Source organism: Myotis yumanensis, unplaced genomic scaffold (assembly GCF_028538775.1).
Source record: "Myotis yumanensis isolate MYYU_CA2020_CCGP unplaced genomic scaffold, mMyoYum1.0.hap1 SCAF_8, whole genome shotgun sequence".
Lineage (NCBI taxonomy): Eukaryota > Metazoa > Chordata > Mammalia > Chiroptera > Vespertilionidae > Myotis > Myotis yumanensis.
This window is the reverse complement of record NW_027223759.1, coordinates 11,369,652-11,441,740: the sequence shown is the minus strand read 5'-3', so window position 1 is coordinate 11,441,740 and position 72,089 is coordinate 11,369,652. Positions and strand designations below refer to the sequence as shown.

General features: G+C 39.9%; 1 protein-coding gene and 1 pseudogene across 3 annotated transcripts; one reads left to right on the top strand and one right to left on the bottom strand.

Moving 5' to 3' along the window:
• The first annotated feature begins 43,236 nt into the window (after nt 1-43,236).
• On the top strand, nt 43,237-44,262 carry LOC139015517 (glyceraldehyde-3-phosphate dehydrogenase-like; annotated as a pseudogene).
• Nucleotides 44,263-49,006: 4,744 nt separating this feature from the next.
• Nucleotides 49,007-71,197, bottom strand: ICOS (inducible T cell costimulator). Of its 3 annotated transcripts, none has more exons than XM_070421936.1 (5): nt 71,114-71,197; nt 55,740-56,069; nt 54,710-54,816; nt 53,521-53,605; nt 49,007-50,992 (listed from the first exon to the last, which is right to left on the bottom strand). In XM_070421936.1, exons 1-5 carry the CDS (start codon nt 71,169-71,171, stop codon nt 50,880-50,882), a joined length of 693 nt encoding a protein of 230 aa, XP_070278037.1. In that variant the 5' UTR covers nt 71,172-71,197; the 3' UTR covers nt 49,007-50,879. The 3 variants fall into 3 exon arrangements, with proteins under 3 accessions (XP_070278037.1, XP_070278038.1, XP_070278039.1); XM_070421937.1 differs by having other exon boundaries at nt 55,740-56,066; nt 71,114-71,188; XM_070421938.1 differs by having other exon boundaries at nt 50,904-51,020.
• Between the last annotated feature and the right edge of the window lie 892 nt (nt 71,198-72,089).

The following is a 72,089-nucleotide window of genomic DNA, read 5'->3' as shown; positions in this document are numbered from 1 at the left end:
CTTAGAAGTCACCTGTCTGTATTTCTCATCTCTAATTCATTATTATCTTGCAACTGCTTCAAGATAAACATGCAAACATGTTGGCTTCCAAGAGACGGTATACGCTAGGACAGGGGTGGGCAACCTTTTTGTGAGTGCGTGCCCAAACCAGCAAAATCTCTGACTCAAAATTCTTCTGCGTGCCAACCCTAATTTTTTGAGAACATGTTAAGCCTACTTGATATCTCTTAAGGTGTACATATGTGAAGAACCTTGAAGAAATAATAAAATTCATTTGAGTGACAAAAACACAGTATATGATGATGAAAAATACATTTATTTTTTAATGTATACATGTACACTGTTAGTCGGACAGAAAACTTTATGACTCCATTTGATATTATCAGTGGGACTTTTGCTGCTGCATCGCTGATGACAGAGATTTTACATCAGGTTTATATTTCGTGACCTTCAGAGATATGCACGAGCTACTACTTTCATCTGTCAGGCTACTCCTATTATGAGACTTAACAAAATTCATCACTGAGAACAAAGATTCACAAGCTTATGTGGATGAAACCATGGAGAGTAACACTGTTGCAAAGTTTTTTAAACAGAAAAAATTTTCTGGAATGGCATTCCAAGTCCTCAATAGTTCATTTTCGACACTTCTCTCTGGTACTCCTGTCTCTAATCACTTTTTTTCAATGTTTTCCAAGTCAACTCTAAGGTCAATAAATTTCTGCTTCCAAATTGAGCTACTCTGAAATTCAATCAACTGCATTTCAAAGTCAGCCATGTCTATGGTCTTTAAGATAACATGTTATGTAAAATTATTTCTTTATCTAAGATGCACTTACACTGAATTCATCTGAAAAATAAAAAAGTCGATATTAAGAAAATAATTGTAAATGGAAGATTATAAGAGAGGGTTTCACGTGCCAGCAAAAGTTACTGGCATGCCATGTTTGGCATGCATGGCAGGGGTTGCCCACCCCTGCTCTAGGAGATTAGAGAACCAGTTTAAAATACGTTTTATATTGATTTCAGAGAAGAAGGGAGAGGGAGAGAAAGGTAGAAACATCAATGATGAAAGAATCATTCATTGGCTGCCTCCTGCACGCCCCACACTGGGGATGGAGCCCACAACCTGGGTATGTGCCCGACCTGGAATCCAACCATGACCTCCTGGTTCATAAGTCAACCCTCAACCACTGAACCACACTGGCCCAGCCAGAGAACCAGTTTTAAAACTACATAATCTGAGTTCTAACTCTGTCCTCTGCCACTTTCTAATTATGTAAATGCAGTCAAGTTACTTACCCTCTCTGGTCCTCATTTCCTCAGGAATAAAGCAGGGATGGTGGGAGGGCCTTCCTGGGCTAGGAGAACTTGGGTCAATCCTATGAATCCTGGCCAAGGCTACTTTTTGACCATCTGCTAAGTAACAATTGTTCCTAAATCTTCAAATATATCAAATATGCAAAACAGTATTGAAAAAAGTGGAGCTTAAACCATTCCATTCCAACAAAACAATATATAAAGTGAAAATTCGGGAAATAAAACAGAGCCTAGGGTGACGTCGCACGTTTTTGGCTTTTTTAAAAAATATATTTTATTGATGTTTTACAGAGAGGAAGGGAGAGAGACAGAGAGTCAGAAACATCGATCAGCTGCCTCCTGCACACCTCCTACTGGAGATGTGCCCACAACCAAGGTACATGCCCCTGACCGGAATCGAACCCGGGACCCTTCAGTCCGCAGGCTGACGCTCTTTCCACTAAGCCAAACCGGTTACGGCAACGCATTTTTGGCTTTGTTCTCGATTGTTGTGAGACAGTGGTCCTGTTTTGCATCCGTGCCACTCTAACAGCCTCTCGGTCTCCAGGGGAGAAGTCGCATTGACTCCACTCATGTCAGTCTCCTCGGTGCCAGGAGGAAGAGGTCACCTCCGGGAGAGACGTGACTGTGCTTTATCCAAGCGGCTTCTTCATGGGCAAACGTAGTTTTTGCCTGATCTAGCCAAGAGATGGTAGAGGAGTCAGGGACAGATCTTTATTGCTATTCAGAACTTTGAAAACCTTTATTACTTAAGAAGAGAGATATCGGCATCAGAACACCGAAAAACAGTCTTGTAGTTTTCTGATTCATATTTAAGAGGATCTTGAGTCAGAGTAAAGGAAGTTTGCTGGAAACCAAACAAAACCAAACAAAATCCTTCTGGCTCTGCTATCTGTCTCACAATGCTGAACCTCCTGCGTGCTGTCACATATAAAGAACTTCCTTATCAGCTTGGGACCTGAAAGACGCCTGCCCCTATTTTTTACCTCAAATTCCCCTAAAACACCCCTTGTAGAGAGGTTGTGAGTATTAAAGAAGATAACAGCTGTAAAGCACTCAGTCCAGGGCCCAAGCTGTGACTTACTCAATAGATACCTGTCACTATCATTTCATCTTTGACACTTTTGCTGATGTCTCGGTAAGTGAAACAAAGGACTCAGCTCAGCCTGAGCTGACCTCCTGGACACCACGCTCACGCATGGGAAGGTTTTTGTCTGGGGAAGGCCTATGGAGGCCTGTAGGGACAGGATTGTGTCCCTTTAGGCAAGGTCAGACGAGAGGACTGAAATGTTTGCTGCAGTTCTCACCGCATCAAGTCTCTCCTGGTTAGACCTGTCTCGGCGTGGGCTCTAGCGTTCTGCTACTGAGAATTCTTTGATGAGTCTTTGACATTTTCTATGGCCAGGTGCTCTGTGCTTGTCTCTATTCTGTCTAACATTAGGCTCTTTTCCTCACAGAACCAGAAGGAACACCTCTTTAATTGTGTCAGGATGTCCTTTCCCACCCTACTGCTGACAAACACTTGAGAATTGTCCCTATTATTTGTTATGTGCAAATGGCACACAATATTGATGGCTTTATTAATGCCATTCAGGATTTTTTTAAAAATTCTCACCCAAGGATATTTTCCCATTGATTTTCAGAGAGAGTGGAAGAGAGAGGGAAAAAGAGAAATATCAATGTGAGAAAAACACATCCATTGGTTGCCTCCTGCATGTGCCTCAAGCAGGGCCCAGGCCAGGGAGGAGCCTGCAACCGAGGTACATGCCCTTGACTGGAATCAAACACAGGACCCTCTGGTCCACAGGTGGACACTCTATCCACTGAGCTAAACTGGCTAAGGCACCATTCAGGGTTCTTAAAGATGTTCCATGAATAAGATATTTTTTTCCCTTTGAAATAAGGCAAAAAGAATTTTTTTCAGAAGCCTTAAATATTCTAATAGTTGAGAATGGCTGGGTTTGGATACAGCATAAACCCTATGTCTCTCAGGTTGTTATTTATGAATGTATCTTTGTCCATTGGGCTTATTGCTTGAAAGGCTAGAAAAGACCGAATTTTGTTGACAATAAGAAATGTCCAATTTTTCTATTCTTAACCTCTCTCATCTCAGTATGGATCGATCTACTGCAAATCTGACTCATCCTGTGGATTTAAACAATATTTCAAAACAGTAGAGACCATAAAAAAGCTATGTGGGAAAGGTTTTCTTATGTATCAGTGATACTTGAGGCAAGTAGCCACGAAAAACAGGACAACCACCTTCCAGAATCATCCCCAGAGTCTAACCAACCCACCTGTTTCTCATAAAACCCACAAAAGCAACAGGGTTCCCTTTTGCCTCAAGTGGCTCATTAGCTCACATAGGCATCCTTGTGATTTAAAATACAATCAAGTGCAATTGAAATTTTAACTTATGCAATATGTGCATAAATAAGGATGTGACAATGGGTTAGGGTATTGGTGGGGTTTTTTAAGACTATCTAGTGTTATTTTTTAATCATCTCTCTGCTTTTAGTATGTTAAAGCCAAAGATCCAATGTCTCAATTCTACCCTGTAGAGTTTTCCCTGTTTCAATTACTTTGGAGTTCCTCTAATGTGGTCTCTTCATCATTGCAAATCAGTGATTACATGTATTACATTCTGTGGAAATGTTTATCAAGATTAAGCTTTATGTTTCTTAATGCTGAATAGCCAGAAAATAAAGTTGGCTAACCAGAATCATTTAGATACCATCCATCACAGAGACCAACCAAGGCTAGAGAATTCTATTTTAGTATTTTTTTAAGCTTGGTTCCAAATAGATTGTTCAGTCTGCAGCCACAGACTCCAAAATATGAACTGAATATAAAAACATTTTAACTTTCATGTTTTAATGATAAGAATGTTGTTGGCATTAATATTTGAACACTTCAGCATACCTAGTTCTGAAAGCTATGTCATGGCAGGCTCAGAATCCACTGGCAGACTCTAAATAAAATCTTTCTATAAATATATGCCAAACCACTAGCAAATACATTTTTCATCTTCTAAACAGATGGTATAAGAGAAGAGTCATGCATGTATATGATTAATCAAACATGCTTTTGCTCATAGAATTTTCATCACCATTATCCGCATGGGTTTTGTGAAATTTCTGCATGTTATACTAGTATTTTCTTTTGAGAATTAGTTTATTTAAGAAAATGATTAATATAAATGAAGATGGAACGATGATAGGCCTTTATGTGTTTGGTTTCTTTAAGGTCCAATGGGCCTGAGATTTGAGGTTTTATTTTGCAAAGACATAGCCAGGCAGCTCTTTAGGCCTGTGGTTGAACCACGTGCTTGGGCTCTCACCTTATTATCCCAGCCCCCACACCCTCACTGGTCATCTGTCAGAACTCATATCTTGTGACGATATTAACCTTTAATAAAGTCCTTACCCTCCCCAGTCTGTGAAACACTGAAAGAAAGGAAGAGACTTTACTGGGAAATGTCATGGCAAAGGCTTTGATATATTATAAAATAGCACGAAGGGTAACTGTGATCTAGTCACTAAAGAGTGGGAGCTCCTCTAGATTCCAGACCATCTGGGTTCCAACCCAGCCAAGCACTATAACAAAGAATGGCGGTTGTCCACCCCTATATTCATTCTTCTTTTTCTCATGGTGTAGAACACCACACAATTTTATCTAAGTTTATGCTCTCTAGAATAAAAGACTGTTTCCTAAAGCCACCCTAGCGGCTAGGTGAGACCATGTAACTAGATTGTGTCTTGGGATTAAATTTTAGCCAAAATATAAGTAGGGCAGATGGAGTATTTTTTGCCATTCCAGCTTTTTTCTGCTTCTAGATTGCAATGTATATATGTGTGTGATGGCTGGAGATCCAGCAGCCATTTTAGACCATAAGGTGAGCATGAGGATAGAAGAACTCGAATCATGTGCATAAATTTAGAACTGGAGGCCCTAAAATCACTGAGGATCTACCATATCAGTTCTTATCTGCCTCCTGCTGGGTTCCTTTTATGTGAAAAAATGAAAAAGTATATTATTTAACATACTGGCTGTGGGCCTTTAGAAAATTATGTAAGCTCTCAATACCTTAGTTGCCACACATATATAAATGAGAATAATCATAGCTCCTAACTCATAAGGTTGTTGTGTGTATTAAATAAGATGATGCATGCAAAGTACGTAGACTAGGGGCTGGTACATAGTAAGCACTCCACACAGGCTATTGCTCTTCTTGAGGATGACTCACATTTGAGTATCCAACTGTCAGTTTCTATCATTCAGAAGTGACCTGGGAAGTTCCTCAGCATGTTGTTATGTTTTCATGCTCTGAGGTGTGAATTTGAATCATGCCCTCTGAGAAGGAACGAGTCATTTAGCTAGTTGGGGACGCTGGCATCTGCCTTTCAGTACTGCTTTGCTGTCCTCTGCTCTGCAGTGCCTCACTCATGGTATGACTAAAATGTTGTTCCTTTGCAAAAACAACTCTGGGGGAAAAAGCCAAAATGCCAGTACTAGTGACAGAATAAAGAAAACATTAAGAAAAGTAATAATGGAATGAAATGGTGTCCTCGTTAGAAATTTGACATTTTGGGCGATGGTTCTGAACCATGACATAGATATGCCCACCACATGCCCCATGCAGAGGAAGCTATAGATTATAGAGGTCATCTCCAAAATGATGATTTTCAGATGTCTCTCAATGTATCATTTACAAATGTGAAGGACCTGCTACTGCATAGAATCCACAAGCAAAATCCACAGGTAATAAGAGGATTAAAATTAAAGAATTAGGGTGAATAGAACCTGCAGAGTTATGACACTGGGGAGGTCTTTTGCTATAGAAGAGCTCTAAGAGTGAAGAAACTGTTTTTATATTTCTCTTCCCCAAAAGACTTAAGGCATTTTTTACAATAAAGGGCATGGAATTAACAAAATTATAGAATCACTGAAACAAGGGGAGAAGAATGAGCAAAGGGAGAGAGAATAATAATTACATTCAGACAGCCTCGTTCCCATCTAGAGATGTCACTATCTGTGATTTCACTTGGATCAAAGGTAATACTTAGAGAAGGTTCACTTAGAGCAGAGAGAGGAATGGCTGCTGTGCTGGATTTCCCCCATTTGCCCCTCAGATGCCCTCACTGCCCTCGACACCCTCTTCCCCCTGCCCATGCCCACAGAGGCTGACCTGCCGATCCATGTCCACAGGCTCCCCTGCCCTCTGGTTTCTGGTTGGGTTCAGCCAGTGGTGAGCCCTGGCAGGAGATCAGAGGAAGAGGGGAGACTGAGATCCCAGCATTTGTTCTCCAGTTCCCTCCCTGTGAGGTTGCCTTGAATTGCCTGTTCTACACGACTGTCTCCTAACATGTTCTCTAACCTTCTGTCTTCCCTTTGAGTATAAGAAAAGGGTGCTATTTTTAGCAAAGACAAATATAAGATGGTTGGTTATATTTGAATTTCAGATAAACAATCCTTTAAATATGTTTCATGCAATATTTAGGACCATACTTAAACTAAGATATTATTCATTGCTTACCTGAAATTCCAATTTAGCAGGGCATCCTGTATTTTATCTGGCAATCCTGTCCTAAAGGTGCTGTTAGCTACTAATCCCGGGTTTCTGCTGATTTCCCTGCACCCTGCCTACACCTTTGGAGCCAGTGCCTATGTCTATAAACTACCCTTGAATTATTTGGATGTGTGTGTGCCATCTGTTTTCCCTCAGGATCCTGATACAGTCATAATACCCCTTGGTTTTTCCCTGTCAAGGTTATTTCCTCTCAACTGCCTCTCATATGTTATTTGTTTTCTGAAGATTTTCACAAGTGTTCTACAGCAGACAACCCAATGAGGTTGAAAGAAGTTTCTTTCTCTCCAGAAAACAGATGATAACAGAGATAGCAACGCTGACATCTTAGCATGAGACTTAAAGAGCCCAACTTCGATCCTTGTATCTTAGCTTGGTTTTCCCTGAAAGTGGAGTCTGAAACAAAGGCTTGCTGCAGGTAGTTTATTTCTGAATGTGAGCTCAGAAATCAGGAGTGCAAGCAGGACAAGCCATGTGAGGAAGTGCTATTGACTATAGGCAATTGGTGTTCAATCCTACCAAGACTTTCTGAAGATCCTCATAAATGTCACTCAGACCATCTATCCAGGAGTTCAAAGAGAGAAAGCATTTATCAATGATCCCTGTCCCCTAGTAGCCTCATGCACATCTGCATTTCCAGGTTAAACATATGGGAGGGAAGAGCCATTTCCTGAGATTTTCATGCTACATCAGAGAGGCCTCAAGGTGCACGCGCGCACACACACACACACACACACGAGGGAAATGAGACACGCCTAAAGCAGTGTTGTCCAATACTGCCCAGTTGCAACTCCCTGAAGATGATCAAAGCATCCAAAGCACTGGTTAAAGCCAAAAGGATTTGAAGGGGTGACCAAGGTCTCCCATGCCCAATAGAAGAATAGCCTACTTTTGCATGGAGGTGAGCTATCAGTTTACCAAGACAAGTGCCAGGACATTAATGAAAACATTCAGAACCTAATGCAATTGAGGAAACCCGTCCTTTGTAAGAAGAGATCTCAGGAGGAATTGCCACAGTTGGTAGCAATTGGATGTCAGACACTGTCAAGCACAGAATGTGCTTGGGTGGAGATTTTTCAGTTGAGAGGAGCCAAACCAAGCTCCTCCATGACGCCACTACATGTCTTTTGTGAATGGTTATGACAGGTCGGACCACCCACAGAGACTTTCCAAGTGAACTTCTATGGAAAATTCCTGGCTACTCCAACACAACTGCAGTTAAGGGACAATTTAGGCACAACAAGAATTTCAAGACCTAGAATCTCTATTAGTTCTGAGTAACAGAATTATTACTTTATGTAGTTACTTAAGTAATTTTGGGCTGGAAGCAGGGCAGAGTATGCTTCTCTGTTCTGATGGGCACCTTGCTCTACCCACACAGCCAAGACCACCAACCTCAAGTATGTTTCCATGATAAACATGGGTGGAATGGAGAATCATAGCCAATTACCTCTGTCTTTTTCTTGTTTTGGTAAAAACACTTATGAAAAAGATGACTTAAACTCAATCTAAGCCATTATTCTTGCTCATCTTTGAATCCAAACCACACTCTCTGGTCTAGTGTAATGGAAAGGCACGGTAGTAACTAGGTAGGCAGAAGATTCAATGGTTAGATATGGGCATAATTAGAGAGCATTACCCAGATAATTTATTCATTAATCACACTATGACTCATAGACCTGTCCAGTGGCTTACAGCGGGGAATAAAGTTCTAGTGCCACTCATTTTCTAGCTTGAGATGAAAGAGTGACAGCAGATAACTCTCATAATCTAGCTTAGGATATAACTGCTCCCCACATAGTGAGCCAGAATTGAACACTGTGTAAGCTGTAATTAATTCAGATTATTATCATCATGAGTATAATTCAATTTTCACTTTGTGGGAAGTAAAGAAACATGAGTAGTATTTTCAGTATTTTTCTCCTCCATGTGAAATGTACTAGTATGAAATACAGCCACAATAATTTAAAACTGATCCTGATAGCTTAACATTTCAAACTTCATTTTACCTAGATACAAAAAAAATCCCTGAAAAAATGAATAAAATTAACATTTTCAATTAAAATGGGAGAGCATGGAGAACTGGGGCTTAAACATATAAAATAATGATTCTTTCCTACTTCTTTACACATACTTCCAACATTCAGAGAAGTTGGAAAATGTTAGCCATGAACCCACATGACCTCAAAGATTTAGTAAAAATTAAGTCCCTGCATTATCTTACACCCTTTTCCAGAGTATATGAGCTTCTGACCTATCAGTAGGATTGTGCTCAAATCACACAAATCACACACACTGAGAGAGTTCTACTTCAACCACTGTAGTTAAATGACAAGACTACAATGGTTAAGATTGCATTTCATCTGCAGAAAATTTCAATTTAACCTCACCTTTCTTTTTCACCAATATGTCAGTAGCAGATTTCTCCTCCCAAACCGCACATCCTGCACGGTGTCTGAATAAATCATGAGAGGGGGCACCGGCCTGGTCTAAGGGCTGAATACACCCTTGAGTGTGATTGGCAGTTCATATTGCTTCAAAGCATCCCAGATATCATACTCCAAGTGCTCTCAGATTGAATATAGCTTGGTGAGCAATAATAAAAGTAAAGTATTCAGATTATTTGCCCCTTCATGATCTGTGCTGCTATATCCCTTTATAAGCCTAGAACTGTGAAATAACAAAAATGGCAGAAAAATTTACCAAACTGAAGACTGCGGTAAAAGGAGAGAGAGAAGAACAAGTTGTGGATAAATTACTATCAAACAAAATTGGTGCTGCAATAAAAGATGTTTTGACTCATCAATAAATGATGTAACTTCTAAGTGCTGAAGGAAATTTAAGAGGTTGAGGATGCCTTGATTTATGTCCAGTAAGAATAGAGTGTTGAGCTGAGAGGCAACACTTGACTTCCTCCATCGAAGTGTCTGGCTCCAGCCTGGCCAGTGTGGCTTAGGGTTGGAGCATCAACCTATGAACCAGGAGGTCATGGTTTGATTCCCGGTCAGGGCATATGCCAAGGTCATGAGCTCAGTCCCCGTGGGGTGTGCAAGAAGCAGCCGATCAATGATTCTCTCTCATCATTGATGTTTCTATCTCTCCCTCTCCCTTCCTCTCTGAAATCAATAAAAATATATATATTTTTAAAAGTGTCTTGCTCCAGAGACCCAATGAGTCATTAGCATAAGGTATGAAGGCCCTAGCCATGTTACTCTCCTTCCTGCTGCACAGAGACCAAGAAACAGTTTGAGGGTTGGAGAACCAAGAAGGAACTGGCAAATTGGAATTCACTTGTGACTTCTGGCCTCAGCTATAACATGTAAAGAGTTTGGAAGTCATTACTACTGTTCTTATGACAAGAAAAAAAATTTACAAGTTAAAAATTGATGTTTTTATTTGGACCTATCAGGAAACTTGGGTTGCAGGGAAAACTGCCACTCTGAAATCTGGAGAGATTGGGACATCCAGAGAAACACAGCCAAGATCTGCTGAATCAGCCAAGAACAGGCATTACTGGAACCATAAATTGGTAGAAACACTTAAATTGTAATTTTGATGAATTGCTAGAGGCTGAGTGTGGAGGAACATGAGAGTGAAAATTCCTGGGGATCATACTCTTAGAGCCGGCCCCTATACCTTCATGGGTTGTCCTTCCAGAAATCCCACCAGGTTCTCATGATGAAAATCTGAGAAAGATGACCTCTAGGTCTGGAGGGAAAGAGCCTGCTTCATGACAAAAACCTACTCTGTAAGGGAAAAGACTTTGCCAGAGCCTCTCCCAGCTGGAGGGAAGGCATTCTTCCCATTTCAACCCCCTCTAACTTACAGGGGAAAATACAAATTTAACAGGGGTCAAAGCTTCAATGAAATAAATTGGAAAGAAGTAGGATGCAAGGAAATTAAAGCTATACCTCTAGAGAAAAACTTGTGAAGGTCACAGTTCCATGACACAGGCCCACTAAAAGACTAAGATTTAACTAGAAGATTATAGAACACTCCCCTTACTGCACACCTTGCCACCATACCACTTTACAACAGTGGATAACTGCTGAAAAAGCTGTAGGACACAGATTCTTTCTAAAGGAAGAATACTTAGGGAATCCCAGAGTACCAGCTCATAGAGAAACCTTTTAGTCCCATAGAACCTAGGTCCTATCACAGCAGCAGATGCTGGTCAAACATCTCTGTCCAGACTTGGAGTGGGTTGATAACTGGTCTTGCGAGTTAACAAAATACCACAGTCTCATAGAATCTACCATCGTGTTGTTTTGTAGGAAGATCTGACACCCAGAATATATCATCACAGTAAGTTGTGATAGAGAGGGAAATCAGAGCCATGCCCGAAAATCTTGTCCATTTCTAGTCTTCTGCATGTGGGCCTGGGTTCCCTGGTTTCAGGCACAAAGTTTCCGGCTGTCCTATGGCACTGGAAGAGCTTTTCATGGTGTTAGTGAACTTCCTTAGATGAGTCCCTGAAGAACTTTCTTCCCCTACTTGCCATAGTTCACTGTTAATCTTAGGAGTAGTCTGTAAGGTTAACCAGTCTTCTGACCATATCAATGTCTCAGTTGGTGGTCTAGATTGCTGACCTCAGGAGTCCAAACTGATTCATCATGAAAGGTCCTAAAGAGCCCTACCTAGAGTTGTATGAGTAAGATGCTATTGATTTCACACAAGTTATTTGCAAATGTGCATTACATGTGTAGAACAGCTGTCTGAATTGATGTCTTAATTGAGGCACAAAATGGTAATCTTGGTGCTCTCAGCATAAAAAATAAGTGCTGTTATGATTCTTCATAATACCTTCAGAAAGAGATCCCGGGCTTCATATGCAGGGCAGCCAGTTCTACTAGTCTGGATTCTCTTAGTTGCAAGCAACAGAAACTCAACTCAAACTAGCTCAAAGGAAACGGGGAATTTATTGGCTTATGTGACTATGAAGTTGGAGGTAGAACTTGTTTCAGGAATGACTAGGACTTAAATGTAGTCATTTAGTCTAGGTCTGTCTGTCTCTTATTATTTCTTACTCTCCCCTCCATCCCCCACCCACCCCGACTTTTCCCCGTCTTCTCTTTCTAAGTAATTCACTTTCTCTCTTTTTGTAGAAGTTCTCCCTTAATTCTATAATGCACATTCTGTCCTAGAGTATTCTGGTAGAAAAACCACAGCAGAAAGAGCAAGTTACTATCTTCTAGATTCCATACAATAATCTCAGGGAAGGGCTCTGATTGGCTTGTTTGGTCATATGCCTACTCCTTATACCAATCACTATTTCAAGGAGGAGAAAAATAATAACTATCCATCTCTGTGGCCAGAAACTACTGTGACCAATAGCTCCAATAGCACCCCATGGAATAGGCAGGGGAACTTATCTCATGAAAATTAAGGGAGTTGTTGCTAGAAAAAGGGTGAATATATTCTGGATGACATTAAAAAAAAAGATATTCTCTATATTCCACCCCATTGATTTCCCAGAATGTTTACTCTTTACTGAATACATGTAATTCCACAGGTGTCCCCACCTGAGAATTTGATTACCTTCCCAAATCCACATCCACAACTAGCATCTGTGGATCATACACATTGCCTTGAATAGATCCAGAAATAACATCTCACAACAGTGGAACCTAGAACTAAATAATGAGGTTAACCACCTCAACATACCAAACATAAAATAGTAGAGACAGAACAACAGCAATTGAAACTCCCATTTGGTAAGTAGAGAAGAGAAAAAAATACAAATACCATATCCCATATCCTGCTGGACAGGAATCATAAGAATGTATGTCCCTAGGGCTTGAGGAATTCTATGGACACCAATCCCACCCCTAGTCCTACTTATAAAGAGGGTCCTCCATGGCCATTGCACTCCATGGCTCTCCCTTACATTGGTGGAGAGAGATATTCTGGGGTTTGGTTAGCAGCCCAATTCCAAAGCAAGGTTATGGGGTCCTGGGTATTACCTTAGGGGTTGAGCATCACAGGTCCCTTTCTTGGTCTGCGGTTTCTCATATAGGTTAACTCCTTATAACACTAGTAAGCTGTTAATGAAATCAATTCTGGAGAAATTCCATTAGGTCAGAACCAGTGCCAGAAATGTTGGCCAGTAACAATTTGTAAATCTGAATCCTGACTTTCCGTTTCTGTGTCTTAGCAACAAAACTCGGTCCTCTGCCCATGCTTCTAGCTCTCTTTTATATATGTCCATCTTGGTCTCTGCTGTAGGACTATACGAGACAATAAATTGTGGTAGTGAGTTAGAGCTAATCTATTCTTGGCCCTCAGGCCATATCCCTTTGGGATATAGTGGTATAGGGGTGATTATTATTTTTATTTAGCAGGCGTGACTCAGAGTAGGTAGTATTTAGGAGAGGTTCTCATATTCTCTGGCCTTTTCTTGGTTCCATTCTAATCTCCTGTCTTTCTGTGTACTAAATTGAGAATGGGACAGATATTTTGGCATTTGTAATTACACAAATAAATGCTTATCTGACCCTTAGAAGTCTTGGCTTTCTGGCTATCAACAGATATATATTATCCTTTCACTTTTTTCAACCCACCACCTGTCCCTTTCTTCAGGGCAATAGCTAACACCCTCCATCATTCTTATATGTCTCTAGCAAATCCCCTACAGCTCCAGGCTTGATAGGTTCTTAATCTGAGTCCTAAAATCTCTAGTGCAAATCTTTAGATCAAAGCAAAGATTTGATCTTTCCATCCCAGGAAAGAAGATTCACTACAGTCTTCTACTTCACCTCAACCCAAGTACAAAATTTCACATTATGGGGCCCATCACTGGCAATGCCCTACTTCTAGATACCAATTTCTGTGTTGGTCAAACCCGTTACTTGCAAATGACAGAAACCTAATGCAAACTAGCTTACATAAAAAGGAGACTTAACTCACTCTCATAACATAGGTTGAGGAAGCTTCCATCTCAAGCAGATCTGGGGAACAGTGAGGTTCTCGGGTCTCCACCTCTTGACCCTCTTCTCTCTAAGAGCTGATCTCATTCTCTCCCAGAAGATGGTCTCCTCTTGTGTGATGAGGACAAGCCCCTTGGTAACCCCTAACCCACAGCATTCTGGAGCAGATATCCCAGCAGAATGAGAATCATCTTTCTCACAGCATCCAGTTATAGGTCCTATGAAAGGTCTCTGATTGACCCTGGCTGGTCATAGACCCAGCTTCTAAGCTTATCCCTGTTTCCAGGTGAATGGTTTAAATAAAGTGACCCTCCTCATGGCTGGGGATTTGGTAAAAGGATGGGGGATTTTGACTAGCAACCCCACCACCAGCACAAAGTCCCTGAAAACAGAGTAGATACTGTTGGTAGAATAAGCAGCAAGGAGATACATGGCATACAAAAATGATACTGATTTTACTATATTGACTTCCCTGCCTCCCTGGAGCTGAGATCCCTAACTAAACTCACACATACACACTGACTTGATAGAGAACTTGAGACTTTAGGATCTGCAAAGTATAATGATTCATTTTTTTTCTTAAATATCCACCAAAAGAAAAAAAAAAGGTTGTGTTACTCATAAATATTTCTGATGCAGATACTATAGGGTGTCCCAAAATTCACGCAAGATTTGCAATTGAATTGAATTACAAATCTTGCGTGAATTTTGGGACACCCTATACATGTGAAACCTGGAGGGAGAGTGGTGCCTCAGGCCACCAAAACAGGACCTGGGAATGTCCGGGTCTTGCACTTCTCAGAGGTGGCCTTTTCTCTTCATGCCATATTGGTCTAAACACAGGGACTACATGGTGGCTTAACTCAGGGACCACACTTTTGGAGTCCTCTTGGAACTCTGATGTTCAAGGCCTTATGTTCTAATTGTGTTTGATGGGGCAGAATTAAGAAGCCTTTACCAGATTCAAGTTTCTGCGGACAAGATTGGAGTAAGCCGCCTACCACACTGGAGACAGTGTAGCCAAAGGGATAGGTTTTATTACAGGAAAGGACACTTAAAGGTCATAGAGGGGCAGACAGCCCTGACTGCCAGATTCAGGAAGGAGTTGGGAAGTGATTAGAAATGGATCAGGATAAGTGGTTCAGGACTCATGATATGAATGACACTGAAATCTTGAGTCCTGCCTTCATGAAATGTCCTGAAAACTCCTGGGGAGATGAGGCTTGAGGCTAAAGAATTGAGGCAAAAGTAGGATAGTAGATTATGCATCGAATTCATTTTCTATGTGCCCAATTGCTTTACACTGTTAGGTTTTTTAATGTATATTTTATAGATTATGATTTTCAAATGAAGATGCATGTTGCATAATGGGTTAGGATGTTTTTGCCTTGAGACTATTATTATTTTTATATAATTGGCATTCTAAACTTCATAGAGGTAATTTTCTTTAAAGCACAGAGGGCTTTAAGAGTACTTAATCCAGTGGTTTTTACTTTAGTTTTTTTAATCACTGAAACCCTTTTTTATTCCCCAAATAAAATTTCACAAAATTCCAATCTATAAGACAGTGTCATTCATTTAACAAATATCGATCTTCCAGACACTAGGTTCAGAACTGAAACATCAGGAATCAAATTTTATCTCCAGGGCAGCCTGGAGGGTCTCAGGAGCCCTCTCAACTTCTCTGCTGAGCCTGTCGCCTCCCTCAGCAGCCTTGGGTTTCCTGAGGCTCAGCTCTCAATTTATTGATCCCTGATCTAGGTTCACTCCCTCATGCAGAACAAGGACTCTGAGGTCAGACGGCAAACCATTCTAGTAGCATTTTAGAACTTAAGTATCAGGAAGTTAAATTGCATCCATGACTTTCCTCTTGCTTTAGACCAAAAAGAGCATCACCAGTTTCCCACCTTCCTCTGTTTAAAAATATAACTATTCCTGCCACATCTGCCTTCAGAATTATTTTGCTTTAAGTGGAGGAACACAATCTCTGTTTTCCTTTTTTGGTACTCCCTTTATACTGTCATTTTGCTTCTTTAAGGAAATCTGCACGGGAAGATGATAGTAGAGTTAAATTGGTGCAATTAAGAAAGCAAATAGTGGTTCCTGCAGTGTAGCACCAGATGGGGGGTGGAAGTGTCGGAGGTACAGAAGTGTGATTATGATGAAATTAATAGGAAAGAAGACCAAACGTCGCAGGTCAAGAGAAGAGAAGAAAAAGCCACTCACTGAGGCTTCTACATGGATCACCAGAGCATCAGGGATGGTAGAGCGCTGTTCATGAGGGATAAATTATACAGGCCATGCGATGACGGAAAGAAGTTTTATGGGAACATTCCCATGGGAACAGATTTTATTCATGGATAGTCTCTCATCTTGTCATCTTTGTGATCAAAGAACCACACTTGCTGGTCAAACTTGAAAACAACTCATGACATTGAAATGGACTTTGAGATCATTCAAAATACATTAACTGAGCACCTACCACATGAAAGGTACCAGGGCATACACTGAGAGTCTAAAGGACTAAGAGTTACAGCCCTGCCTCCCAGGAGCTTTCTATCTGAAGAGATAGAAAAGACCCATAGGCAAATAAACACAACACTGAGTCATTCATTGACCACTATGTACTTAATGCTTACCCTGAGCCGGGCACTGGGCTGAGCAGGCCAGTAATAACAGGAACATTTTTTTAACTCTTGTCATATGTGGTATGCGAGAGAGGCAGCCCATTGGGTAATCACACAAACAATAGTAGAATTTCCCCTTACAGAGCTATAAAGGGGAGGCCTAGGCAGCCATAAGAGCTAAGATGGGGCATTTGACCTAGTCAGATAACTCAGGGAAGTCTCTCTCTCTAGCTGACATCTGAAAGAAAAGTAGATACTGAGTAGGTAAAGAGGGGAGAAAAGAGCCTTTTACGCAGGAAAAATAGCTCCATCAAGGTCAGAGAGCGATGGGGACAACCTGAGTACAAAATTGGTGAGGTGGGACAGAACCTATGGAGGAACTTACTGGTATAAGCCACACAGAAGGGTTTTATCTTTACCCTAAGGGTAGCAGGGAGCCATAAATGCTTTATAAACATTCTGTGTAAGAAGGGCTATGGGCATAGAGATGCTGTAATTAGTTCCTCCTGAGGGATGGGGAAGTCTGAAAAAGCTGCTAAGAAGATGTAACATTTGGGCTAGGCCCTGTCAGATAAGTGTGTATTTTTCTGGGTGATAAAACTGGGTAAAGCCATCCCAGAGAATGCCAATGGCACGAGAAAAGAAAAGGGGAAATGGAACTTGGCTATGTTAGGGAAACATGGGACAGGACACCTGACATTCTGGTTGTGTTAGCAAATGGTGGTGGCAAGGTGGGGAGGGGCCTTGGGGGTTGCTGAAGGAGGAGTTAGAGGTGATGTCAATAAAACAAACTTGGAAAGTGCAGGCATATGTCAGAAATATGGAGAAGAGAAGGAGGAACAGGTATGAAGGAAAAGACAAAGCCAGCTGGCCCAATGAACTGGAACAGGGGTCCTCAAACTTTTTAAACAGGGGGCCAGTTCATTGTCCCTCAGACCGTTGGAGGGCCGGACTATAGTTTAAAAAAAACTATGAACAAATTCCTATGCACATTGCACATATCTTATTTTGAAGTAAAAAAAAAACAAAACGGGAACAAATACAATATTTGTATTTGCATGTGGCCCAAGGGCCGTAATTTGAGGACCCCTGAACTGGAATCTTACTTTTCTTATATTTGCCAAGAATTGTCTTCTCTCTCCAGTCTAAGTAGCCAGGTAGACTAAATTGCCTCTACCATCATGCTTAGGTGCTTGCACTCTGGGAATCTGGCTCTGGCTCTGGGTAGGGGTGTCCTTAGAATGCCAAGTTCCCAGCAAGCTACATCCTCTTCTCAGCCCTTGTGCCTTGATCACAATGATTGGTTGCCCAAATTTCTTATCTAGGCTTCTCTCTTTTTTAAAAAAAAATATATATTTTTGTATTGATTTCAGAGAGGAAGGGAGAGGGAGAGAGATAGAAACATCAATGATGAGAGAGAATCATTGATTGGCTGCCTCCTGCATGCCCCCTACTAGGGACTGAGCTTGAAACCCATGCATGTGCCCTGACCAGAATTGAACCTGGGACCCTTCAGTCCACAGGCCGACTCACTATCCACTGAGCCAAGCCATCTAGGGCTAGGCTTCTCTTGATCCAATGTCCTATGGCCTTCTTATTTTCATTTTCAAGTTTCCCATTCTGAGTTTTTTGTTCCTCCACTTGACTTCCCAAGTTGCTTGCCTATCATTTTCTCACGGCCAAAGCTGACCCATTTACCTCTGTTCTTTGGACAGTCTGAGGAATGTAGCACCTGAAACATTTTAGACATGACTTGTCACCACCTGAATCAAACAAAAAGACATCAAACGATGACATACATTTCTCTGAATCAGCTTCATGGTTCTGGGAAACTGAGTTAAATTGAATACTTTCTTTTTCAAATAAAATGGGGCCCTTTTCGGGTTTTAAGAGATAATGTAAGTAACAGGCTTAGCCCAATGGCTAACCCATGGCAAGTGCTTATTGAAGGATTGCTACTATTAAATATTTTGATAGTGAAAATATATACTCGTATACTTTTATCTCATATTTTCCTGGGATGATTATATGACAACTAGTTTATAAGCCAAAGAGTAAATGTCTTAGATCGGAGGTCAGCAAACTTTTCCTGTACAGGGCCAGATAGTAGTTTAAGCTTTAGAGACAACATGTTCTCTCACAACTCCTCAATGCTGCCTTTGTAAAATAAAATCAGTCAAAGACATAGTAAACAAATGGGTGTGGCTGTATTTCAATAAAATGTTAGTTACAGAAACAGTTGACAGTCCAGTGGGCCATGGTTTGCTGACTTCTGATGTACATGGTTGCTTGTGATACAATATTGACTAACGAATTAATGAATTTCTTAATTTGGCAAATAGTTATTGAGAACATGTTGTGCCGGGTGCTGGGCACACAATGGTTCCTGATCCACAGAGATAACAGCTAAGTGGGAGAGATGGACATTAATCAAATAAGCACACATATAAAGTTACAAATGTGATGAGAGCTATTAAGAAAAGATATGTGATGCTATTAGACTGACAAAGAGGCATTTGTTTACTTGTATGTTTGGTTAGGAAAGGTTGTCCGGAAATGTTGCTTGGGCTGAGATCTGAAGGATGAGAATGTTGACTAGATTGAAGAAGTTGTGGAGGTTTCCCAGACAAAGGAACTAACGTGTGCAAAGCCTGTGAAGGGAGGAAACATGAAATATCCCCCAAACTGACATAAGCCTGTGTGGACAAAGCACATGTAACACATGGGTAAAGACATGACTGGGAAGCCTTGGTAAGGATCATGGTCTTTAGCCTGAAAACAATGGCAAGCCGATAACCAGCTTTATAGCATGGTTGAGTTTGCATATTGACAAAATATCCCTTCAGCTAAGGTGTTCAAATGAAGTGGAGAGGTCATGCTACATTTCAATGAGAGAAATTTCCAGTACTGGCTAGATCATTCTTTTGAAAAAGGGAGAATGTATAGTTTGATGATTTGCAAGTAAAAATGTCTTTCTGCACCATGGATAAGTTATCTAAACTCTTTCTGGTCTATGGAAAATGAAGAAAAAATGAATATTTGTATTTTTATTAATGCCAACTTTTTATCTTCTCCATGTTTCTCTTTCAGCAGCAGAATGCAGATTAATTTGCATAAAAGTTTAGTCACACATAGTTCTGGTGACCTACTGACTCAACTTGTTTTTCAACTTAACTTATTTTCCGCACGTGAAACATTTTGGCTCAGAGAGGAGAGAGGTTGTAATAAAACATCTCTCTTGTTGTTTTGACCTAGAATACCATTAATCAAAACTATCTGGGAGTAAATTAACTATTTCCAAAGGTGAAAAATTGGTAATCCAACTGTTGGTTCAGTTCCCCATAAAATGAGGTTTAAAAATGATTTTAGCCCTAGCCAGTTTGGCTCATTGTCGGCCTGCGGACAGAAGGGTCCCAGGTTAGATTCCGGTCAAGGGCACATGCCCAGGTTTGTGGGCTCAATCGCCAGAAGGAGGTGTGCCTGGGGCGGGGGGAAGGTGTCCCTCAGCCCAGCCTGCACCCTCTCTAATCTGGGACACCTCAGGGGATGTCCGACTGCCCATTTAGGCACGATCCCACAGGAATCAGGCCTAAATGGGCAGTTGGACATCCCTCTCACAATCTGGGACTGCTGGCTCCTAACCTCTCACCTGCCTGCCTGCCTGATCGCCCCTAAACCCTCTGCCTGCCTGCCTGATCGCCCCTAACCACTCTGCCTGCCTGCCTGATGCCCCTAACTGCTCCCCTGCTGGCCTGATTGCCCTTAACTGCTCTCCCCTGCCAGCCTGATCACCCCTAACCACCTCTGCCTCAGCCCCTACCACCGTGGCTTTGTCTGGAAGGATGTCTAGAAGACGTCCAGTCTATTTGGTCTAATTAGCATATTACCCTTTTATTAATATATATATATATATATATATATATATATATATTAGGCTCCTTGAATTATCTGTGTTCCTTCTAATGGTATGTAAAACTCTCACAGAACAGTAGTTCTAAGTAGTTCTAAACTGGTAGTGATCTCCCTCTCACCTCCCAGACAAGGGGACATTTGACAATGTCTGGAGACATTTTTGGGTCACAGATGGAAAGGGGAGGTTGCTACTGGCATCTAGTGTGGAGAGTCCAGGGATGCTCTTAAACATTCTACAATATTCAAGGCAGCTCCCACACAATAAAGAATTACCCAAACCAGAATGTTAATAGTGTTAATAGGGTGGAGAAAACCTGGTCTTGAATAATGTTAAGCCAGCAATCCCCTTCAATTCTTTTTGTTCCAGTTCATGCTATAAAGTCTTCTTTTTTCTTTCTTCCCTTTCTTTTCTCTTTCTTTCTTCCTTCCTTTATTTTTCTTCTCTTTCTTCTCCTCCTCCTCCTCTTCCTCTTCCTCCTCCTCCTCTTTCTCCTCATCCTCCTCTTCCTCCTCCTTCTTCTTTCTATTCATCTTTGCTGATTCACCTGCTGCCCATAATCTGAAATGAGATACCTTAGTTTTTATAGAAGTCATAAAATCTTTCATAGATGCAGGTCACGTCCATCCTGGTATATCTTGGAATCCAATAATGATTGACTCAGCTCCTATCACAGTGACTTGTGTCCTCAGTATGTCAATGATTATCTCTCACTAAGACTCACTCATCTCCCTGCATCCATTCCCGTGTCCTCTCCTTCACCAAGAAGCCTTTTAAACATTCAATTTAATCTTGTTTATCTCCTATTTACACACATAAAAATTCAATGACTTCCCTAGAGGAAGTTCAAAAGTTTTATTGGTCAGCAAGACCTTGCATAATCTCTCTCTGCCTCACCACTTCCCAGGTTATTAGTTTCATCTTGTGCCACTCCTCCCCTCACTCCGATTTCTCTTAGCTTTGAGGCTATGCTCTGTCTGTCTCACAGGCTCTTCCCTCCATCTGGAATGTTGTTCCCTTTATTTATTTGCATCGCTCCTACTTATTCAAGGCTGAATTTAAGTACAGTTTCTCAAGGAAACCTCCCCTGACTTGCAGACTTGCAGGTATATAACATCAGAACACTCAAGAAAATGTAATTACTTATGTATTATCTTGTGTTTAATGTTAATGTTGGCCCTCTCCACCAGACTACACAGCAAACCATGAGTGGGTGTTCAAAAAGAACTTTGCGTTTGGGGCTGTTTCAAATACTTTTCATCTTTTATTTGTAACTGCATGTCACAGACCTAATGTTTTCTCAGAGGAAATAGTGGACTAGGGCAAAATTAGAAATACTGGAATCTCACTGTAACATTGCACAACAAACCACATTTATCCATCCCAATACATAGTCATTCTGCCTTTACTATTATCCTGGGGACTTTATTAGCCATCCTTTATGCCCCATCTTGTGTTCTTCTGGACCACTCTTTAGCCACTGTGGCAGCAAGCAGTTGGTATAACATTACCTTAGCTGCTCACATATCTCTAGCTTTCAGCCCTAATGCTGATGTATCATGGGATACCTGGGAGAAGCTGCCTGGACACATGCATGTGCAGCTTAGAAGTACAAGAAATTTAGCACCCTGCAGGGCAACTCTTAACAATGGTTGATTAAGCTAGTGTTCTCCTACCAGCCCTACTGTCTTAAGCGGACTAGTCTGGAATAAATTCTAAGTCTTCAGAAAGTCCTAGCTGAATCACGCCCCAGCAGCCACAATGATGGTCAAGTTAATAATGCATCTTTGAATTGGCTTTCCCTCCTTCCCTCTTTCCTCAATTCATCACTCATGCTCTTAGGAACCACTTCCAAAATAAATTATCTGCACAAAAACTTTTGTTTTAGGCTCTCACTTTGTAGGGAACTAATATACTACCTCTTTTTAACATATATATATATATATATATATATATATATATATATAATTATATATATATAATTATATATATAATTGATTTCAGAGAGGAAGGGAGAGGGAGCGAGAGATAGAAACATCAATGATGAGAGAGAATCATTGATTGGCTGCTTCATGCATGCCCCCCAACTGGGGATCGAGCCTGCAACCCAGGCATGTGCCTTTGAGTGGAATGGAACCCAGGACCCTTCAGTCTACTCTATCCACTGAGCCAAACTAGCTAGGGCCATACTACCTCTTTGAAAGTCAGACCATTGAATTCCTTTCTTAATAAAAATGATGGTAGCTGCTAATATTTATTAAGCTAAATAGTTAATAGGAGTCAGATTCTGAGCTAAACACTTATTCTCCATTTTCCCCTAATTTTCACAACAACCATGGTACCTATACTATCCATGATAGTAGATGTCATCTATGACCCTCAAATCCGTTTTCTCCCTTCTCTGCCCTGGGAGGTGAGTCCATATAGAGTGCCTCGGCTAGCTCCCTTGATCTCTCACTTCTAGTTAGGTTTGGCCCATTGGAGGCAACAAGAGATCTGAAGGGTGGGTGGGCAGTGAAGTCTCCAGCTCTCTCCCACTCAGGTCACAACAGGTTGACTGCATCACTCTCCTAAGTGCACAGATCATGTCAGATAACTTCTACATAGAGCTTACCCTTGCTCCTGCTATCTCTGGAAATTGCCCCATCACTTGCTGCCTTTCCTGAATTCTGCCCACATTTCTGTAAATAGCTTTAGATTAGGTGCTCCTTGAATTACCCAGTCTGTATGAGCCATCTGATTTCTTCCAGGACCCTGCCCTATAGCCTCATATAGCTGAGGAAACTAAGTATCAGAGTGGTTAAGTATCTCACACATTTCATCCCAATATAAAATAACCAAAACATAAGATTAATAGCAGAGGGTTCACCTGCTTTTGCAATGGTAGGGAGCATTGCTGATGAACTCCCAAACTTGAAGAAAAAAAAAATCCAGTTCATTGTTGTTAATGCTTGGTCTGTTGGTCACATGCACATTTAATCTGTCTGCATTTTTATGAGGCTGTCTCTCTTAAATGCTGTGTCCTCATTTTGTAGGTGTATCATCAGGTGGTTTTTAATAATATATGCAAATTTTGTAAAAATATATTATTTTCCATCTTGTTTGATCATCTAGACACCGCATTTTCCTGTTACACAAACATTTTAGACTGTGGTTTGTCCTCAAAGACCATGCCAGTTGAGAGGAAATGTGTCTGAGTTGTCTGAGTTATATATGGCTGTTTTTGATGAACTCGGCAATTCTAACAGCTGTGTCCTAAATTGAGAAGAAGATGGGCAATTCTCCAGAGATGAACCAATTCATCAAGAACCCATCTTGCACATAATATAAAACTTTAATAATTCAGCCCCACTGGGGGCCTGGCCAGGATGAAACATGTTGTTTAAAGAAATGCAGTTTGATGGCTTTGAAATACAAACAAGAACTTGGACTAGGTAAATAGAATGTGGCCAAGCACACTTCTTAGGAAATCTGCTTGAGTGAATATGTAAGAAAAACTATAATTGGTGTATCAATTATTTCTATGGGAGTAGATGTTTTGGAGATGCTTGAGGGTACTTAAAAAGCTTTTTTTCATAAGTAATTTAAACATTCCTCTTGAAATACTGTTTGCACTATTAATTTATTTAGTAAATTAATCACAGAATCATAACATTTTAGAGCTGAAAGAGCCCTCAGAGAACATCCAGTGCAACCCTATTTTTGCAAACAGTTTCTTGGATCATTCCTAGGTCCATGCACGCAGAACAAGGGCCAGCCCTCCCCATACCCCCTCAGACCAGCTCCTCCTGAGACACTGGCCCACAGCTGTGTGTCCAGCCCAACTGGCTCCTTCTTGCATGCAAAGGGAGATCAAAACATGGCATGAGCAATGTTATACAACACTCCTTTCACTGATTCCCAAAACAGAGATTTTGTTCTGGTCTACTCTTTGCTCTCTCTCTCTCTCTCTCTCTCTCTCTCTCTCACTGATTGTCTTGCCTTGCTAATCTTCCAATCTGTACTCCCTCTCCCTTTCTGAAATCCCATCCTCTGAAATGGTTTTTGCCAAGGTCGTTAATAACAGAACTCAATACCAATATGATTTGACCATTCCTTGGTAGCATCTGGAGTGGTTGATGACTCCTCTCATGAAGTTCTCTTCTCCATTGGCTTCTATCACATTGGCTTCTTCCTTGCTTGCCCTCACTACTCTGATCATTCCTTCCTAGTTTCTTTTGTTGGCTTTCAGTTTGTTGTCATCTTCTTGTCTCATTCTTTCGTCCCGTTCATGGGAAATTGCAGTTATCCCACAACTTTCTCAATTATCTGTAGGCTGTTTACTCTCAGACTTAAGTCCTGGCCCAGATCTTTCTCCTGAGCTCCTAATTACCTACTGAATACCTTCTGAAGTTCCACAGGCCCTCCAAACGCAACAGACACAAAATAGAGCTATCCATCCCCCAAATGCACTCCCCACTCATGTTTTTTTTCCTGTCTGTTAGTAATAATATCATTCACAAAAATGCCCAAACCAGAAATATGGGTGTTACTAGATCAGTTCATCAGTGACTTCCCATTGCTCCTAAGATAAAATTCAAACTTTTCAGTATAACATGCGAGGGAGATATGTGGTCACTGTCTATTGCAAAAGCTTCATCTCTTATAACTCCCTGTCAATTTTCATATCCATTCCAACTAGACCATCCTTCCAAAATCTTCAGACTGCCCCTAACCAGTTTGGCTCAGTGGATGGAGCGTTGGACTGAAGGGTCCTGGGTTCAATTCCGGTCAAGGGCATGTGCCTTGGTTGTGAGCTTGATCCCTAGTAGGAGGCATGCAGGAGGCAGCTAATTGATGTTTCTCTCTCATTGATGTTTCTAACTCTATCCCTCTCCATTCTTCTCTGTAAAAAAAATCAATAAAAATATATATCTTTAAAAAAAATCCTCAGACTAATATTGGCTCATATTCCAAGAGTTAGTTCAAAAATGAACACCTCTATAAAGCTTTTTCTCACCAATATCCCCCTCTCTTGAGGATTCAGTCACTCCCCTCCTGTGTGCCTCCTCTATGACACTTAGCTGGGAGTAGCCCAAAGATCCTGGACAAGGTCATTGAGAATAGGAAGAAAGAAAAAGTTCCCAAGTCACAAAGAAGAAGCAATTGTGTTGAAGAGATCCAAGTTTTCTCACTCAGAGCAATCTATGTAACCAGCTTTACAAATGGGAGATGATAAGCTTTCTCCTCTTTAAGGTTGTTTTGCGCAGGATGCTTTCTTGAAAATGAAATGGCTCTGTGGCTCTGTTTATGTAACAACTTCTCTGCGGTTTGTTTACCTTTGGCTGCTGAACTCTGAGACAAACATCTCAGAGTGCTGCTAGTCAAAACCTGTTAGCAGGGAGTAGAAAGGGGAAGAGACCCATGTTCCCTATCTGATAGGTTTAATCTTTTAAGGCTATACATGGGGCAGCTGATGGAGGGGTCAAGCTGAAAAACAGAAGGTGCCAAAAAATCACAGGATATAAAAGATTTCACAGAACCAACTGCCCAGGTTAAGGGTGAAGGCTGGTATAGTAAGATGGAAAAAAAGGGCTTGTCTCTGTTCACTTTGTCTACTTGCAGCTAGGATGGAGTTGACCATGACCCTGTCTAGCCAAATATCCAGAAATCAATAATATTTTCAAGCTTTTGCAACTCAGCTCAGTCTTGGCTTTCTTTTTCTCAAATTACCTCCAAGACCTCAAATGACTGAGGTTACTGAAATCAGAATTCTGGCAGTCATAGTAAAGAAGCATTGATATGGTGGTCAGTCCCCACACCCTACCATTTCCACATGTTTATTTATTTTATATTCTCTCCTTGAGTATTTAAATATGTCACATGTTTTTATCTAACTTATCTGAACTCCCATGTAAAGATTGATGAAATCAGATCCCTTGCACCTAACGGTACTTAATACATGGTTTCTGGGTTAGAAAAAAAAAATGTAAGAACTGGATAAGCAAAGTCTCAACTATCATGTTTCCCAGAGGGAGTCTTTTGTAAATTTATTCTATTAAGCAGCAGGATCAGTGATCTACAAGGAAATCAACCAAAGCTGGTATCTTCTTTGTCATTTCACGGAGGAAAAAGGAGGCGGCTCCACACGTAATTAACAGTATCTGATTGAAATGAGAGTTTCTGAATGATTAAGAAACTAGAACTTGACTAAGTCAGAAACCATGTGGTCTATAACAGAACACCTTCTAAAGAAAAACAACATGCATTTCCAGATGAAACAAACATGATTTCTGTAACTTCATAACCAGGATGAGAACTCCATTTGCCTTTAGTTCTAGACAAAGACCCTGAACCAAGGCCACTCCAGGACAAGGGGGTAAAATGTGTTTTCAATTACTTAGTTTTTTGAGGGCAAGAACTGTGTCTTTTCATTTTGTTATATTTACTAGAGGCCCGGTGCACAAAAATTTGTGCACTCGGGGGGGAGCGGGGGCCCCTCAGCCCGGCCTGTGCCCTCTCGCAGTCTGGGACCCCTTGGGAGATAACGACCTGCTGGCTTAGGCCTGCTCCTGGGTGGCAGAGGGCAGGCCCAATCCCTAGGTGCAGCCCCTGGTCGGGCTCAGAGCAGGGCCGATTGGGGAGTTGGGGCGCCGCACCCTATCACACTCAAGGCAGGGTCGATAGGGAAGTTGCGGTGCCACCCTCTGTCACGCACAGAGCAGGGCCGATCAGGGGGTTGGGGAGCTGCCCTCTGTCACGCTGATCCCGGTACCAGGAGGCCTCGCTGCTCCACTGATCCCGGTGCTGGGAGGCATATTACCCTTTTACTATATAGGATAAAAGCCTGGTGCCCAGGTGGGGGCTGGCTGGTTTGCCCTGAAGGGTGTCCTGGATCAGGGTGGGAGTCCCACTTGGGGGCCTGGCCAGCCTGGGTGAGGGGATGATGGCTGTTTGCATCTGGTCACACCCCCTTTAGGGTGGGGGTCCCCACTGGGGTGCCTGGCCAGCCTGGGTGAGGGGCTGAGGGCCCTTTTCAGGCTGGCGAGTGACTGAAGCTCCCAACCTGTTCTTTTTTCCTTTTTTTTAAATTCTGGGCCAGCTTTAGCTCTGAGGCTCAGCTCTAGCTATGAGACCTCCGCTGCTGAAAGCAAGTTTCTGGCCTTTGTTTACCTTCTGTATTTGAAACAATGTTGCGGTCCTGCTGGCTGAAGCCCCGGGTTTTGTTTAGCTTCTATATTTGTTACAATGTTGCTTAGAGTGCAGCTGAGAGGCCAGCAAAGCAGGTGGGGAAGCTTGGCTTCCTCCATCACTGAAGCAAGCAAGCCTCCCTGTTCGTGTCAGCTGCTTGGCTGCCGGCTGCCATCTTGGTTGGCAGTTAATTTCCATATCGCAGTGATTAGCCAATGGGAAGGGTAGCAGCCGTATGGCTAATTACCATGTTTCTCTTTTATTAGATAGGATTGGGGTGACATGAGCTAATAAAATGTTATAGGTTTCAAGTGTACAAACCTAAAGCACATCATCTGTATATTGCATTATGTGGCTTCTTGGGAAGAGAAAAATTATCTATGGAAATTGAGCCCTCAAATTTATTTTAATAGTGTCTCCACTTTAGTCAGGTGAATGGTGGTGAGTGGAGTGAATTTTTAATTGCCTGCTTTGTCAGTTAATATAAATGGTTTGTACTTGTTATATTCTTCTAATGAAAAGGAAAAGAACACTGCCCGGCCAGTGGGGCTCAGTGGTTGAGCACCAACCTATGAACCAGAAGGTCACAGGTTCCGTTCCTGGTCAGGGCACAAGCCTGGGTTGTAGGCTCGATCCCCAGTAGGGTGTGTGCAGAAGGCAGCTGATACATGATGTTTCTCTCTCATCATTGGTGTCTCTCTCTCTCTCTCTCTCTCTCTCTCTCTCTCTCTCTCTCCCCCCTCTCTCCTTCTCCTTCTCCTTTCCTCCCTGAAATCAATAAAAATATATTTTTTTAAAAGAAAGAAAAGTAAAAGAACACAATCCTCACTAAAGGAAAAGGTACTAACATTTTTTATGGAGTCTGCACAGGATAGACACTGTGATAGGGTTTTTCACATACATTCTCACTTTTAGAAATAGCACCAATAATGATAGAATTCTATTGGCACATTCACTGAATACCCTCTCCTATTGTCGTCTATGAGCTCCTCTGTAAATAATGAATTCCAAACAATGTCTCCCAATGTGAAGACAACCCCTGTTGTCACTTTTAGGAGACACATAACATTGTGAATCCTCCATTATCTTCATTTTAAGCTCTGAGGCCTGTTGGCTTGGTAAAATAGCACCCATTTATCGATCAAAGGCAGAGGAACCCAAATACTCCAGGCCTGTCTCAACTCATGTGGGAAGACAGACCAAATTAGGAGAAATTCGTTTGTTTAAAGTCTACTGGTCTTCGTGTGTTTATCACCATGATAATTATCTGTTTTACTGCTCCAGAATTTGGGATTCCCATGCATTCTTTTTTTTTATTTGTTTTTACACATTATCTGACCTTTATGGTACAACAATTTAGGTAGAGTGATCAGAATGGCATTGGGCGCACCATTTCTACCTAAACATTTGGATTTTTTTCAATTGGTTTATTGAATAATGTAATGAGAGAGAGAGAGAGACTCATAGTATTAGAAGCAATCTTGGTCAGCATCCTCTTTTTAAGAGGCCTGCCAAGATAACATAGCCAGCTAGCAGCAGAGCTCAGGTTAAAGCCCAGAGAACAGAGTATTTTTCTGGTGAACAAAAAAAGATATCATTGATAGATAGATAGATAGATAGATAGATAGATAGATAGATATATAGATAGATAGATATCGGAATCAAAAGATCTAGCTGTGAATCTTCACCCTACCACTTCTTAGCTGTGAGAGGTAGCATAAGTTACTCAACCTTCTTAAACCATTTCCTCATGGAGGTGTGAACATTAAATGCGATAACATGTTTTGTAAAGTAACAAACATTGAACTTGTGCATTGTCTAAGGTCTTGATAAATGTAAACTCCCATCCTTTCCAGGCTAGGGCTCTTTTGTTTTTAGACTTTAAGAGGTTCCTCCCAGGTAGCTGACCAAAACCCATGGTTCGCCATTGCCTCTTCCATTTCCAAAGCAAGGAGACTGATTAGACACCTGGCTTCCTAGGGTATTGCCCTTTGGTGAATTGTAACCTGAATGCCAGTGGTCACAACTCTAAAACAGGGTAAGGGACAGTGTCCTTTATGGGCACAGTGCTTCCTCCAGTCCAAAAGATGCTTCATTGGAGTCTTGAAGCCAATAGTCATCTCAATCCCTGTTATGGTCATCCCAACTGAAGAATCCCTGGTAGAGCCCTAGGAAGTATTTTGAATAGAAAGTAAAAGTTTATTGTTCCTACTCTGTGGTTCCCAAGGGTGAGAATGAACCCTGAATGTAGTTTGAACTTCCTCTTGGGCCCTAAACACATTACACTATCAAATACAGCCCATACTTATAAACAAATCATATTATATACAATCACAGTTTTCCCACTGCAAAATATTGTCTTAATTTTAATAACATGCCAACTCCTCAAAATCTAACTGAAAACTTTCCTTGCTACCCAAATGTCCTGGTGAAAGAAACATAAACCTTGAAGAAGTGCTTGTTCCAAACTTCCTCCTTTTTCATAGGTCATTGGCCAGGGATATTTTTACATTTTGCTACTTTTTACATTTGCAGTTTCCCAGATATGGGTCTAATTTTTCTGAAACATATTTTCCTCATCTTACAATCTTTTACCCCTCATTGGCAGTCCTCAAGGGTTTTCCAGAGCCCACTCCCAAAATGATTCACCATCACAACACCTTTACTCCAGCAACATGGAGGGGAAAAAATCAAGACACTTCCCTTGACAATTAATTACTTTTGAGGGAGACTATTTAAAAACTGAACAATAACCTATCACTTTATAGGTGACCTAATGAAAACTACGTAGCATTCCTAAGCTTCAAGCTCCCCCATCGCAAATGAAGATAGTAATAGCATCCATTACATAAAGTGGTTAATAAGAAAGATAGTGAATATAAAGGGTTTGGTGTAGTGGCTCGCATACATAAGTAATCAACTAATGTTGGCTATTATTGTTTTTGTCATTAGACAATAAGGAATACAAAGGTACTTAAGACACATTACCAACCCTTAAGGAGCTTATAAGATACTTGGTATGATAAGACATAACCATGTGACAAGGCAACAGCATTAGTAGTATCCTAATAAAGTATGTGATGCCATTACTTGTCAGATGAGTGAGAGACAGAAGACTGTGGGCTAAAGTGTAACTGGAAAGATTTCAGTCTGATGGAGAAATAATAACCTGGGTCTTGACAGATGAAATATACTGAGAAAGGAGCATTTTAGGTAAGAGAAACAACAATAAGCAACATATGGAAATAGGAATGTTCACGTGTTCAGGAGACCATGAGTGACAGGTTAAGAGGAGAATTCATGCCAATGTAGTTTAGAGCCAGCTTAAGATGAGCACGGAGTGTAAATGTATGCAGTAGGCATTTGATGTCTTAACACATTGTGGACAGATCACGAGAATTCTCGTGTTAAGATGCACAGCTGTGGGAGCTTCTTCTAAGTGGTGGCATATGGGATGGGTTTGGGAGAAAGATATTTAGCCATTTGTTCAATAATATTAATTCTGCACTCTGTTGGATCCCATGCCAAGTCATTGAGATCCAAAGATGAATACAGCAGTCTCTGCCTTCCTGGAAATAACAGTCTAGTCAGAAGAGGAAACCAGCTTGGAAAAGAAAGCTTAATATTTACTCATAAATTGGTAGACCTGGAAAAACTTAAATGTCATATAGAGTACTCTCACTCTGCCCTACCTGAAGAAAACTAAAGTCCAAAGAGAGTAAAATTCACACCTCTATTTACTGTCAGAGCCAGCCCAGAATTTTTTTTAAAGAGGAAGTGGTTGGTGAAAGGAAGTGGTAAGTTAGGTTGCTAACCCAGTTGGTGACCTTCACGCCACACTCATATGAGTCCAAAGGATTGTTGGACCTCTATTTGGACCTGAGCTTGGCCTGTAGAAGGGTCATGGGGACATATTGGGGGTGGAAAGGTGGAGGTTATGTGAGATCTTTTCCCACTTCACTCTCCCAGAACCTTCCTTTGAAGTTAGGCTCTGGGAGAGGCAAGTGTTTGCAAAAGTGGCATGAGGCTTTCCTAGGGTCTTCTAAGTTCTCACCCTGGGTAGCTGAGGGAGTTAGAAAAAGGATTATTCAGGGGAGGGCTTCAGGCCATCTGAGAAGTTCAGATGAACCATTGATTGCAAAGAATAGTTTGTCCGGAAAAGAATGCTAGTAAATGCTGAACCCAACAGAATGGAAGACCCCAGCAGATGACCCGCAAGTACCATTTCAAAGAACCAGGACTAAGTGCCCTTAAATAGCCCTAAATCCAAAGTGAGACCCCCCTCCTCCTTCCCCAGGCAGAGAGAGCACAGGTCCATGAAAGCAGCTTTGAGGCAACTGAGAGCACGTTTCAATGTGAAGACAGGAGATAGGGACTTTGACATTGGCCCTGTTGCTCAATAGCTGGGTGTGTAAGGACGACCAACCTCATTACTGGGCTTCAGCTCACCTTCTGTAAAATGACACCTCAAATGTCAGTCCCTTCTGGTAATTTCTCAGCAGTCCTTGGAACCAGAGGGAAGTCCACAGGCCTTTGATTTGACCTTATAGTTAAGTGCCCTGCACTCAGTTCTGCAGAAATAAAAGGAGGAAGCAAGAGTTCCTTTTCTTTAATGGCTCACTGCACGAAATTCATGCACAGAGGTGGGGGGGGGTCCCTCAGCCCGGCCTGCACCTTCTCACAATCTGGGACCCCTCGGGGATGTCCAACTGCCGGTTTAGGCCCAATCCTGCTAAACTGGCAGTCAGACATCCCTCTCATAATACGGGACCACTGGCTCCTGACCACTGGCCTGCCTGCCTGCCTGCCTAATCACCCCTAACCACTCTACATGCCTGCTTCATTGCCCCTAACCACTCTGCCTGCCTGCCTCATCACCCCTAACCCCTCTGCCTGCCTGCCTGATCACCCCTAACGACTCACCTGCCTTCCTCATTGCCCCTAACCACTCTGCCTGCCTGCCTGATCACTGCTAACCACTTGCCAGCCTGCCTGATCACCCCTAATCCCTCTGCCTGCATGCCTGATAACCCCTAACTGCACACCTGCCTGCCTGATCAACCCAACCACCTCTGCCTCGGCCCCGCCACCACAGCTTCGTCCAGAGGATGTCTGGAAGGTCGTTTGGCTGTCTGGTCTAATTAGCATATTATATATATATATATATATATATATATATATATATATATATATAACATCTTTATCCACTTATCCATCAATGAACACGTTTCCATACCTTGGCTGCAATTAACATGGGGATGCATATATCTTTTCAAAACAGTAATTTTATTTCCTTCTGATAAATACCCAGAAGTAGAATTGCTACATCATATGGTAGTTTTATTTTTTAGGAACCTCCATACTGTTTTCCATAGTGGATACACCAATTTATAATCCCACCAACAGTATACAAGGGTTTCCTTTTCTCCAGATCCCTTTTCTCCCCCTTCCTCCCTCCCTTCCACTCTCTCTAAAAATCAATGGAAAAAAATAGCCTCGGGTGAGGATTAAAAACAACAAAAAAATTATTTCAAAGTTGTTTGGCATTGGCTATAACTTTTTAAACTGTACACAGGGTAAGGTCTAATCTCCTTAGGATGACAGAACTTATTTTCCTTCCAGTAGTTGCTTGCCACTTCTTTTCAGGTACTCCATTTTCCCACAAAAACAAAAACAAAAACAAAAAAAACCTATCACCATTATCTAAACACCCCAAGATTTTCATCTCCCTATGCTTTTACACATACTGTACATTCTGCCTCTTTTTATCCTCACTACCTGAACTCCATCTTTCAAAGCCCACCTCAAAATGTACCTTCCCTGAGTATAGAGTTCTACTTATCATATTTATTTCTAACACATACCATGACAAAACAAGAAGAGATACATACTGAGATAGCAAAATAAAATTTATTTTAAAATTTGGCAAATGTTAGAAAAATAAGATGAAGACAGGAGTGATGTTAGAGTAGACCATGACGTGCTTCTAAAAAGTTTCTATGAGTTTGCTAGCCCTTCACAGTCATTCACCAAAGCCTCTGAGGCCCTTATGTATTTATGTGTCTTACTCTTCCCCTAGACTGTTAGTTCTTGAGGACAAAACATTCATCTTAATCATGTCTGTACCTCCAGCGTCTCAAATAATGTTTAGCACTCATTAAGCACTCAATAAATGATTATTGAATAAATAAGTAAATGAGTGTTTCCATAGATATCATACTGATTGTTATACCCCACCTTAGTACTGAGTAATTTATATATAACATATGAAGTGACAGAGTTCAGAGAGAAAAATGCAAGTACTTGGAAATATGGTCATCCTTTTTAGGGAAAATATATTAATCTTTAGAAATATGTTGAATATCAAGAAAAAAAACTTGGAAGAAAAGAAATGGAAAAAGAGGCCAGTGAGAGAGAGAAAAGATAGCATCACATAGGAAGGAATAGTAAGAAGATGAGGAACACAGGAAGAGTGATGAGTCAATAGCTGTGAATGCTCAAGAGAAGCAAGCTCTTCTTGAGTCTATGTTTTTGCATTTCCTGTGCCCTTTATATAGTAGCTACTAAATAAACATTGTTAAGTCAGAAGTTGGGCAGAGAAACTTTAAAGTGCCAAGTCAGGAGCACAGCGGGGTGAGTGCCTTCCTTGTCCTCAGATTTAGTAAGGGCCTTCATGTGAACACATCTTCATATTATTTGCTACATTTATGTTTACATCAGCTTTAACCCATTTCCTGCTACCTGTGTGTCCAGACTCTAGAGCTTTCAGAAGCAACCCCTTTAGCTACATTTTCCTACCCTGGTTGTTAGTTCTTTGAGGAATAGGCATTCCTTCTGGATCCCATTTGATTTCTTCATCTGCCTGGCATTCCTAACTTACTCATGTCCTAGGACACAACCTATGGATCCACCTGTCCAATCCTGGTTAGTACCTCACCTCACTCTGTAACTGTGCACATGCCAACCTGTGCAGTTACACCACTCAGCAGCTCTCATCTCCTTCTCCAGTCCCAGCCCTGACCTCCCTTAGATGTGACATACTCAGCAATTAAAATCCTCTTTTACTTTTGGGCTAAGAGTTTGAAGACTATATTGCTTTGTGGGGTTTTTTCCAATGTAGCTTAATTTAAAATCACTATAAATTCTTAAAAGACTGACAGTTGGTCACAAAAGACAATAATTACTTTGAAATACTCTTTCTAAAAATCTCTACCCATGTTTTGTAAGAAATTACACTCAAATGTTTCTGATTTTAAAATTGTTCACTTATAATTGCTATTTAAGTCCAAGAAGCAATTCAACTTCATTTATAACATTTTTAATGTTATTTCCCCCTTGAACATCTCATGAAAGAAGCTTGTATCACATATATTTGTATTCTAAAAACTAGGAATGAGGTAGTTGCTAATTCAAACATATCCCCCATGTTGGATTGCCACCAATAAAACTGCTTCTTTTAGTTTGCAAAGTCATTCTTTTCTACCCATTTTCATGGAGGTAATCCCCTTCCCTCCATCCAAATATCAAGGGGAGAAAGAGGCACAATATACAAATAAAAATGTAAAAATGGGGACTCCCAAATTGAAGTAAAAATTTAAACAGACGACTGCCTTCCTAAGCAAGTTGTCAAACAGTAAAAGATGGAGGTGGAAAATATCTTGTGAGTAGAGTGGTTTTCACAGTGACTTTGGGAGATTTAAGAGTTTCCCAGAAATTAGAGAAGTAAATTGTTAAATCCCTGACTGTGCAGCTTTAAGTACCAGACTTTACTGAAGAAAGTTTTAAATATAAATTCATCTTGTGAATGTAATTATTGTGCTTTTGCATACAAGGATTGTTCTCTTAACCAACTGAGGAAAAAAAGACCTGAAGTACAAGTGCTCAGCAGTGAACTAAAACAATGCAGACTCTGATCATCTTTAAAATTATCACCAGGAAAGATTTTAAGAAATGCTAAAATTCAAGAGCTGGGGATGGAGCTAAAAATTTTTAAATGCTAGAATAGTAAAATTGTAAAGGTAGAAGAGACATCGGAAACTATTTTGTAAATGAGGGAAATGAGACCTAAAATATATCTGACTGTCATTGAAATGATTTGAATGTGTGATGATAGGTGCACAGACAATAGGAAAAATTATGTGTGAAGGTTAAAACGAAATGGGATTGGGTATAATTGTGATGCAATTACACAGAGGCCTCACTTGCAAGCACACTGCAAGTCCAGCCTCACCTGTAGCACACTCCAAGCTCCCTCTCCCTGAGTACAACGAAGCTGGCAACAGTGAAGGTGATAATATTTTTTTAAAAAACTGAAAAATGCAAAGCTAGCGATAACAGTGGGAAAATGAAGAGGTGTGAGGTGTGAAAGCCAAAAAGCTCATGTTAGTTATAAGAATAAAAAATTGACTAATTTTAGACAGATGATTAGTGAAAGGTGTAGAAGCACATTATAAACTTTTTTTTCAAGCATATAATTTTAAAAAGCATGTCCTAACCTATTTTTTAAAGTGTCTTTTTTAAAATTCAGTTTTGTCTTCAGTAAAGATTCATGTTAATTCAATCTACAGCAACAGTAAGTACCACTTCTTTAGAAAAGCAAATTATACCATGAAAAAAAAAAAATGCTTAGCAAGAGCTTTTGTTTTGTTCTTTGTTGAGGTGGCAGAGCTTCTAGATTATTGGCACCAGAACTCAGTCACATTATCTCTCTGCCCATTGTGTTCTGCTACGATTCTTAGTAAATGGCCCTTAGTTGCACCCCCAACCCTCATAGCCAGCTGTGGTTCAAGGTGCTTAGCAGGCAGAGTTTGAGTTGGGTGGGGTGCTTGAAATTTTAATGTTCAGTGCCTTCAGGCACCAGAGTTTGCTGTTGATAATGAAGATAATAAAAGGAGGGGAAAACCCAAAAGACTTCAAATAAGCCTCAGCATCAAAAGTTTCAAAACTCTCAGTGACTGGTAATTTGAGTTAAGGATCTTTTATGGGCGGAACTTGACTTAATGTCCCACCCCTGCTTTACCAATAATACATTCAAAAGAGAGAAATTGAAACCATCTTTCGGAAATCAGATGAAGGGGGAAAAAATCAGTTCCATTTGGCCTAAAGAAGAAAATGTAGAGAAGAGGTTTGTTAATGGTATCATGAGAGGGTTGGTGGGCTTATCCTAACAGGCACTCATTAATAGTGTGAGTTATTTTAATTAACCAATGAAGAAATTGGGTTAAATTTGAATAAATAAGCACATTCTAGTGAAAATTACTGAAAATAAACTATATAGGAAATATCCATCTCTGAATACTTTAAGAATTAAATAGAAGACAGGAGAATAGATGACACTTCTTTTCGAGGTCATATCATGTATGAGCACATCAAAGTTCATTTACGTATTGCTCTTGGATACCTCTAGGATTACATGGAAGAAAAGCTATTGTATTTGTTTTGTGTTCCCAAATTCCTAGTAATCTATTTTCCACAAAGAAGTGAGGAAAGCTCTCTGTGGCTACAAGCTCCCCTTGCTAGCCCTACGAGCTGCAGAGGGTGAAGGAGGTGGGATGAGAAACCTAGGAGAATTGAGGAAAAAATATATGAGAGTGCTCAGAATCAAAGAAAGTCATCTCAACCCAAGTAAACACATGACCCCAGAGTCAAGCAGACATCAGGGACTCATCTTCCACCACAGAGCTGCCCCATCAGAGGAATAGGGCTTCTGGGAACCTGAATTAAAAGATTAAGATAGTAGATAGCATCTGTGACTGTCCTGTACCTTGTCATGTGAGCCTGTTTGTGGAACCCCTGCCTGCTGGGGTCCAATCCCAGTGGGTCCAGGGGTCCCCAAAGGTGTGGACGGAGTCGGCGAAGAAGGAATGACATGAAGACAGCCTTCAGTTGATCAGCAGCCTAGTCAGGACCTATAGCCAGGATCTCCAGCCAAAGTTCTGGTCGGAGCTCTGGTTAGGAACTGATGAGGTTCTGATGTTTATTGTCTTGTTACATCCGTATTTATACCAGCCGATTTTAATCCTGTCAATTTCTATTACAAAGGTTAGGGCGTTTCTTATCTCCATTCCAGGGAGTAAAGATTATGTAGCTTAACTACCCGCCTGGCACTTAATTAAGGGGTTGTATCCCCTCCCTAACCTCAGGGAAAGATCCCCACCTGGGGAAACAACCTTTCTCAGAGAGGTGACCTTGGTTAAAACACATGGCGCTAAAGGGAGCAAACATATTAAGAACAGTATGCTATATATGCCAGGTCCATTGAAACATATGCTGTGCAGATGTTTCTTTCCTGCAGCGACTGTGTCAAGCAGCAAGGATAGACCGACTTCCGGCACCTGCCACCCCAAGAAGATCTGCCTTTCTTGAAAAAGCTTAAGTCTGCCCTAACCAGTTTGGCTCAGTGGATAGAGTATCAGACTACAGACCAAAGGGTCCCAGGTTCGATTCCGGTCAAGGGCTTGATCCCCCAGTAGGAGGCAAGCAGGAGGCAGCTAATCAATGATTCTCTCTCATTATTGATGTTTCTATCTCTTTCTCCCTCTCCCTTCCTCTCTGAAATCAATACAAATATATTTTTTTAAAAAAAAGCTTAAGTCAAGATAGAAAACATGGTTTCTAGAATCTATTCCTTATTACATTGGCCAAAATATACTTTTCAAACTTTTCCTCTTTCTCTGAAGCTACTAGACTCTCTAAAACTTGGGAAGAATAATGACATCTGATCTATAAAATCTCAATTATAAATTCTCTAGAAGACCATCCCTAAATACCACCTACTGCTCCATTGGTATCCTCCTGTGAAAGCCTAAAAGTGCTCCCAGACAGTACATTCATTAGATTAACTCCAAAGCTACACCTCATCCATGGCTGAGATTTTGCTCCCTTTTCTATTTCCTAACCCAAATTACACCCAACTACCCTGCCCAATATAGCTCTCCAGAGGTTAGGCGTTACAATTCAATGGCAACACTAATATATTCCACTAATAAATTTCCAACAACGTAAGTATGCCCAAAATTTGCACATAAACTCCCTCCCATTGTGAAGTTCCCAGAAGAAATTGTGAAGTCCAAAGATTACATTTTCTTGCAAGTTCAAGTTCTAACAATTTAATGTGCAAAAGAATTAAGACCTTTAATTCTTCCTCCCCAAGTTCTTATTCTACCTAGGCTCAGCCAAAGGACTTAGTCTCAAATATCTGGTAGAATCTGGGTTCTTTCAACCACTGCTGACTGGAATTTTTATCACTTAACTAAGTGTAATTTCTTGTATTCCCTAACATTTCAAGAATCCAAAGACACACCTAGATTATCATGACAGGCAGTACTATGGTCGCAAAATTTAAAGCAAAACAAAACCCAGCCCCTTGAAAGTTTCTCAGGTGAAACTATTTCTTGAGCATAATACTTAGTCTGGACCCACATTAATGTGGCCAAAGAACCATAGCAGTGAATCATGGCCCTGAGGAAAGAATAGTCAGAGAGAAGAAGATCTCAATGTCAGTCTTGCCAAGATGTCAGTCAGTTTACGTCAATTATCTAAAGTTCATGACTATAAAATTAAACCCAATTGGGAGAAATTTCTCAAGAGAGATTAATTTCTCCTAAGAGGTTAATGTCACATCTGAGGGAAAATCCAAGTGCATACTATCTTTTCCGTCAGAGAGAGGTGTAGGAGACGCCGTAGCCTTCTTAGAAAGTGTAGAAATTTACAGCGGTTACAGCACCAGTCACAAGATATTTGCATTTCCCCTTCAAGTCTTGTATTTCTGGTGCCCAGGTGCCATACCTAGTGTGGTATCTATTTAGACCATCATTATCACACCGATTTCAGAGCAAACATCTTCAGTCCTATGACGTAAAGGCTGCTACTCCTATTTCTTGAAATAGAATTGCTTGGGCTTGTCAAACCTGTTTTCTAGAAATGATGTTACCTTACTTACTACATTTTTTTTCTGCTGGAGTCTCACTCTCAATAGATCTCTAAACTGAAGCTCCTGCCATGTTTAAGAATATTTTCCTCCTAAGGATCTTGTAAAAGCTGATTTTTTTTTTACCCTGTATTCACAAAGCATATTGTCTTCCCTCAGAGTTTGGATATCAAAGGCTTTTAGTAAAATTTCATTTTGCTTCTTTTTTTTTCAATCATAGGACCTATCTCTGGGGGTTCATTTTTCTCTTTTGCCCTATAAATTTTTCCCCAAAGACTCATTTTAAATTCTATATATTAAACCTAATGCTTAAATGGATCATTTTCTTACTTATCACAAATAGGAGTACTATGATTTTTGGACTTGAGTATCAGCAGTTAAGGGACATTTTGGATGTTCTCGTTTTTTAGTTATTATGAACTAGAGGCCCAATGCACAAAATTTGTGCAAAGGGGTTGACCCCTGCCTCCACAGCTTCATCCAGAAGGTCATCCGGAATGATGTCTGGTCTAATTAGCATATTACACTTTTATTATTATAGGTAATGCTGTGAACATTTATTAACATTATTATTGTAGATAAAGCTATGAACATTTGTTTACAGGTTTTTATGATAATCTGTATTTTCATTTATTTTGGGATGATTCCCACTATGAATTGGTAGGTCATATGGTAAGGGTATGCTAAATTTACAATAAATTGCCAAACTATTTTCTAAAGTGGTGTTACCATTTTGCATTCACACTAGCAATGAATGAGAGTTTCAGTTGCTCCCTATCTGGCCACGCTTTAATTTTGTCCATACCAGTGAGTGGGTAGTACCATATTGTTGTGGTTTTAATTTCTATTGTCCTGATAAATAGTGATGCTAAACAGATTTTTCAATGTGTTTATTTGTTTCATATATCCAAACCAATGGCAGACCCAGAACCTAAAACTGGACCATATTTTGACTGGTGGTTAGGTAAGTGGATGACACCAGCTGGAGTTGTGGTGTCACAGTAAAATACGGATTCTGATAAGTTTGGTGTAAGTTTCTGAAACTTTAGTGATTGACAGTAACTACGTCTCTTACATAAAATGCTTACCAGAAGAAACCTTAAAGGCAAAGGTTATTGCTGTCAAGTTATTTTCTTGCTGGAGTAATGAGGAAGTAATTACCTTACTCTCAGGTTTTAGCAATGATGAATAGTAGAGCTGCAAATAAACAGAAAATTTAGTGGGAAGTAAAAGGATATGGCCTGAGTCCCAGAACTCAGATATCTAGCCCTCATTTCCACTGACCCTTTCAGCCAAAAACCGTTTTAGCCATAGCTTCTTCTGTGTGGTCAAAACTTAGATGACGAAGGGGGTTGTAGCATTGTCTCAGGAGTCAGGGGCAGAGTGGAGTGTTGAGAGAACCCTGGAGGACAAGCAGGGGGTTTGGAGGTAGGGATGAGTCTTGATGAAGAAGGAGAAGAATGAAAAGGAAAATGAATTGACAAACCTCCTTCCATAGAAGGTTCTCCTTCACTTGCTGCCCAGCCTTCTTTATCCTCTTCAGTCTTCTTTGTGTAGGAGGAAGATGGATGATATGAGGGGAGAATGAATGTTTATGGGGAGGATATAGGGTATTTGAAGTTGGATTGAGTAAAATAAAGCAAGTGGGAAATGAGAAAAGCAATGGTGTCAAATATAAGAGGCATTTTTGATACATTTTTGGTCTGCTTCTGATACTAGGATTATAATCATAGGAAGTCATTTTACTTCTTCAGACCATCTATAAAGTTAGACTGTGGATCTTTGGAGACTCTGTGGTTGGAAGAGAGCCTATGGAGATTCTGTGGCTGTTCTGAGCTTTATAAACACCTTTCTTTGTGATAATATTTGATACTGGCTTAGACCTTGCTTTCACTCACTTGAAATAAATTATTCTAGACATTTGAAAATCTGGACAGTTGAATTTCTGCAACATTTTTCTGAAATACAAAAATTCAACATAAATATTCCTTTAGGGTGAATGAGTGGGGGTTTAATCAGTGAAGAGAAGGGTATGTAGGCATTTTGATCATTTTAAATCACTCCTTTGTTCATCACATACCAACAGAATTTACTCTCAAAGGTCTGTTGGAGAAATGTTAGGCTGGATCTAGTAAGCTTCAACTGGAAGGCAGTTGATGGTTCCCATATTTTTTATGTTAATTCACTTGGGTTTCTTTATGTTAAAAGAGGAATGCTTCCCAGAAATAGCCATTTTTCTTGACTGTTGCTAGGAAATAAAGTCAGACTCCACAGCATTTAATATATTCCATGGGAGGGAGGGAAATAGAAGATCCCCACCCTGATTTCCATTAAAGGAAAAACTCTGACCCAAAACAATTTAATTAAGTCTAGTTCACTTTCCACATTAATAAAGTGAACAGCCATTAAACACTAATGTCAGCTTCTTTTAGGATTCTGGCAGGTCCTGCCAGGTAAAGCAAGAAGACAATTTTATTTCACAGTGACCGGGACACAGTGGCACAAAAAACAGGACACGCTTGTGGCTTAGTGAGGCAATTCAGTCTTTTCTTAACATGGGTTCAAATTGTACTGACTTCCAAGTATAGACTGTTCTTCAGCAATGTGTTTATTATAATGGACCAACTAGCAAACAACCAATGGGGTCTACAGCTCCTTTCCATAAACATCACGTAAAGGAAACTAGAATTGACAAAGTTGAGGTCACCATTGTGCACAGAACTGAAGTTCATGCTGACCTGTTCTCTCACCACCTTAGCATTTACTCTGCTAAGAGTAATGAGTGTCAGCCATTGAGTGGGCTGACATCTAAACCTAAGCATGACTTAGAGCATTTCCCATTGGCCAGAGAAAGAATCTAAGGTGTGGACTTTCAGAAAGAAAGAATTAGAGCAGTGGGCGGGGAATCCTAAGTATAAGAACCTAGGTTGGAAGTGGAAGGAAAGATTCATAGGGAATGCCCCAACCACAAACCATGGTGGTTAGGGGACTGTGATAGGCTAAATAATGGTCCATGAAAGGGTTCATCCAAGTCCTAAACCTGGAACCTGTGAATTACCTCATATGCCAAAAGGACTCTACAGATGCTTGCAGGTATGATTAAGGATATTAAAAGTTATGGAGGATCATCCTGGATTATCAATATGAGCCCTAAATGCCCTTATAAGTGCCCTTATAAGACAAAGCAGAGGCAGATTCAATGACAGAAGTGGAGAGAGCAGTGCGACTACAGAGATTGTAGTGATGACAAGACAAAAAAATGATGGAAGTCACCAGAAGCTTTGAAAAACAAGAAAATGGATTCTCCTCTGGAGCCTCCAGAAGGACCAGACCCACCAACACCTTGGGATTAGCCCATAGAAAATGATTTCAGACTGGTGACCTCCAGGACTGTAAGAATCAAGTTATGTTGTTTTAAACCACCAAGTTCCTGGTCATTCATTACAGCAGCTATAGAAAATGAATGCAGGGGCAATATGAATTAGGAAAAAGAAAAAGCTATTTCATCAGATTCTTGGAATGGGAAAATACAGGGATGAGATAGAAGAGATGTGCAGGCTGCTTAGACTAGGCTTTAGGACAAGCATGTCAGACTCGCATCCCGCGGGCCACATGCGGCTCACAACGAATATCTTTGCAGCCCAGCCAATATAAGAGTATGTAAAGAACATTTTAATAAAAATTTCTTAACTTGACTCTCTGCTCCTCCTGCTCGTCAAACAGCCACTCCTCCTGTGCAGTGCCAGCAGCCACAACCCTGAGACACGATGGTGAAGGTTGGAGTGAACAGATTTGGCTGCATTGGGTGCCTAGTCACCAGGGCTGCTTTTAACTCTGGCAAAGTGGATATTGTCACCCTCAATGACCCCTTCATTGACCTCACCTACATGGTCTACATGTTCCAGTAGGATTCTACTCATGGCAAGTTCAAAGGCACAGTCAAGGCTGAGAACGGGAAGCTTGTCATCAATGGAAAGTCCATCTCCATCTTCCAGGAGTGAGATCCCGCCAATATCAAATGGGGTGATGCTGGTGCTGAGTATGTTGTGGAGTCCTCTGGTGTCTTCACTACCATGGAGAAGGCTGGGGCTCACTTGAAGGATGAAACCAAGAAAGTCATCATCTCTGCCCCTTCTGCGGATGCCCCCATGTTTGTGAAGCGTGTGAACCATGACAAGTATGACAAGTCCCTCAAGATTTTCAGCAATGCCTCCTGCACCACCAACTGCTTAGCCCCTTCCTCCTCCCCCCCCCCCCCCCCCCCGGTCAAGGTCATCCATAACAACTTTGGCATCATGGAGGGACTCATGACCACATTTCCATGCCATCACCGCCACCCAGAAGACCGTGGATGGCCCCTCTGGGAAGCTGTGGCGTGATGGCCAAGGGGCTGCCCAGAACATCAACCCTGCTTCTGCTGGCACTGCCAAGGCTGTGGGCAAGGTCATCCCTGAGCTGAATGGGAAGCTCACTGGCATGGCCTTCCATGTCCCCACCCGCAATGTGTCGGTTGTAGATCCACCCTGCCGCCTGGAGAAAACTGCCAAATACGATGATATCGAGAAGGTAGTGAAGCAGGCATCAGAGGGCCCCCTCAAGGGCATCCTGGGCTGTACTGAGGACCAGGTTGTCTCCTGTGACTTTAACAGTGACACCACTCCTCCACCTTTGATGCTGGCGCTGCCATTGCCCTCAATGACCACTCTGTCAAACTCATTTCCTGGTCTGACAATGAATTTGGCTACAGCAACAGGGTGGTGGACCTTATGGTCCACAAGGCCTCCAAGGAGTAAGAGTCCCCTGGACCACCAGTCCCAGCAAGAGGAAGAGAGGCCCTCAGCTGCTGGGGAGTCATTGCCCCAGATCGATGTCCCCCCGACACTGAGGATCTCCTGACCACTGTTTCCATCCCAGACCCCCTGAAGAAGGGGAGGGGTGTAGGGAGCCCTACTTTGTCATGCACCATCAATAAAGTTCACTGTACCCAGGCAAAAAAAAAATTTATAACCTAATATTTACAATATCCTGTTATACATAATTATTAATAACAAACTACAACGTTCACTAATGACTGGTTACTATAATCGTGTTGCATTCATTTCCCTTATGCACCTTACATGCAGGCGCACCATTTCTCTCCACTAATACTAGCAGCGAATATTTTAGCAGCCAATTGCCACTTGTCATTAGTCTTGTACTGACTTGTTTGGTGTGTGAAGCAGGAAATATTTTGCTTTTGAAGAACAAGAAAAATAGGTTTATTTGCATTACGCTTATTAATTTGTGCAGTTATTCAGTATCTGGTAAGTTAATGTTCAAGAAAATATATTAATTTTTATTAAAATGTTCTGTTATTTTATGTTAACGCCCTTTGTATTTATTTCAGCCCTTTGTATTCAGCATGTCTCTATCGAAATAAACCTACCTTCCTATGAACATTGAAGCTTTTGTTTTTTTGCGGCCCACATAAACTTAAACCTTGTTTATTTGGCCCAGGTTAGCCTTTGAGTTTGACATGCTGCTTTAGGAGAAGGAAAGGAGGAAGGAGATGTTAAAGAGCTGTCTCCAGGCATGTAGGAGGCAATGATAATGAGGAAAGGGTGTGTGTGTGTGTGTGTGTGTGTGTGTGTGTGTGTGTGTGTGTGTGTTTTAATGAAGTTTTGCTATGCTTTGCAAATTAAACCTATCCCCATTTTAGCATGTTCTCAAAAGACTGGGAAAAGATATGTTTTCTGTTAAAACTTATTTCTGTTTGAAAGTCATTTCTTTCCATGTAACTCATATGAAGAATGTAAATTTAACAAAGAAAAAGCTATAAGAAGGTGGGGATTTCCACTCATTTTGAATTCAAGCTGATTCCCCTAAAGAAGGAGGTCAGATCCTAGAAGGACTCTGGGTCTCAGAAGGGGAATGGAGCAGAGGAACAGGCCGTGTCTGGGTGTGATTCAGTCAGAGTCTCTACAGAAATAAGTAATAACCTAAAGGTTAAGAGGGTAATGAAGGGAAGGTTTCCAAAGATACAGATGAAATCAAGGAACAAACAAGAGAAGATGAAGCACGGGTGGAAAACCACTGTTTCCTCTAGGTCTGGAGGGACAAAGGGTGTCTGAGTTGGAGTTTCCCCAGAACAGAGGCTGAGAGTAGCGGGTTATGTGGGAAATTAAAGAAACACCAAGAGGGAAGTAAGCAGTTTATGTGGGAAGTGAAAGAAACATCAATAGGGAAGTAAGAAAGAGACACATGGAAGTAATGGCTGCCAATAAAGAGTATCAAATCAATAATCACTACAGACAATTGGAACTTAACACAGGCCATAAGGTTAGCCACCCCCAGCCAAAGGAGCCACTGTGGCCCTGAGCCAGGGATGGAAAGACCACCCAGCCTAAGGTGTTAGAGCCCAAACAGTGTGAGAAGGGCATCCATGGGGTGGGAGAGCCAAGCCTGGAGAGGCAGAGCCCAGGCCATTTCTAGGAGTGTGTGCACTGGATGGAGGAGTCAGAGCCAACGCTGAGAGAGGAAGCTACCACATAGGGGTGGGGGTACTACCAAAATGGGAGGTTGATTTCATACTGGGGGATTGAGCAAATAAGTAAACATATTAAGGATAATGAGCCCTGGCCGAGTGGCTCAGTTGGTTGGAGCATCGTCCCACACACCAAAAAAGGTGCAGGTTTGATCTCTGGTCAGGGTGCCTACAAGAGGCAATCAATCAATGTCTCTCTCTCACATTGATGCTTCTCTCTCTTTCTCTCTCCCTTCCTCTCTTTCTAAAATCAATGAAAACATATCCTCGAATGAGGTTTGGGGGAAAAAATGATAAGAGTTAGGTTTCTCACTGTCATAAGAGGGACAAATAATAGAAAGGAATAAATGTAAGGTGAGCCCTATAGGGTTGTATTGGAGTTAAAGGCATGAGTATGAACCTATTGATTTCAACATATATTGATAGTTACAGATATAAATATAGATGTAAATGTGTATGTACACATACACATACATATGCACACATACACATATTTGCCTCTATATTTACATATATTGTGTTTATACATATATTTGTATATGTGTGTACATATACACACATCTATATGTAAATATGCATATTATATATATATGTATACATATCCATAAAGATATACATGCACACACATTTATATCTATATTTGTGTGTGTGTGTGTGTGTGTGTGTGTATGTGGATCCCTGTTCTATTCACTGTGGAGCCTAGGAGCAGGGAAATCCCAATAGTCATAAGCATAACTAACACCTAGATCTTGGCTGCTAAAATCATTGCTTACTCCAAAGATACCAGGCCTCCTTGGAGAAACTGTGGGTTCCAGCTCTGGGACAGGGAAAACATGAGCTGCATCTGGAATGCCTAGTTCTGCCAGAAAGCAAGGAAGTGCTGAAAGAATGACGGGGACTTGTTAGAAGAACTCAAGAACTAGTTTGAACAGTCTCCCACGGATGAGACAATTTATGCATAAAAGTAAAATAATGATAGTAATACATGTCTACCCATTGGCCAAATCATGAAACCATATAAGTATAAATGAATAAATTAAAATTTTGATGAAAAAACAAAAGAGTTACAAAATTTCAAAGTACCTCTGCATAAAGAGGAAAGAGTACTTTACAGTGGAGAACTCGACAAACAACACCTCAGTTAAGTAACCAAAATCAACATTAAAAGAATGTAGCATCACTTATTTCTTATTTTTGCCAAAAATCAATCACCTGTTGTTGTTTTTTTAATTATGAAGAAACATCAAACTGACTCAAATCAAGGAACATTCTACAAAAGAATGGTTTGTAATCTTCAAAAGAGCCAAGGCCATGAAAGTATAGACAGATTCAGTGAAGGACACGATAGAAATGTGAAAACTAAATGCAGGGGGAGATTCTGCTATAAATGGAATATTTTGCTATAAAATATATTATAGGAGCATCTGGAAAAACTTGAATGCAGTTTGAGGATCAGATGGTAGCAATGTATCAATGTGAACTTTCCAATGTTGATGGATTATGGTTATGGAGGGAAGTATGCTTGCTTATAGGAAATAGATACTATTATTCACAGGTGATAGGGCATTAGGTCAGAAACTTCCTCAGAAAAAGAACAGTGTTTGGCTGTACTTCCAACTTTTTTATAAGCCTGTGGTTGTTTCAAAAAGATTTAATAAGCCAGTCAGAGAAGAATAAGTATCACATGATCTCACTCATTTGTGGGATATAATGAACAACAAAAGCTGATGAACAAAAATAAATCCAGAGACATAGAAACATATAACAGACCATCAAACCTCAGAGGAGGGGGGAGGATAAGAGATCAACCAAAGGACTTGTATGCATGCACATAAGTATAACCAATAGACACAGACAGTAGGGAGTGAGGGCATGTGCTGGGGTGGGGGGGGAGGAGCGGCCAGGGAGAGGACAATGGGGTAAAAAAGGAGACCTATGTAATACGTTCAACAATAAAGAATTTAAATTAAAAAAGAAATAGAAAGGAAAGAAGGGAGAAAAAAGAAAGAAAATGAAAAGAATGGCTATTCTAAACAATAGAACTATTTTTCAAGAAGAAGGGGAAAGGATTTAAATAGATACTTTTCAAAAAGGGACATACAGAAGGCCAAGAGACATATGAAAACATGCTCAAAGTCACTAATCACCCAAGAGATGCAAATCAAAACGACAATGAGGTATTATCTCACACCTGTCAGAATGGCTATCATCAACAAATCAACAAACAACAAGTGCTGGTGCGGATGTAGAGAAAAAGAAACCCTCATGCACTGCTGGTGGGAATGCAGATTGGTGCAACCACTGTGGAGAACAGTATGAAGTTTCCTCAAAAATTTAAAAATGGAGCTTCCACTTGACCCAGTAATCCCACTTGTAGGAATATATCCCAAGAAATCAGAAACACCAATCAGAAAGGATATATGCACCCCTGTGTTCATAGCAGCACAATTTACCATAGCTAAGATTTGGAAACAGCCTAAGTGTCCATCAGCAGATGAGTGGATTAAAAGACAGTGGTACATCTACACTATGGGGTACTCTGCTGCTGTAAAAAGGAAGGAACTCTTACCATTCGCAACAGCATGGATGGACATGGAGAGCATTATGCTAAGCGTTAAATAAGCCAGTTGGAGAAAGATAAATATCACATGATCTCACTTATTTGTGGAATATAATGAACAACATAAATTGATCAAAAATAGATCCAGAGACAAAAAAATCATTGAACAGACCGTCAAACTTCAGAGGGAAGGTAGGGGAGGGTGTGTGCATGTGTGTGTGGGGTGGGGGGGGCAAGTAAAGAGATCAACCAAAGGACTTGTATGCATGCATATAAGCATAACCAATGGACACAGACAGTGGGGGGATGGGAGTGGCGGGGAGAGGTCAATTGGGGAAAAAGGAGACATATGTAATACTTTAAACAACAAAGAATCAAAAAATAAATAAATACATAAATAACACAAAAAAAAGGAAGGATAAGGGAGAATGTGCTAAGGTAAATCATTTCCCTCCCCCAAGAATACACTGAGAGGTCAGTTGCTGAATATCAAATGTTTATTATTTAGTTTCCTACTACTGCTAAAATCCATTTCATAAGCAGCTCCTCTTCAAAACCAGCTTTTATTTCACAGAAATTGTATCCTTCAACAATTCACTTTGAAATGTGCCATGCTGAGGATGGGGATGCTTCAGGGCATGGCTTGAGCAACCACGCCACATGAAGGGTCTCCCCGCCCTGATCCCCCACACAGAAAGCTGCCAATACCTGAGGAAACACCTCTGCAAAGCCAGCCAGGTTGTTCAAGTTCGCTGAAAACAAAGAACATCTTACTTGATTCAAATTACAAATTCAGTATTGTACTGTACACATCTGGCATTACACATGCTTAAAATAATATAAGCATGCTTAATGACATATCAGATCTCACTTTAAAAAAAAAAAACTATAAGCAGACAACTACACATTTTAAAACGACCATAACCCCATTTTCACCTACAGTTAAAACTATTGTTGAATAAGCATTGGCTGGCTCAGAAGTCTTTGGCGTGCACACAGGAAGTAGAGAAAATATCCAGGCTAAGAATAACCACGTTACACATATCTAGGCAACTTCCAACCAAATCTGTCTTGAAGGTCCAGGCCAGCTTCCAAGTGGCATGGTTTCTAGGCGAGGCCATCATGCTGATGCTTCTTCACAAATCCTGGAGGGACAAATGCAGGCTCGCCCACTGTGGTCCCAGGATGACATCAGCCTCTGAGAGCAACAGCGCCTGGTTGGCCCTTGCTCGGGGGAGTCTCTCAACCCGTGGAATTCCATCCAGGTCTGATGGCTGCTCCAGGCTGATGGGGCTCATTTCAGCCAGTGGAGCCCAGAGGCAGCAGGGCCAGAGTTGGGCAGTGACCTCCGGAGACCGCAGCTTTGATGCTGAGTAGATCATTGTCTCTACCCCAGGACCTTGATTACAAAAATAGCCCAGCTTGTAATTTAATAGCACCTTGAAAACATAGGTAATGGTAGAAAACAGGATCATAAAATGAAGTCACTTTCGATTCTGGCCAATGTTTCCTACCACTAAAACCAAGTCAAGCAAATACACCATGTTAACTAAATCTAGGGGAAAAAAGATGTCTATTCTTGTAGGAAGAATATAAGTAAACCATATTCATCAGAGTGTGTGTGTGTGTGTGTGTGTGTGTGTATTTATATATATATATATACTCATATATTTATATATTATATAATTATATATACATATATATATACATATATATATATATATATATATATATATATTATGTATTTTATGGAGCAGTAGAGGAAAAAACATAGATATAGCTCCCTCCTCAGAGCATCTGTCAAATAGTCATGTAGAAGTATTTTTAAAAGGAAAATTGAGAGCAGAAGGTATCTAAACTCTTGGTAGAGTGGCGGACAGGAGTTCAGAAGTTGGAGAAGAGTACTGTGCACTAATGCATCAGTACATTATAGTCGCACATTGACACCTCAGAAATAAAATAGCTACAGTTTTAAAGCAACTCCTCTACTGTCTGGTTTAAAAAAGGAAGCTCATCCATCCTACAAGAAGAAGAGGTAGTCTGTCAGTGAACTGCGGACCGATGTTGGCCCTCGGCTGTCCGTTTGCTTTGTGGATTCAGTGCCCTTGGCGTATTTTAACAATGTTTGTAGATGTGTTTGTTTTACTGGCTAGAAGCAGATGTGAAAGTGATTCCATTCCAGCCAGGTCTGTTTGTTGGTACACGTGACCCCGGCTTTCTATTAAGTTGCAAGAGGGTGTTTGTTCCCATAGAACTCAGCAGCTCTGAGGCAGTCTGTTAATGTCCCTGTTGACTGATACAGTTACTGGTCCAGGTTGAACAAAACATCAGTAGAAGATGTATGTAGTCGAATCAAGCCAGACTCTCCAGGGTCCAGGAAATGAGGAAATCTTGCACTTCAAGTAGCAGGGAGATGGCCAACGTGGTTCATGCCTGGGTGCTAGAGAGTCCCAAGTTATGAGCAACATCTGTAACAACAATGCAACATAAATTCTTTTAAAGCTCTCCATGCGCCCATTTCCTTCCTCAAGTTTTCCCCCTTTTTCTGCCTCTTATAAACACGTGCACACGCACACATGCATGCACATGCACACGCACACAGACACACCCCATTCAAACTTTTCCTTTATCAGTCAAGACCCAGCACCAGGTCCACATTTTCCATACAGTTTTGCTCAGCCCACTCTCAACTCCTAGATAACAGATATTATCTGAAATGTACAGTTCGCAATTACGTACTTTTGACATTAACACGAAACTCCACCATCCATGCAAACATATCACCTCTCCCAATGACATTACAAACTGAACACAAGGACGGTCTTGGGTCTTCCTGCCCTCTGCTCAACACACATTACTCAGCACAGTGCTATTCACATAATAATCTTTCTTTTTTTTTATTTTGTTTTATTGCTTAAAGTATTACAAAGAGTATTACATATGTCTCCTTTTTTTTCTCCCCTTGACCTGCCCCTGACTCCTCCTACCCCCCAGTGTCTTGTGTCCATTGGTTATGCTTATATGCATGCATACAAGTCCTTTGGTTGATCTCTTACCCACCCCCCAGCCCTTCCGGACTTCCCGCTGTAGTTTGACAGTCTGTTCGATGTTGTTCTGCCTCTGTATCTGTTTTTGTTCATCAGTTTATAATGGTCTTAATTATCCATAAATGAGTGAGATCATCACATAATAATATTTCAATAAATATTTGACAGAGGTGCTGGGTCAGGCTCTGCTTGGAATTGGATATGTGTAATCCTTTCGGAATATAGAGAAGGAAGGTCCTGCTTCCCCTCAAGAAACTTACTCTCTGGCCATTTGCATAGTTATTTGTTTAAATCCAATTGGAAGAGATGTACTAGGCTTGGTAGGTGGAAATTGAGACCACCCACCTCTGATTTCAGCCTCAAGGGGTGGACACCTTTGTGCATACTGATGGTTCTAGCTAGCACAATAGTCCATGGTGCATTTCTCTGCTTTTCTGCCTCAGGGTTTTCTCTGAAGACTTCTGAGCCCCTCATCCCAAACACAGGGCAAGCTTAGGGACGTGGGAGATTAAGGTGCTCTGTAGGCAACCCTAAAGCAGTGGGGGTGGGAGCCAATGGATAAAGCCCCACTTATGGAAGACATCTGTACACTCCTCAGAGATCCTGTGGCCTCTAGCTGACATCTCAGTAATGCAACCTCCATTTGCGTTTCCTCCTTACCTGTCTCACTCTCCCTGTTCCCTCACCCCTTCTTCTTGGAGTCGCTTTCCACCTAAATTACTTGCCCACAAGTCTCTGTCTCAGGGTTTAAGAGTTCCATACCAAAGCAGACACATTATTAAGAGCACAGAGATTAAGAGAAATGTTGTTTTTTTTTAAATAGCAAAGTTATATGAAACACAGGCTCTTTGCTAGTGTCAAAGCTATGGTATCAATCTCTGGGGAACAAAGATGTCACTGAACACCCTGAGCATCAATAATTTCTTGCATCTGAAAAGTGAGATGGACTAAAAGAGCATTTAGCTCCCTCCCTATACTTTAATTCTATGGCAGATGTTTCGTGTGTTTCTTTAATATAAGTTCTGCACCACTGAGTTGTGGCAAAAATGCAATGGCTTCTATCTCATCATATACCTCATATCATTGCAACCTCTAAAGCATAAAATTTACACCTTTTCTACAATAGATGCTTCAACTTTTCTGAATGCTCCTCAACTTAATGACACTCAAGTTAACAACACTTAATCTGAATGGAAAAGGTCAAATTCCCACCTAACTGGCCTTCTGTGATATACACAAGTTCTTTAAACTTGCACAATTTAACAATATCTTCACCAATTCCTCCGTCCTCCCCATGCTAACACCAACCCAGATCTCCCTTCCAAATCTCAGTCTAAAATCTCCATGTATCTATACATCTCCCACAGTGATTTTTGCACTTAATTGATTGATATTCAGTAAATCTCATTGTATGACTTAATGATCTTTTTTTTTTAACAAGGGAGACTTTGAATCATCTCAATTTTTAAAATATCAATTGGAAAATTTCTTTGGTACAATAGTGATTTATGAACTTGTTTAATTTTAATAGTAGTTTATAACCTTGTTTGTTTTCAATTCACTGGAGAAAAACATAAAATCAGGTAAAATAAAAATTCAGTTTTTCACAGAAAATACGAAAAGTCAGACTTAGAGGCATTATTCCTCCCTCTAAAATCATAAATTAAGCCCGGTGTGGCTCAGTGGCTGTGCATCAACCTATGAACCAGGAGGTCAGGGGTCAATTCCCAATTAGGGCACAAGCCCAACAGAAGGCAGCCAATCAATGATTCTCTCTCGTCATTGATGTTTCTATCTCTTCCTCCCTCTCGCTTCCTCTCTGAAATCGATAAAAATATATTTTTAAAAAATCATAAATGAAAATTCCAGGCTTACTATGAAGACAGCTCTTCCCTTCCCTAAGCCCTAAATGTTGCTGTACCTGTGCGCCCAGGCTTCTTCGCCGTGTTCACCGCTGCCATGAACATGTACTCACTGTTCGCATCATGCACACTGGATCGATGCCTCTGAAAGAGAAAGTCAGAAAACAGGTTGGTCATCTGCTCTCCCCCATCTCCATCCCTGTTATTTGTTGGTTTGTTTGTTTTGGTTTATTTGTTTACTGCTTTCTATTCTTTGTCGGAGTGGTATGTGAGAAATGTTATAATGGGACTTGGGGTCCTGGCTTTTGGCTAAGTAGAACAACATGAAAAGGGTTTTAAATAAAAAAAGCTGACTTCCTCATTTTGGCCTTTATTGTCCTTTCCTCTGTAGAATTAGATCATGGGCTCTATCTCATTCTCTTCCTTCTTTATCTCTTTTTTCATATTCCATTTGGCACAAATATACTCACCGTCTGGTCAATGGTCACACTGTGGATACACTTGGGTATTAGCAGACTTGCATCATGCAGGGAGGTATAAGTTCTCTGATAACGTGTATTGCAAAAGGCTAAAAAGGATATTTTCAGCACAGATTCTTGTTGTTGTCATTATTGTTGTTGTTTTATCATTCTGCATGGCTTTGCAGTGGTTTTTCTTTTAAAATAAGGAGCCCTAATAATTTACCATGGAAACAAGCTGGCCATTTACTTCTCAGCTACTACTGGTACCTTATAAGATTTTCTCACTGATTATTTCTTTTTTTTTTTAATTGTTTTATTGCTTAAAGTATTACAAAGAGTATTACATATGTCTCCTTTTTTTATTATTATTTCTTAATTAACCAATGGAGTGAAACAGAACAGTTTCATCTTCATCCCGACTCTTAGGTAGCTTAGAATAAAATGTGCAGCCCACGTTAAATAATTTTTAAAAGCAAGAAGCATCTATTTTTATGTTTTTACCTTCCTCCTGACTTTTTGTCTTTTGTGGGCCTCAATTGTCTCATCCTTGTTGAATAATAACAACATATCTCTTTGTAAGCCATCGAATAAGTTTTGAAATGAAGCAGTTATAAAATAAGCTTCTGTTCCAAGTTAGTAGTTTAGTTAGTAGGTATATCTTGAGAGAGAAAAAATAGTCTACCTGCTGATCCATTTACTCTCGTAAGAGTAATATGTACTTCGATGAGTAAATGACCACTGATATTCCTCAGTAAAATTGATGCAAGAAAAGATAGACATTGCTCACCTTATTTTTAAACCAACATAAAAATGCGCATCCAAAAATGTAGACGGCAACAAAAGCTGCACATCCTATGGGTAACCAGAACTTCAGCTGGCAACAAAGCTGTGATTCTGGATTAGAGAAAAGAAATGTTAAAAACAAATTCTAAAAATCAAATCCCCTCTTTCACTGCTGAATCCCAAGGTGGTGTTTTGTGTGGTTTTTTTTTTTAACAAATGTAAAAGAATGATTTAATCAAATGAGCTTGTCTTCATTGCAACCATGAAACCCAGTAAATAGTAAACAACATCATTTTAGTATTATAGCAAGGATCCAAAAACTAAAACGTAAAAGACTGTACACACAAATATGTTTACAAATGTGACTAATAAAAAGGACTTTTCTGTCTATATTTTTGCAAAAAAAATAAGTAGAAAAAGTAATGACATAAAACTGTTCTTTTCAGTCATTTCACTGCATTCTGCAAATTCAGCAAAAACCACAGCCTTATGTGAATAGACGTAATAGTCATTAAGCCACGGGTTTGGATATTTGTCTTCATTTTTCATGATTTTTGATGGCATATGTGTCTTAATTTTTTTTTATATTTTTATTGATTTCAGAGAGGAAGGGAGAGGGAGAGGTAGAAACAACAATGATGAGAAAGAGTCATTGATTGGCTGCCTCCTGCACGCCCCACACTGGGGATTGAGTCTGCAACCCAGGCATTTGCCCTGACCGGGAATCGAACTGGGACTTCCTTGTTCATAGGTCAAACCACTGAGCCATGCCGGCCGGGCAATGGCATATTTGTTTTAGAGACAACATGATCTATTTCTAAGTCAGCAATCTACATTATCAAATTGCATATTACTGATTAATATCTATTATTATTAACAAATCATCTCTTACATATTTTCATCATAAGTAATTGTCATCAATTGCACCTAAATTAACTCCAACACAAAATATACTTATTTGTTTGTTTTCATTAGCAAGAAAAGTCAAAATGCACATGTACAGTTACATCCAGAAGATGAAAACAATGTCTTACCGTAAATATGCAAATATTCACTCTTCAACTTCACTCGAAAAGGAGGAGGATCAAAAATTGATAGTCTGCAGGAGTAATAGCTGTCATGAGAACTGTCCAAGTTATTCAGAAAATAAGAGATGCTGTTATTGGATGATTGACAGAATTTCAGACTCTGATTGGATACGATGTTTCCGCTTCCCTTTGTCTTACTGAAATCACAGATTATTTGCGTCCCTTTCAGCAACTCCATTCTAAATTGCTGGATGTTCTCAGAGCATTTGCATAACATTTGTACACCTCCATTGTGAAATGTAAATATTTTAGACTTGGCAAAATCATCGATTTCTTCTGGATAAAAAGAAAAAAAAGCAAAAGCGACATTTTAGGAATAGGTTGCCCTAATAATTATATTTGAATACAAAAGTAATCTCTTCATAAAGTCATAAAAATGAAATACTTCACAACAATAAAAGAGCTTAATAGTTAAAACTGTGCCCTAGAAGAAGCCTAACCAGAAGCTTGTCATATATGAATATATAATATGCAGTGTATTAGATAATATATTTACAGAGTATGAATGAAACAGATACGGTTCCTGCCCTTTGGCAGCTTCCATTTTGGAAAAAGATGGTAAATAAATAAATATGTAGTAATGCACCATAATTTGTGTAAGGAATGGAGTACTAATTGAATAAAGGTGGTGAGATTGGTTCTAATTTCTATTGTAGAATCAGAAAATGCCACTTTTCCTGGCTAGCATGGTTCAGCAGTTGAGCATCTACCTATAAACCAGGAGGTCACTGTTCGATTCCCAGTCAGGGCACATGCCCAGGTAGTGGGCTTGATCCCCAGTAGGGAGCATGCAGGAGACAGCCAATCAATGATCTCTCTCATCAGTGATGTTTCTATCTCTCTCTCCCTCTCCCTTCTTCTCTGAAAGCAATAAAAAATATTTTTTTAAATAAGAAAATGCCACTTTGAGGAAATGATTTTTAATATTGAAATTGAGGGAGGATTTGCACTTACTCAAACAACGAAAGTTTAGGGAAGAGATTTTGGGAATGATGCAGTTAAGAAAAAATTCTTAAAAGTACAAATAGCTTAAACTAAAAATAAGTGATTATATTTAAATATACATTGATATTATATTCTCTTGCTAGAGTGTAAAAGAACAGATGCATCATTTTCAAATGATAGAAATGTGTGTCTTCTCAGAACCTCATCCATTGAAAACTAAATTAAAGTCTGATAAAAAAAAAAAAAAAAAGTAAGGCCGCAGATATTTGCTTACTGTTTCATTTTTTAAAAGTAATTTTAATCTTCTAGGAAGCCAAGGTTGTTTTTGTGAGCTACATAGAGATCACTGAAGGAGGAGACTGAAATGGTTTTGGCCTGGCTACAGATTCTCAGTTATTAGATTACTCAACCTGACCTGCACTCTTTCACAGTCTGGGAGCCCTCAGGGGATGTCCAACTGACAGCTTAGGCCCAGCTTATGGCTGAGCAGCGCTTCCCACCAGGAAGTGCACTGACCACCAGAGGGCAGCTCCTGTATTGAGCATCTGCCCCCTGGTGGTCAGTGCGCATCATAGTGACCTGTCATTCCCTCGTTCAGTCAATTTGCATATTACCCTTTTATTATATAGGGTAAGTTCAAACTGCTCATTGCCTTTCTTTTTTTCTTCTTTTCTTTTAATGTGAGAAATTTTTATGCTGAAATTGTTTTGAGGAAGATATTATCATGAGTTTTCTACTTGTTTTAAAATCTCTATCTTTATTCTGAAATATTTTTGCTTTTTTTCATCCAGATACATATTTGTTTTATATAGCAAGCATATTATTTTGTTTTCCTCCATCGTCATTTAATGTTATAAACATTCCATTTTGACATAGTCATCATAATTATCCTTTGTAATGATGGTATAAAAGGCCATAGTGTTAATCTATCATAATTTGTTAAAGCATCTACTAATGCTGAAAGAACTGCTCCAATTTATAATATGACTAGCATTATGCAGGAGGATTCATTTACTACAACTCTACTTGCACAAATTTTATTTAAAATTTTACGTAAGATTTTTTATTAATTTTATTTAAGATTTATCACAGTTGCCTTAATTTTATTTAAGATTTGCCACAGTTACTTATTTTTCTTAATATCTGTAGACTTCAATGTATATCTCTCATATTACTTGGGAATAGATTTTCAACTTGGGGTTTGCTTGTGAATATACACACAGGTATTCTAGCTTTCAGTTATGGCAGTCCAGGTTATTCAAACTCAACCCATACCCCAACAACTAAAATGCTGAACAAAATGTCCTGAAATATTATTAAAAGAGAAGAAAATACTAGTTAAATTTGAAGAACTAGAACTCAGAGAGATAAGCAGAGCTTAGGAGCTACTTTACTCTGAAAGCATTTGCTGTTCTCCCAGATTCAAACTTTTGTTTTTATGTTTCAACTCCCAGAGTGTGAAAAGTGAGAAATCTAGTAGAAAACCCTTTCCTCAATAAGCTGGATCCCAAAAGGTTACATCCTTGGAGTATAGGTAAACCAGAAGTAAACCAGCCCTCATGCAGATTATAACCCACCTTTGAATCTCTTCAATGGTCTATCTCAATTCTTACATTTTGTTTAAGGTGATTTTAAATTATTATTATTACCCAGAGGCTTTTGAAAGTAAAAATGCAAACTATTCCAGGAAAAAAAATTTATAGGCCTCAAATCATATCTACAAATAATATTTAAATACAATGATAAACACACCATAAAAAATAATCAGACACAAAGGGAAACAAGATAACAGGAACAACAGACTACAAAAACAAATCCACAAACAATTATATATTTGAATTATCAGACCCACAAAATAAAACAACTGAGCTTACTATGTTTAAGGAAACAAAAGACAAACTTATAATAATACCTGCAGAGCACAGAAAACTCAAAAAAAGATCAACTAATTTGAATAAAACGAAAATCAACAACTAACACTGGCAAAAACCACACAGATTAAAAACTCAATGGAAAGGTTAAGAGTATTAAAGCTAATGAGAGAGCTGATAAACTGAAAAAATAGGTTAGAAAATTTATTCACAGTGCAGTCATAATCCACAGATTCAAGAATCCCAACAAATCACTAGCAGGTGTTTTCAAAATACTTACATCTACAAATAACATAATGAAAATCCTAAAAACAGCAAGAGGGAGAGAAAAAAAAAAGATTGATTGTCTTCAAAGAAGCACCTATTAGATTGACAGGTGATATTGCAACAACCATAAAAGCCATGATACAGTGAAATTATGTCTTATATCTTCAACGTGGTGAAACTACCCACCAGCCTAGAACAGTGGTCGGCAAACCGCAGCTCGTGAGCCACATGCGACTCTTTGGCTCCTTGAGTGTGGCTCTTCCACAAAATACCACATGCGGGCGCGCACATACAGTGCGATTGAAACTTCGTGGCCCTTGCACAGAAGTCGGTTTTCGGCCTGGGCGAGTCTATTTTGAAGAAGTGGCATTAGAAGAAGTGGGGGGTGTTGGTCAGTCGGGCGACAGGAGACATGGCACAGGCAGGCCGCGGGATACGCAGCACAGGGGAGGTACATTGTTTTGAGGTGCATTCGCTGAGGTCGACCCCTTCCAACTCTCCCATCCACACTCATCTTGTATACTTGTTTCAGATGACAAGTGTGGATGGGAGAGTTGGAAGGGGTCGACCTCAGCAAACGTACCTCAATCAGATTGAGGATGTTTCTAGCAAAGGCCAGTTTAGGAGTACCCTAATAAGTTAATAACAATGTACCTACCTATATAGTTTAAGTTTAAAAAATTTGGCTCTCAAAAGAAATTTCAATCGTTGTACTGTTGATATTTGGCTCTATTGACTAATGAGTTTGCTGACCACTGACCTAGAACGTATTGTCTAGAAAGACAGTAAAAGGTGTATGTAACTTGAAACTTTGATAAGTGAAGTATGCATATTGTGATAATGACTAAAAGAATAGATAGAAACAGAATATATAACCTCAGTGAATATCACAAAGTTCAGTCTAAAAGGGGAGAAGAGTTGGAATAGTTGAAACCAGGAAGGAAAATATAGGCATGGAAGACTTCTATGTGCTGACAATGCTGTATTTCTTGACCTGTGGTGATTGTAGGAATGAGGTAGTATGCTTTATAACTTACTCATCAACAAGACATTTATGTTTGCTCACTTTTCTTTATAGATGTTTTGTTCTAGAATTACATTTTTTAAAGTACATAAAAACAATGCTTATTTCATTTTAAAAATAGAGGGGATAATATAAGCAAATGGGAAAAAACCAATAGCATGAGTAGAGATGAAGCCTGTATTATATAAAAATGAAAGTTGTTTTGCTTGGGGACTTATTTGTCTGAGTAAATTATGTTGCTGCTATTGTTTGGATGCTTATGTCTCTACTGTCTGCTGTAGAAGATAAAATCAGTGGGCTGGTTCTCAGTTCCTTTAGAAATAATCAAAGTAAATTTCTCAAGGACTTTATAACAGCAGTAAGTAAACCACAAAGACATCTTGGACTAAAAGTTTCTGCAGCCACTGTGTGTACAAACAGACATAAATGCATTGCTCTCTATTTCTGAAGATGATTTTGTCATCAATTTTTTCCCCTTTTGTGTGCACACAAAATGGTTGGTGGTACAAGAAGGAAAAAGTTCAATTCAGTGGTTCCCAAGGAAACCAGAGGCAAATTCAGGCCCTGGCATTAGCAAGCCTCTGTGACTAGAGTGCCCCTCTTGACTTCAGCCTCTTCATCTGTGAAAGGGTTAGGTTCATGGTTACAGTTAGGGTTAGGCGGTGAGACCAAAACATCTTAAAGTTCTTTCTAACCCTTAGTCACCATGGATCCAGGATCAGAACATACCATCTGAGACTGCAAGAAAGCTATTTCTTTGCTGTTGGGTCTTCCAGAGAAGAAACCATGTTCCTATAATCCTTTCTCTATTCCAGCATCTTAGGGGGCTATTTCAGGGAGTTAGGAAAAATGAAAAGTATTTTGGTAGGGCTAGGAAGACTACCTCAAGTTTTCTTGAGTGACACGGCCAATGGTTTGTGCCATTGACATCAGAGGAGTAACTGGAGATTCCCTCCTAAGTGTCATTTCTACTGGACATGCTTAATCTTTTATTTTATCATAATTTATATAAAAATTACCGAGTCACCTTTTTATTATCAAACTAGAGGCCCAGTGCATGAATTCGTGCACTGGTGGGGTCCCTCAGCCTGGCCTGCAGGGATCAGACTTAAACCAGCTCTCCAACATCCCCCGTGGGGTCCCATATTGCAAGAGGGTGACACACCTTGGAATCGGGCTTCCTTCTCTCTGGTTCCAGGCGCGTCACCCAAGAACTACAGCTGCCAGATCACCACATCTCGGCAGCTCCTGCACTGAGCATCTGCCCCTTGGTAGTCAGTGCGCATCATAGCTACCGGTCGGACAGTCAAATGGTCAGACGGTCACTTAGGCTTTTATATATATAGATGTAGTGATAAAAAGCCTGACTTAAGTTTCTACATACTCAATGCTTAAGTTCTCCATCTGGAAAACCACTTGGCAAGTCTGTTTGTAATTTGAATGATTTCAACTAAAGAAACTAGGTATGGCATTTAATGGGTTGCTTCATAATTATTCTGGCATCTATAGAGCAGATATGCTCAAATACCTAATCACAAATTCTCCTTAGTCTTTGGTGACATTTGAAAAACAGTATCAAAAGGAGGTTATACCTGTAACCATGACTGAAGCATTTAATGGATAGACAGGCACTTTAAGGAAAATCTGTATATTACTTTATACAACAAGAGAAACAGCTAGAAGCTTTTCTTCACCCTCCCTGAATGTTTTTATCGCCAAGGCTAACATTCAACAACCATTTTTATAGCCAGTGCTTAGGGGTCAAATCTGCTTGATCAGTTCCTCTGCCACATCAATAATTAAAAATTGCAAGTGTCCCCTTCCCCAATCTCTTTCATCTTGCCCTTTGTTCCTTTCTCCCATGCTTAAATTTTCTCCAGATACCAACTCTTAATATAAAATCATCCTTCAAAATGTCCTCTCCCACACTCTCCTCATTCTCCCTAACATACCATCTCCATCTCAAATACCCATACATTCTTACATACATTGCTTGTCCGTGTTTCAGACACCCTTATACCAGTAAACACCACCACATTCTTATACACATTTCCTGTAACATCAACTTCTACCCAGCATCATATGCAGTCAGACCTAGTAAACTTAGAAATCATATATCAAGTCTGATTCTTCCATGTACAGACAACTGATGGCTTAGGCAGTTTAAATTATTTGTCTATAAGGTCACATAACTTCTTGGGTGCATGAAATATTTGGGGTTTAATTTAAGGTGGGAGTGTCACTAGCAACAACCAAGGAAAGGTTTATGGAAGCAGGGAACCACATGAAGATAAAGAGTGTTCACCACAGACTGAGTGTTCACCACTGTTAAAAATCTTTCTACAGGAAGAAAGTTTAATTTCCTGTTTTATGCCCAGTAGAATGTATTCACTTCTTCTCCATCTAAACTACAACTATCCAAACCAGCATCATCTCTCTCTGGGACTACAAGAGCTTCCTAACTCTCTGCTCTCACTCTTTCCGATGTACCATTCATTTTCCTAAAGGAAACCAGTATGATTTTCTAACACACACAACTGGATAGTGCCATTGCCATGCCTGTCAAACATGTAGGGCCTTCCCATTTCACTTAGAATAAAATCTAACTCCTTACCTTGGTTTCAATGACACACATGACCCACTCTATTTCTCTGAATTGTAGTCACGGTGCTCTTTTTCCTAGTCCTCAAACACAAGAAGCTGGTCCCTAGGGCTTTGAAATTATTGTTTCTTTGCCTGGAATGTTCTCTCTAATCTTCATATACTTCTTACTTCTCCAGCAACCATTGACCACTCAATCCAAAACACACCCCAAGTCATTTTATAGCATATTACCCGAGATGAAGTATTTATCATTATCTGAAATTATCTGGTTTATTTGTTTACTTGTTTATTGTCTAGTTACCCCACCATAATGTAATCTTTAAAATCAGGGGTCTTGTTCATCTTATTATAGAGATACATCCCAAGTTTCTGTAATAGTACCTGGTATGTAGTAGATCACAGGAAATACCTCTTGGATGGATGGATGGATAGATGGATGGATAGATGGATGGATGGATGGATAAATATGTAGATATTTATAAATCTGGGAGATAAAGCATTGACTATAGAATGTAAGAACCAACGGGCTCTTAGAAATGATCCAGTTAAGCCTTTCATTTTACATTTACATTTATTAAGCTAAACTGGAACCAAAAAAGGGATCATCTTGCCCAGGATTATAGCTCATTGGTGGGATATGATCCCAAGGTTAGCTATACCATGTTGCCTTTCTTCTGGAAACAAGGACATGCAAATATACAATCAAGCATAAAAGACACCTCTTCAACAAGGATATCACATTCTAATGTAAATTATCTGTTTGAGCTTCAAAGAAACAGGTTCTTTACCTGTATCTCCCAAGTTCATAAAGATGTGTTTAGATGATTAATGATTTTCTTGGCTCTTTTATGTGAGGGAAGGTCAGGTTTAAATCTGGTTGGTTATCAGGACCGCCAGAGTGCACAGTCATTATATTTGTCCAATGTGCAGGGGTTCTGGGACCAATGAGTATTCTAAAACACCTAGATGTTTCCTAACCACAGCACGTGAGTGATTTGTGATATAATCACCATGCTATGTCTTTTAGCATTTAATACATTATTAAAAATACAAATAGGAATATGTTCTCTTGAATCCTGGTAATGAGTCTTAAAATCTCGTTATTAAGTCTTAGTTTTTGTGTTGATATTATATCTGTTCACTTCTTGTTGGTATTCTCAGATTATAAATACCGTAGAGCAGTGATTCTCAACCTTTTTATTTCATGGCACACATAAACTAATTACTAAAATTCTGTGGCACCCCAAAAGATATATTTTTTTGCCAATCTGACAAAAAAAGTTTAATTTTGACTCATTCACACCAGATGGTTATTGTTGTGTTGGCTGTTGTCATTTATTTTTATTTCACAATCTAAGGGGAAGAGTTTAATGTCCCTGACTAAATAGTCAGGTATTGCAAGTTTTAAAAATTCTTGTGGCACACCAGCTGAAAATCGCTGCTCTAGAGAACAGGTACTATATCTTCTTGATCACGTTGACTACATGTCTGTAGGGTACAATCTTCCCAAAAGAGGTTCAAACCTGTTAACTGCTGCTAACTATGATTTTTATAATATTACTAGACTAATGTTTTCAAGAGAAAAAACAGAATCTTTATATTAGGTGACTTCTTTAGGTTTTCAATTTTTTTCAGAGGATAAAAGCATTTGCATCGTTGTTTTTTGGGGAGCTGTTAAGAAAATTCTCTGACGAAAAATGTATTCCCCTGAGAATTGCCCTATGGTCCAAAAGTTTATTTGCAAGTTGATTCATTTAATATCTAAACTATTTCATTTCTTCAGTATAAGACAGTCTTGTTTGAACCCATCCTGCCACGACTCTTTGTAAGCAGTTGTATTATCCCTGGTTGAAAATCTTTTAACAAAAACATTCAGAAAATTCACACAATTCAGTGATGTGAGACAAATCAGCAATTTGACTTTGGTCTCTTTAACTCAGACTTCTAACCACAAACCTCCCAGAGGTGTCACGGTGATAGAAAGATAAGATCTCCTGAGTTCACATTATTGATAGTGCTTATTAAACACATTTTCTGTAATAAAACCATGATAAACTTTAGCTGAGCACAGCACAGGAATGTGACATAGAGGCAAGTTCTACAAATTGCAATGATTATTTTAGGTTTCTGTAACATTTGATCTTTTACTAAGAAATTCTAAAAATGTGCTTTCTACCACTTTTTTCACCTTTCATGAAAGCATTGTCATTTCTTATGAGTCTACTAGCTAAAAATGTAATACATACATCATTTCTATATTTGTATTATTGTTCAAAGGCACCCATATGTGATTGAAATCAATAGGAAGAGTAGGCAAAATAAGCCCAATCCAAACACTTAACATTAACAAGGTAAAAGGCCAAAAATGTGGAAAAGGAGAAAATGTAAAATAAAAATTAAAAAAGCAATCACACACACACACACACACACACACACACACAGAACATGTGAATTGTTTATATGCTCCATACTCTCCAAGGAATTTGTACTGGGGAATAAAACAAGCTTTGTCCTCTAAGTTAAATGAGAGATTAATTTTCTTCTAGTAAAAACCGATTTTCTTCAAGAAAATTGAAAAATCCCAGAGGTGATATAAAACTCTGCAGCAAATACTCACTAAGTAATTAATTTGCAAACAAGTTACTTCTTTAGTTATTTCATTGCCATTGATTTGAAATTGTCCTCCTAGGAAAATCACATGAGATTAAAATAGATCCAACTCTCTTCCAGGGAGAGGGAGAGAGGATTTTATCAGTACTCATGAATATCCACATGCTTCCCATCCTTCAACTGCTGTGCAAGGCCCTTAGGGCACACAGACAAGGTGGCCACTGGGTGAACTTGTTTACATTTAAGGCTCCAGTGACTCACACCTTTCTCTCAAGTCCACCCCTCCCCTTGGCTTCAGGGAATATTTCCTATTTCCTTTCAACATCTCTACCTGGAAATCCCCTGACACACCAAAATTAGCATTTCCAAACTGAATTTAATATTCACTCACAAACCCCAAAACCTCATTCTTTGAAGGAGTCACTTGTCCGACTCTCAGAATCTCAGAGTCGTCCTATTTCTCCCCCTCTGACTCTCCTGATCCAATTGGTCACCACAGCTCAAGGATGCCTATGAATTCCATTGTTTACCTCCCCTCCCAGTGCCAATTCAGATCTTTCAATGTCTTCCCTCATCTGTGAAAGCATTTTCTTGACTGTCTTTCTCAATAGCAGTCTCTCCCCTCTGAGTCCCTCCTCCAGGTTGCTCCCAAAATGGTATTTCCAAAAAGCATTTCACTCCCCAGCTTCAAAGGTTCTATTACATTGTTGCTTATGAGGTAAAAATAGTCAAAAATTTTTGCCATGACACAAAATCCTTTGACCATCTCAGACAATATATTCAAGCCATACCAGAATTTTTGGCCACTCTTTTTACATTGTTACTTCCATTTCCATAGACTAGAATATCATATTACCCTTTTATCTGCCTAGAAACCCTTATTCATTCTTTTTTTTTTTTAATATATTTTATTGATTTTTTACAGAGAGGAAAGGAGAGAGATAGAGAGTTAGAAACATCGATGAGAGAGAAACATCGATCAGCCGCCTCCTGCACATCTCCTACTGGGGATGTGCCCGCAACCCAGGTACATGCCCTTGACAGGAATCGAACCCAGGACCTTTCAGTCCGCAGGCCGACACTCTATCCACTGAGCCAAACCGGTTTTGGCTCCTTATTCATTCTTTAAGAACCATTTTGAATTGGTACCTGAGACACACACACCCCCAAAAATAACAACTCCTATTTCTATTCTCTCAATAATATTTTGCTTAAACCAATATACTTATAATTCATATATGTTTAGGGCATGATTATTTTGCCCATCTTTCTCATTTAATATGAGCTTCACAAGAATAAGGACTGCTGCCCTGCCAGTGTTGCTCAGTGGTTGAGGGTCAACCTATGAACCAGGAGGTCACTGTTTGATTCCCCATCAGGACACATGCCATGGATTCAGGCTTGCTTGATCCCCAATAGGGGGCATGCAGGAGGCAGCTGATCAATGATTCTCTCTGATCGTGATGCTTCTATCTCTCTCTCCCTCTCCCTTCTTCTCTGAAATCAATGAAAATATATTTTTAATGAAAGAATAAGGACTGCATCATGGTCCCCAAAATAACCCCAGGACCTGGAACATATTAGAAGCTCAATAATGTTAAATGAATAAGTACAGACAGTCCTTGGGTTATGTCGGACTCAACGTACGTCGTTTCGTGATTACGTCGCCATCTCCCATTTATTTATTAAAAAAAAAAAAAAAGTTCCGTCATTTCGACGTCTGTTACATATGTGCTTTATGTTTTTTTATTATTTATTTACCACAAGTAAAGGTCAGGAATTGTTATCTTTCTTTTAAATTTGTTTACTGTTTCACTTCATTACTGCTGTGTTTGTGCTCCACCTGAGTGACATAGGTGCTTAAGTAGGTGGGTTCCAACTTAGGGTAAAAATCGCGTTTCGTCGCACCGACGTAACCCAAAGACCTACTGTACATAGAAAAATATAGAGGGTAAGCATGGTGGGTAACTCCTGCAACAGGCTGAGAAGAGCAAGAAAGGCAGGGCAAGAGATCCTATTTACTGGATATCGGAGGACGCTTGTTTCCCAGTCCAAAGACAAAGACTCATAATGATGGGGAACTCAAGAATTTAACAATCTTAGCTTCAGTTATATAGTTAATGGGCCTGGTAATTAATGCATGTAGAAAGCTATTGTTCCAGGGACTGGAATGTATGGCTGGACTTGCCCTGACTTCAGGAGGCCCGCAAGTAACTCCACCTTTGTGCCCCAGGAGGACTGTGAGGGACCAAGACGGTATCTGAGTCATTGTGCTCCAGGGAGAGAACATCAGCTCCCCAGACACGGATAATCACCAGTCATCAGATGAAGGGATGCTCGGAAAACCACCAGATTGCAGCTTTTATCTGATTAGTCATTTTCCCTGAATTCCAAACCCCTTACCAATTGTTTTCCTGAATTCCAAATCCTTTACCTACTCTTTTCTTCTCATAAAAAGGGTCAGCTTGAGATGAGCTGGGAGACAGTGTTTAGGGTGTATAGCACTCCATCTTCTCAGATCGCCGGCCATCTGAATAAAGCGCCATAAGGATTCGGCCTTGTCTCTACTTATTGGTTCTGTTAGTGACAGGTAGCACGAACACCGGCTTTCCTGGTTTCAGTACTGAGTGATTCCCAACCAATTCTCTGAAGCCCAATAGGTCTAGAAGTTATATAAATATCTAAACATTCATAAGCTTCCAAAAATAATAGCAATAACTTATTAGCATGGAGTGCTTCTTATGTATTGAGTACTGTGTTAAATGCATTGCACATACTATATCATTTGTTGTTCATAGCAGCCTTTTCAGTCAGATTGTCTATTTTTATCCTTGTTTTACAGATGAAGAAACTGTGGTTTTAAATTACTGGCCCACAGTTATAGAGCCAATATATGGTAAAGCCATAATTTGGACCTAAATCATCTGAAACCAGAGTCCACACTCTTAAAGAGCCACTTAATGCATTAGGCTAGATTTGGAAGGTATTTTCAGATATGTATTTTCCTTCAGGATATATTGAGTATATAATTGTCCCAAACACTTAATCACATTGGTGTCACATATATGTTGTGATTGTCATTTCTTAGATATGAAATTATATGAGCTTAACACATTGAATCTGCAACAAAGTCTGGATCTTTGCTCTAACGGGGTTTAAATCCTTAATGATTATTCTGTCACCTGCCTGTAGAAATGTAAAAATATGGATTCACATATACAAGAAACTTTCATCATATTTAAATATGTGCAAACAGATACTACTATGAGAATTTTGCTTTAGACCTATATAGTACAAAATGAAGAGTTTTAATTGTGAGTGCAATAGAGATGTTGGTGATGGTGGCATTGTTGAATCTTTCATAAAAGGATTTTTTTGGTGCTGAGCCCAAGGAGAATATAAATGTTGTCTGCTAAAAGTTTGACTTCTCAAATTCAAAAAAGTTACATTTAAACGCTCTTTAATTGATTATTGAAAGCCCCATGTCTATGTCAACATGGCTCAGACAAACAAAAGATTCTATCAGAACTGGTGGTTGACAGGATCAAAACTCTTGAGTCTGTCTTCCTCTTTTTATTTTTGACTAGAGGCCCGATGCACAAAATTTGTGCATGGAGGGGGTGGGGGGAGGGTCCCTCAGCCCGGCCTGTACCCTCTCCGATCCGGGATCCCTCTTGCAATCTGGGACCACTGGCTCCTAACCACTCGCCTACCTGCCTGATCGCCCCTAACCAGCTCTGCCTGACAGCCTGATCACCCCCTAACTGCTCCCCTGCCAGCCTGATTGCCCCTAACTGCCCTCCCCTGCTGGCCTGATTGCCCCTAACTGCTCTCCCCTGCCAGCCTGATCACCCCTAACCGCCTCTGCCTTGGCCCCGCCACTGTAGCTTTGTCCGGAAGGACGTCAGGAAGATGTCCTGTCTAATTAACATATTATCCTTTTAGTAGTATAGATATAAAAACTAGAAGGGACATTCAAGTTTCAAGTCTCCACATTGAACTAAAAAAAAAAAAATAGTTATCATCAGCATATGGAGGTAACTCCAGGAGATAGAAGCCTTTCATTTGTATTCATATACTAGTACACACATATGCACAAAAGAATTCAGTGTTCCAACAGAAAAAAGATTTTGTCAAAAAGTAGTAAGTTATTTACTACTGTGACATTTTGAGACTCCCACAGCCTTGCCAAAAGGACAAAAACACATTTGACATGTTTCCCTATATGGCTTTAAAAATTTTTTAATTTATTTGTCTTTAGTGTCCAGTGCAGGAAAAGTCTTGCAAAATTTCATAGACCTAAAATGTGCGAGTTAGTTCTTCCTATAGACAACAATGTTGGGATTCTGCTTTCCTTCCCAACCTCATCTTGCATCATCCCCCATGCCTTCCTTCTCTGTACTCAGGCACATTGCCTTCTTCTGGTTCCCTGGCCTTACCTTCCTCCCTCCTGCCACAGGTCCTTAGCACTTACTCTCCTCATGGAATGGAATGTTCCTCCCAACCCTCATACCATTCTCCCCATTTACTCCTAGTTGTCCTTCAAATATCAGTTTAAGTGCCACTTCCACACAAAAGACTTCAACGAACCACACTCCCCAACACCACCTCCACACCCACCCAGTCTAGTAGGCTTCTTTATTATATTCTATGATAGAACTGAGTTCTACCAGTAATTATCATTAATTCATGGGATTATATGATTAATGCCTTTCTCCCAACCGTTTATTTGGCTTCATGAGAGCAGGGACTGACCTAGTTTTGCTCATCATTGTATGTACAGCAGCTAGAATAGTACCTCCTGCATGGCACGTGTTTGGCGCAGTATGAATAAATTGATGAGTAAGTGAATGAATATTAATTCTGAAGCTATTTGTTTGTTATTTATGTCACTAAAGGGTTCTATTGGGTTGTAGAAAAGCCACAGTTAGACAAGCAAGTTGTCCCAAACTGCCCTTGGGACTTATAAGTAGATCCTATTTCCTCATTCCTCATTCTTCTTTACAAGAGCATTTGGGCCACCTTGAGCCACTGCAAGATCAAACATATGACCAGTCTACTTTTGGGTGGGTTTTTTTTATTTTTGGAAAAAAATTAGTGTATTTTTTGTACCACTAAAAAAATTTATTCTTTCTAGATAAGATTATACCTACTAAAAGTGGTGATTTCACTTTTAGTGTTAATGGAACTCCCCAACTTAATATAATTTCCCTTTTCTTTTCCCAGCCTCAAACACATGGCTCTGAGTTAAGGATAAAATAAGTGTAATACTAAATAAAATCTACAGGGTAAGAAGCAGTAGAAACACATATATTAGTTCAATTTAGTAGATAGTATTATTTAAATTGTTTAAATAGAGTCTGACGTGTGCCACCTGATAGAAAGAATTGAGGACTTCAGAACTATTATTTTTTTAATGTCTACAAGGGCTGGGGTGTGTTTTTACATCATCCACTACTCCTTGGCCTTTTAGAGGGATTCTGACACTTTGTGTTGAGAAAACTCTGTGGAGGCCTGGGCATTTCTAACAATAGACCACCCAGATAAGATTAAAATCAAAATCCTATTCTCAAAGTCCTTCCATTTCATTTTCTCCTTCAGAAACAATTCCCAGCCCAATGTCAGGACTTTTCATTTTCATTCCGTTGACACAAGTCATTCTGCCTTTCATCTTTCTCTGAGAATAGTAGGCCACTCTTCTACTTTACCCACTAAAAGGTAACTCCAAGCAGGTAATTTAAAATTTTAATGGACTGATGAAATCTTTTTCTTTATCTTAAAACATAATATCAAAGGAAGCAGTACAAACTCAATGTCATCAACAGTGACATGAGTGACAAATGCCCTTAGCCATCCGCGTACTTGGGCCCTTCTGCAATTGTTCTTACTTTCAAAAAAAAATTGTTTTCTATTTGATGCGTAAATTTTCTACCTTTGATTTTTCCTACTGTCACTTATTAAGTTATAACATAATAAGAAATATTCAGTAGACCACTTACCTGTTAGAACTTCAACTTGGAAGCAGAAGAGAAAGAAATACCAAAGGTCCGACTTCATCTTTGCCAAGAACAGATAAAATCCTCTTCTACAGAGCTGAAAAAAATAACAGCAAAATTCATGTTCCTAGATGTTTTCTACTTGCTGGAAAGGAAGTGGCTTTGTGGGGGTTGATGCAATGTCACACTTACCATCAAGGCAAGGATGTGACTTTTTTAAAATGTATCTTTATTGTTGAAAGTATTAAAATGCCCCCCGCCTTTCCTCCAATGACCCCTCCCCCCTCCCCCACCCACCTCCCTAGGCAAGGATGTGACTTTTCATTGATGGCAGTGGCTGTACGAGAGGTATTATTGCTACTGGGGACTAAGCATAACTCATGGATTGTTTAGGATTTTGACGACACAGAAAAAGTCTACCCTCATTGTGGTTCCAATAAAACAAGTGACAGAGACAATGCCTATTCTTTTCAGAACCACCCTACTTTTCTGAAAATTAGTTATTGGGATAGCAGAATCTAAAAATAGCCACATGACGAATAACATATTTTGACACATTTCTGTCTTCTATTTGCCTGAGATTTTGAAATAGGAAAAGAAACAAATGATATTACAGAAATTGCAATGAAGATATCTGAAAGAAGAGTAACCTAGTAAGCTGAGAAACAATATTTACATGGCATTCACTGTTAATTATCATTTTCCAGATGATGGAGTCAGTTTTAATCCAACATAAGCCCTGCTCTGCACGTTACAAAGGAGTCTGTAGAAACCAGGGACTCCACATTTACAACCTCAGATGAAAGCAAGAAAATGGAAAAGCCTACCCATGATTTCTCTGTCTCTGTAGGGAATAGAGTAAACAATAACAGCAGTAATAATAATATAAATAATAGTATTTATATGTACACAAATGTTTTATGTGAAAGAACACATGTTAATACAAAACATGTATAAAATTAAGTACAAATAGTATATA

Coding starts and splice junctions, on each gene's coding strand:
- ICOS (XM_070421936.1), bottom strand. CDS start 71,171: ATGAAGTCGGACCTTTGGTATTTCTTTCTCTTCTGCTTCCAAGTTGAA. Junction 54,817..55,739: donor TGAATATTTGCATATTTACG/GTAAGACATTGT, acceptor TCTCTAATCCAG/AATCACAGCTTTGTTGCCAG. Junction 53,606..54,709: donor TATGTTGGTTTAAAAATAAG/GTGAGCAATGTC, acceptor TTTCTCTTTCAG/AGGCATCGATCCAGTGTGCA.